Source organism: Coenobita brevimanus, chromosome 69 (assembly GCF_032717465.1).
Source record: "Coenobita brevimanus isolate Jiangsu-jjx chromosome 69, ASM3271746v2, whole genome shotgun sequence".
In the NCBI taxonomy this organism is placed as follows: domain Eukaryota; kingdom Metazoa; phylum Arthropoda; class Malacostraca; order Decapoda; family Coenobitidae; genus Coenobita; species Coenobita brevimanus.
In genome coordinates this window covers 4,503,299-4,575,387 of record NC_137022.1, presented here as the reverse complement: position 1 = coordinate 4,575,387, position 72,089 = coordinate 4,503,299, and the positions used below count along the sequence as shown (strand labels likewise).

Genomic DNA, 72,089 nt, shown 5'->3' with positions numbered 1-72,089 from the left:
GAAATCCGGCGCTGAGTACTTGTTCGTAGCGGTCGACCACTTCTCCCGCTACTGTGTCCTCGTACCCCTCTCCGACAAGACCACGAAGAGTGTTGCACATGCCTTTGTAGATCACGTAATTTGCCTGTACGGTACCCCTCATACCATTCTTACTGACAACGGTACAGAGTTCAACAATAGCCTTCTAGATGAGATCTGTCGCCGCTTTCATATCAATAAGTGCAATGTCGTGCCTAACCATCCGGCTTCCAATGGCCTTGTAGAACGCCACAACCGAAAAACCTTAGAGTGCCATAGACATCTAGGCTCCCATAGTTCGTCCTGGGATGACTGGATTCCCCAAGTGGCATCCTCAATCAATAGCTCCATCAATGCATCCATTGCCGAATCTCCCTTCTTCGTCCTCTTTGGTTTTGACGAGGACCTCCCATACTCTCTCTTATCCTCAAAGCCAGAACCCATCTACAACATGGATGATTATGTTAAACTAAAATTGGCCAACTTCGAAACAATCCACCAGTATGTCCAATCCACTTTGGCTTCCTCTCAGGAGGACATGCTGCAGCGTCAACATAAATCTGCCTCTCCTATCACTATCAATGTAGGCGATCTTGTCTTTGCTCATTCTCATACGCGTTCCTCTAAGTTGGATGACAAATTTACAGGGCCCCACCGCGTCCTCACTCAACAAGGCAACAAATTTCACCTCCAGGACCTGTCCACTAAGGACACCAGATGGGTCCACGCCGATGACTTAAAGTGAGCACCCTGGTGCCTCGTGTTGGAAGAGTCACTTACACAACCTCCTGACCCCCCTTCCCCTCCACACATCCCTCAATCTACTCCATCTCCACCTATCCCTCAGTCTCCTTCATCTCCACCTACACCTACTCATTCATCAACCAATCAATATCGGTCCCAACTGCACTCTGCCCATCAACCTCTTCAGGACCTCTCCCATTAACTCTACCCTGATTTTCTAGGTACGATGTTAGCGGTCTACCTGCTGGCAGTGCTGACCCTTCTGGGGTCTGGGTCGGGTCAGGACGATGGTGGAGTACATCCCGGGGCCTTGGTCGGCTCAGGAGGCGAGTTAATGCTTATCAAAGATGTAGTCTCCTGCGTTACAATCTTGCGCCCCTGGCCGACATAGCCATTGCCCTACCTGACTATGCGCACCAACTCCACGGAATCAAGACCCATCTCACGGCCATCATGGGGACACACAACCCAAATCAGTATCTGTATAACCTTTTCCTACCACTCTCCTGGCAATTGCAATACATAAGTAACAAATTCACTGAGCTTAATGACACATTTTCCATTCAGACACCTGTTGGTCGTTCTCATGTGAAATGAGGTCTCTTCGACTTCGGAGGTGAGATTCTGAGTGGCTTGTTTGGCATTGCTACAGCCCGTGACATTTCTGGCTTCAAATCTGATCTCGCTCATTTAGCTTCAGCCCTTGAATCCCAACACCGAGTCATCAAAATCCAACACACTATGTTACAGAAGATTACAGCCCACCTAAATGAAGTAACGTCCACTCTAAACAACTTCATCGATATCTTACGACAACACCTTTCAGATCTCCACATTATCTCTCAGTTCTTCTACCTCAAACTCAACATGGATAATCTCCAACTGGCCATTGACTCTCTCCTGTCTCAAGTCTCTACCTTGGTTCGTAGCCTGGTCGATGCTATAAATGGACGTGTCACTGCCAACTTAGTACCTGTCTCAGCTCTCCGTTCTGTCCTGGAATGGGCTCACTCCACCTTCGATCTATCCCCAGTCCTCCCATACTCCTCCCTCGAATATTATTATCCTGTTCTCGAAGCCACTCTTCTCACCAAATACGTCGTCGTCCATATTCCTCTCCATTCTGCCATAACCTTTAACCTTTTCCACATCATTCCCTTCCCTTTCCACTTCAACAACTCTTTGTTACAAGTATCTGTTCCTTTAGAATATTTCCTCCTCTCCCATGATCATCTTTCAGTTGCCTTCCTTTCTTCCACAGACCTCCAGAAATGTTCCTCCCTTACTCCGACCTCTTGTCTCTGTGCTGCCCACCTTTTTGCTATCTTCCCTAGCAGCGCTACACCCTGTGAGTCTGCTTTAGTTCGCAACCATTCCATCTACTCGGCCTGTTCGTTTGTACCAGCTCCTGAACTCCCGGTCCACCATGCTCACCTCAACCATGTCCAGTACTTCTTCTTTGCTGTTCCCATCTCTGTCACAATCATGTGTCCTGGTTCTTTGGTTCGATCCATCCCCGCTAGTGGTTTCTACAAAGCACCAGACTATTGTACCGTCAAATCAGAGTCCGTCATCACTTACGCCACTCGCTATCACCAAGCTGTCCGTAAACACTCCTATTACATCTTTCAACCAATCGACGTGCCTTCAACCCTACCATCTGCCAACATTACCGTCACCTCCCCTAACTTGTGCATGCTAACATTCCTCAATGACAGTGACTTCATTATGGATCAATTTTCTCTGGCCTTCAGCCGTTCATGGGTTCATCCAACAGTTGTGTTTCCCCCTGTGGTTATCGCTTTCATAGGTTTTCTACTCATCATATGTGCAGTGCATTGTTGTGTCACGAAAATGGAATGCCGACTCCAAGAAATCAGAGTCGCTCCAGGCATAGGACGCCCTAAACACGACGTAGAAACTCCCCGTACTTAGTGCCCTCACATTCAGTGACTACCAGTGCCATCTGACAATTAACCAAACTGTGAACAGAACTCTTACTACTAGAAATTGATGGTAATTCTTTAATGCATTATTGAGTGACAGTGTATCCTACAGAAACTAACAAAAAAAAAAAAAGTGAAGAAAAAAAAAATCCTCATATCTACTCCTTGTTTGTCATGTATCAAGATATTATTGTATAATCCCCATTATGTCTATGTATAACTTCGACCCTTACTGGACACATACCTATCAATTAATCCTTGTATATCTTATATGTATATATCCTTCTAATTCCCTCCCCTAAACATGGCCATGTCTCCCCTACAGCCCCTGTATCATACCTATCCCTTGTACAAACCTCTCCGACCCTGCCTTAGTAATATAATCAAACACCATATAACTTCTGGTGTCAGGAGACACCATCTCAGCTACCCGGGGGAGTAGTGTACCCCCCCTACAATATGTCTATCCCCGATGCATATATGCCCTCCCCCCCCCCAATGCATACATGCCCCCACTAAACTTGCTGACCTAGCACGCTTTCCCAGGGCCCAAGCCTGGGCAGAAGGCGTTACTGCATCAGTTCTGAGCAGACACTCAAGAAGGGCAGACTATTTTTGTCAGAGCTCGTAATAAACTCCTTAACTAGCTGTTTGTACACGGAGTTTCTATCACCAAAGTATTGCAAGTTACATATATATATACTGTATATCTATATCTATATCTATCTATATATATATATATATATATATATATATATATATATATATATGAATAGTTTCTTTTACCTGTTTCTTTGTCTTAGTTACGCAGCTACTTCCGCTGTATCCCGCCAGTGGGCCAGATGAGGTATTTAAGAAAAATAAATAGGAATCTGCATTTTCTGTATTACTTCTTCTATCACAGTATCTATTCTAATATTAATGGATTAAGACAGTGTTTTTCACTATACTAGTGATCCATTATTTTAAAAGTGTAAATGATAAATTTGTGAAACAAATTATCACGGTGTCTGTTTACATTTTCAATGTCACGTGAGTCTTGTTGGTATTGCCCAACAACCTTTATTCTATTTACATTAATTTGTACGGTGAAATATTTTTCCTATTTCTTTAATGGTAAGATAAAAATGTAATTTCATATGGTGTGCCTTTTTAGGTGACAACATATTTGTCTGTTTATTGTAGTGCAGTGCTTTGACTTCATTGCTGTTATATTTCAGGTTTATCTATCTATCTATATACCTAGGCTGCTTCCCCCAAGGAAAGGGAGGTAGCCGAGACAGGACGACTCACTCTCCATTTACTCATCCATTCAAACACATTCATTCGCATCTTTGCCCCAAAGGGGAGAACGGACAGATCCTCACCGCATCACACCGCACAAGGGTCAACTGCGCAATGCAAGCAGTGACATCCACAGCAGGGCCCGACAGCAGAACTGGTTTACCCCTGCCACATCATAACAGACCCATCCCCTTACCCGCACCTTTATAGTATAAGTTTATTTCTTCATTTCAGGTAAAGGTTAGTTTTCCATTCTCTGTAATAGATTACTGATAAATCCTCTGCAGGTACAGTACTAACCAATAAGGTAGCTACTCCTGCACAATTTTAACAGGAACAACCCACTTCCCTCCCAGCAAAATCTTCATCTGTAACTATTGCATAAATTGCAAAAATTAATGCTTTGCTAGCAGATTATGTAAAAGTACCTTATTTTTGTTCCAATACCTCTTCCAGGTACTAATCAGTAATATTTCATTATTTTTCTCTTATAAGTCTTCACAGTAACTTTAAATTTCATAATACCATGGAACATCATTTGTGTAGCCTGCTGCAGTAGTTTCACTGGATTCTTTCATACGGACTGCTCCTTTGTTTGCAGGATGTGCAAATTACGTAAAAGCCTAGAAGACAAACTGACCATGGCACCAAAGAAAATTAACAGCCTGACCCAGAGTGTTGATGTGCTGGAGGAGTTCACCACGAGTAACGCTGGACACACTGTGGAGGAAAGGGTTACTGCTCTGCCAACTGGTGCTGTCCAGGTTGACAATCCTCCTCCCATTGTAGTTACTTCTCCCCCCACCATACCGAATGAGTTCCAGTCAGTGTGGAATGTTGCAAGGTTTGTGAGAAAAAGGAACACCATTCCTGTAACCACTTATTATAAATTTCATATTCTTGCTGAAGTAGAGGAGAAGCCCCATGAGGCACGGTTTGTGGGGGACTCGGTCATCCAAGGTCAGTTGGTGGAATTTTGCGACAGGGTACACACTAAACGAAAACGTTTTTGCCTTCTTCAGTAAAGCATTTAGTATAAATAACGGGGTCAAATGTCTTTGCTTGCGGGAGGGCATGGAATTCATTGATTAAGGAACCAGTTCTATGAGCAGTGAGTGATATTTGCGAATGATGGAGTACACTTAAATGTCATTGGTTCTGCCCATTTTGGTCATTACTTAGTGCTGCAATAAGTCTTTCTGGAGAAAAAAAAAAACAGGCATCACTCGAGACGAATGTAGATATCATACGATCTGATAAATGGATAGGAAATGGAAGCTTCCCACATCAGAAAGGTAAAGCTCTTCTTGTAATTGTGGATATTCTGCATAATAAACTTTCTGATTTAGAGGCCCATGTCTTTACTGATGGCTATCATGTAACTGGTATAAGAGAATTGTGACTAAATATTGAACAAGGAGATTTTCTAGTGGAGTTTAATTTATCAGGCTATCACATTTTCAGTAGTGAAAAGAAGAATTGAGCAGGGGTGGTGTGTTGTTATATATTAAATCAGGATTTCCTCCAGTCATAGTTATGAAGCCATGTAAACTCTGACACTATTTATGGTCAGCTTAGAAATTAATTTTGTCGTAAAATCACACTTGGGTTAATTTATCGTCCACAGGGTCAGCCGTTGAACATTGACAATGAAATCTATAAACAAACCGCCGAAATTTCTTGTATGCAATGCATCTAAATATTTGGTTACTTCACTTTACCGGCTCTGAAAAAGACAGAAGCCATACCCTTACACACAGGGATAGACATATTTACAAACTTGCAGGAAAGTTCATTTTATCACTTTGTAATTTAATTATCTGCCATGTGGTGCTAACATCCTAGACCTTGTCTTTGCAGTGTCAAAAATTTTTGTAACATCATAACAAAAGAAAAATTTAGTACAAGTGATCATCGTATAGTTACATTTAACATTACATTCAGTGAAGACAATGTCAGTGCCAGTTGCGAGAAAGTGCCCAGTATAAAAGAACAAATTTTAATATATTAAATGCAAATGTAGGTGCAGGTGAATGGCATTACATTGTCAAAGCATTATATATCAATCATACAAGGAAATTAATAACACAAGCTTTCAACATTCAGGTCAGGTTATGTATCCCAATGTCCAACAGAAGGCCTGCCATACATATGATTATAAACCCAAAGGGTGGAAACTGGATATTGAACAAGGTGAATGGCATCACGTTGTCAAAGCATTATATATCAGTCATACATGGAATTATAACAAACTTTCAACATTCCAGTAGTGTAACGTATCCCAATGTGCAACAGAAGGCCTGCCAAAAATTATAAGCCCAAATAGTGGAACTTGGATATTGAACATGGACTGATAGCAAAAAAATCTTGCATATTAAAATTATAATACCACAAAGAGTGAAAGTGTTAAAAACAAATATCGTGCATTTCGATGGAAAGCCAAAAAATTACTTGAATGCAGTAAGAAAAACCTTTGAGGTACTTATTGCCAGCATCAGTGAATCAGACCCAAAAGAATTTTTCAGTTACATAAGAAGCAAAAAGATAATAACTTCATCAATCAGTCTCATAATCACAGATAACGGAGAGTACACTGATGATGAAACTATGATGGCGAAAATTCTTAATACTTTCTTGACGTAAGTCTTTACAATAGAAAATATAGATATGATTCCTGCAGTATTCCCAGTTCCTATAAAAAAGGGCAACATGATTAATGATACTATAGTTAGTGATCGTGATTTACTACCTGCACTTTGCATGTTAAAGGAGAATAAAACAACAGGACTGGACAAAACATCTCCACGTCTATTAAAGGAACAACAGAAAAAAAAATATCAAAGTCCCTATCAGACCTTTTCAACTCATCGCTAAGGAGCAGTAATGTGCCACGAATGGAAGCTTGCAAACGTAATCCCCATATTAATAAAGGGCAACAAAGCACAACTAATAAAACTACCGCCCAATTAGTTTTACACCGGTGGTTTGCAGATTGCTTGAAACTTTTATTAGAGACACGTTTGTGAAACACTTTAAAACAAATACTCTCATCAAAGTGTTGCACCATGGCTCTAAAGATGTAAGAGCTTGTTATAACATGAATAATGTCTAACTTGATAGAGTAAACCCTGAAAAGGACTTAGGAGTTACAGTAACAAATAATTTGAAACCAAGCATACAATGTACAGAAGCTGTTAAAAAAATAAATAAACAAACTGATTTGATTCATAACTAGAGCATTTGAATGTAAATCCGACAATATCGTCCTCACTTTGTATAATTTCTTAGAATGCTCGCACCTGGAGTATTGTGTTCAGTTTTAGTCACAACATTATAAAATGGATATGGAGAGACTTGAGAGAGTACAACAGAGTGTGACAAAGATAATACCTAGACTGAGAAGTAAACCATACGAGGAAAGTTTAAAATCCCTGAATCTCTTTTTCCTAACTAAACGGAGGTTGCAAAAAGATTTAATTCAACTATTCAGTATGTTCAAATAACACGATAATATGGCCATTTATAAATATTTCACAGTTGATTGCTCAAACTATACTAGAGGTAATGGGCATAACATTATTGGCAAATGATTTCAGTCATATGAAGCTATGCATTTTTTCTTTAATAGAGTTGTAAATGTATTGAAGAAGTTGCCCTCAAATGTACTAAGCTGTGATACAGGACCAACCTTTAAAAATCTCTTGGATAAGTAGCTGTCATCTGACCCCCAGCTAATTATGTTCACTCTTGAATAACATATTTCTATGGTGTATGTTGTTGTTGTTGTTGTTGTTGTTGTTTTAGAGCCTGGAAGATACAACAGCTGAATAACACCGATAAATTATGCTGATTTAACGTTTTTCTCCTTTTCGGGTAGATATTGTAGAATAAAATTTTCTTTCCCTCCTTCCTGTGAAATTTCCTTGGCAATTTTTCTATGCTTCATGGTGGTCCTTCTCACTATTTCCTGCCAATCTCCATTACAGGGTTTGGTGGATTAGGGGAAACTATCCTGCTTTTCTATCCTCGTCTTTAGTTGATAGATTAGTTTTGTTAGTTTTTTTTTTTTTTTATGTGTCCGACTCTGGGCATAGGCTTCACAGCCTGCTATCAAGGCCCAGCAGTCCTCCTACGTACCATACACCTCTACATGTCACCACTTCGGCGCTAACACCCACCGTCCATATTGAATACATGCTAGGGCTGTCTCATACAGGACTGGTGTGTTGGTATTAGCAGGGGTATTTTTACGACATGTCGGCGGGTCTTCTGGTAGATCAGTAAAGCCTGATTTTAATGAAATTCAAATCCTTAAACTGTTCCCTGCCCCAGCCGGGATTCGAACCTGGGTCCGGTGGGACTGCAGGCCACCTCTCTACCGATTGAGCCACCGCCTCCCCTTCCCTATACCAAACAGCCACGAAAGGACCAGCTGGTCTATTGCTATTTGCTTTCCTTTGCACCCTTCTGTACTCCTTTGCACCTCCTTTCGGGACTTTGGCGAAAGCTTTACTGTTAAAGTTTTGTAGCCAATATTTTTATATATGTAACTCTTAATTTTTGTAATAGGTGAGTCGAGTTAATTGAAGAGCAGGAGGAGTTAAAGATGAATACAGGGAGTTGATGTTGATTTATTATCTTCAGAGAAAGTCTAAGTTGAGCAACGTATGTATTACAGAGACTTAATATACTAAGTAAGTCTAGTTGGACCCTTCTTCTTATTCACTCTCTCCACTACTTGTCGGTTCTATGGCTAACCTCCTTTTGAGCTCTGCTTCCTAAATTCTGGTGTAGCAAGGGTCGTGTCACGTGTGTTACACTGTTGTTGAAATGTTCTAGAAGCCTGTGTGTGAGTATGTGTGTATGTATGTGTATGGTCACGAGGCATTGTTCGTGTGCCTATCAAGCATTCCTTGAGTTAGAGTGTGTAAGCATTTTTTGGCATTGCTCAATTCTCGCAGACACAGTACCTATCTCATCCCCTGACTTGCTGCTTCTATCTGTCTGTCTATCTATCTATTATGATTTGTAATTATAATATGGAGTCCTGACATTGCTCGGTCACGCCGCTGGAGGTCCTCCGACAGCAATCATCATTGACATATGCTAATCTATTAATACATAATAGTCTTCTTCTTCAGTCTTAATACATAATATTGATGAAAATATTGTATAGGTATAATATTGTAATGATTCAGTAATAATACATTTTAAACAAGTTGTATACATAAATGAATATGGCTAACCTGGTTATTGTATTACATTTTGTAAAATGTGTATGTATAATATGCAAAAAAAAAAAAAATAGTTCAAAGTTAAGATTATGGTAAGAGCTATTAATATTTCATATTGAGCTAATGTTACTTGTATACTTTTATATCATGGGTCATTCTTCTTCTTCTTCTTTTTTATATATATAAAATTAATACTATATACAAAATTTATACACTTCATACAAGGGGGTTGGTGTGGATGCTAATTCTACCCCCACTAAATACTGACTCCAAATTTGCAATTCTTACATGCATTCTGTACACTGAGAACAGCACTACTGCAAATACAATACAGAAGATTATAAAGACAGTAGGTGCTGGGCTATACACATAGTATGGGTTGAACATACTCAAACTCAAATCTTCCCAGGGCTTCATTGTTTCATTGATCAGTTGCATAGTTTCAAGCTTAGGTGAGGTCAACTTAATACTTGTGCTCATGTTTAAGTCCATATCAGACAGTGGGTGGAAATGTTTGTGTGTATGATTCAGGATGGCGTAGTGATGGATGGTGGATAAAGTGGACATGGATGGTGTAAATACCGCACAGTAGTCGGGTGCTATGTATAATCCTAATGCTGATGTATGAGATGGTGGTATATCTGGAGAGACTATGTAAACTGATGTGTTATGAGTGAAATAAAAAAAAAAACTGTGAGTGTCCGATGCGTTCATGGTGTACAAGCTTATCTGGAGAAAAGTGAAATTGCAGTAATTATGAATATTGAGATTTCCTATGATAGCCATTTCACAAGGGACTGTATCAGTAGGCTGAAACGTGAAAATATACGCAGGACAAAGGTGAAGAGCATGTAAGGATGTGCGGCACTTTCGTTCAATCATTGATTCACTTGCGAAAGTGACAGTGTTCCGTCTCTTGGAGACCATGATGAGTTCGGTGTCTGTGTTGATGGTGATGATGACCAAAGTGTTATTATTCTTAGAAGGGAAGGGGTGTATTTCGTATACTGTGAACAGGTCATCAGTTATGAACGGTACATGAACTACTACTGATTTTGGTGTTAGTGTTGCTTCTAAATATGGATAATATTACATGAATTCCCTACTTCGGAACAAGGGCTTCAATTTATGTTTATGTATGCCTTGACTAATTATCTGACGTAGCTCATGAACTGGAAGTAAGTCAGTTGTGATCTTGCCATCACCGGCATTCGAAATTCCTAACATAAGTGCCCTGTAACGAACTCTAGTGTTGTCTGATTGGAGTAGAATTGTGTCAATGTGTTCTGTGATGATGGAGAAGTGTTGGAAAGGTGTTATGTTACCTTCCATGTCATTTATTTTATCTACACTTTCGAGAGCTATGTTTTCCACCTTTTTCAGATTTTTCACAATTGTCTTCATTGCTGAGTTATGTCCTGTGATGAATTTATCTTGGTATGTTAGTACCTGAGCTGTTTTATTAAATTTGTTGTTTATTTCTTTAAGGTCTTCCTCTGTAGCCAATCCAAAGATGTTCCCAAGAACTGCACCACCCACGTCGAACAAACCGCGCTTTTGGCGAGTACGTGTGATGTTGTTCTTGTCGCTCAATACCTCCGTTCCATAAGATGGGAGATCTTGGATCATGATGAGCATAATTGACTTTGCCTGTTCTAATTTCCATTTCGCTAACTTCACTATTTCATCTACTTCCTTTGTGTTATGTGCTTGTGAAACATAGCTTCCTATCATGAAGTCCAGGGTTCTCATTGGTCTTGCGATATTTTCTAGATAAGAAGGTAATTCATATAAGTAATCCAGATTAATTTCAGTACTCATGAAGCGTTTCACGATTGACGTGGCCGTTGGAGCTAAGGCATCCTTGCCGTACTGTGTGTTGGGGGGTCTAAGTGTGCATATCCTCTTGTTATGTAGAGGAGAATCCATAGCATAAGTCCCCATCGCTACCTACGGACAAAAAAAATCTATTAATTTTCTAATATGATCATGCTGTGGTCGATGATAGTGATGATGTGCGTTACGGTTGACTAACTTAGAACAATAACTTGTTATTTCATTTATAGAAGGAGTTTAAATCGATATTTAAATCTCGTAAATGATGTACTGTAGATTTTATTGGAACAGTTGCACCTATGTTTAATTGTTTGGTATATGACCTTAATTTATTTTTGTAATTATTGTTGTTTTCTTGATTGGTTTCAGGAGTAACGTTCGCTTGTTCGGTTGTATCCGAGGCTGAATAATTATTGGATAGTTCCCTTGAAACTCGTTTTAAATGGTCAATATGAACTTGTTTCTCTTCGCCACTTGACAGTGACTTAATCAAAACTTTGTTTGCTTTTATGTTAATTACTCTGTATGGACCCTCAAATTTTGGGGATAATTTATTGTCTCATACGAATGATACCATAAACAATGTCTTCTAAGCTGATATGCGAATCTCTTGCCTTTTTATTAAATGCCTCCGTCATTTCTTCCTTGGACATCATCAGTTGTTTTTTAACTCTTTTGTGTATATCCTGGAATTAACGTAAATGGAGTTTCTATCTATCTATCTATTGCCAGACACCTCAATCCCGTTTGGGGTGGCCACAAACAAATCGCCTCCAAGTCGCCCTGTCCCCCGCCATTTCACTGCCCTGCTCCCAACTCACACCCCCCTCCCTCATATACCTCTCCACCCCATCCCTCCATCTCATCCTCGGCCTCCCCCTCCCTCTTCCCCCCTCCACCTCACTCACATACACTCTCTTCGTCAGTCTTTCACCCTCCATCCTCTCCACATGGCCAAACCACCTCAGTGTGTTCCTCATAACGCTCCCTATCACATCCACATCCACACCACAACGCTCCTTTATATCCTCATTCGTCAGCCTGTCTCTCCACGTGACTCCACAGGCTCCTCTTAAATAACTCATTTCCACTGCTCTCACTCTTGACTTGTGTCCTTCCAGCAATGTCCAAGCTTCACTTCCGTACGCTAGAGTTGGTATCACAATACTGTCATGTAGTAACTTTTTCACTTCCATGCTCACTTCCCTGTTTCTTATCACTGCTTTCAAGGAACCAGCAACCTTTCCTCCCTGCTGTACCCTTTCAAGCACTTCACCCTCCAAACCTCCATCCTTACTCATCACACTACCCAAATACTTAAATGTACTCACATTTTCCAATTCCTCACCATCTAACCTCGCTGTACATTCACTAACTTCACCTCTCTCAAAGACCATCACTTTACTCTTCCCTACATTCACCTTTAGGTTCCGTTTCTTACACACTCTCTCAAACTCATCCACCAAGCCTTGCAGCTCCCCTTCGTCTTCACTCAACAACACAGTATCATCTGCAAACAACAGTACAGGGAGTTTCCAAACACTATCCTCTCTCACCAGGGCCACTCCAACATCCACTACCCTACCTTGTACCTCTTTTATTACCCCATCCATGTACAGATTGAACAACCATGGAGACATGACACATCCCTGTTTCAAACCAACTTTCAAAGAGAAAAATTCACTTAGTTTAATCATCGTAATTGTATATGGGCAGGCTGTCACCTTCTAGGAGCTCATATGGTAGTTTTTTATCTGTCCCATATATAATGAAATCTGGTGTGTCACCTATGGATTTATTTATAGATCCATTTATTGAGGCTTCTACTCTAGGAATCCAATCATCCCAGCTTGCATAATTTTCATTGAAAATGTGTCGTTGCACATCTAATACTTTTTTGTCTCTCTACTAACCCATTGGATGCTGGGTGATAGGCTAAAACGTTAACCTTTTTGATGTTATATTGTTACATATTTCTTGTAAGATATCAGAACTAAATTCTCCTCCATTGTCACTTATTAGTACCTTTGGGGTAGTAAAGCGACATAATACATTATCTATTATTGCCTTTGCTACTGTCTCGGCTGTTTTATCTTTAATTGGAGCTAAAATGACATAACGGGAAAAATGATCCGTTGCTACGAATAGGTATTGGTTATTACTGTATGATAATGGCATCTTGAGTAAATCAACAGCGACAACGTCCCATGGTTGATGTGGTACAGGGTAATTACCCATCGGTGCTGGTGTGATTGGGTATCCTTTGTGTTTTGCACATGATTCGCATCTGTCCATATGATTGTTTATATCTTTTCGTAATGAAGGCCAGTAATATAACAACTAGGCTTGTTTGAATGTCCTATCCTTTCCAGGATGTCCTGCATGTGGTCTATCGTGTATCGTTCGTAATACTTGGGGTATCATGTCATTAGGTACTACCAATTGGTTAGTATTTCTTTGGCGTTTTGGTTGTTTCGGGCTGATCTTGTATAAAGTATTATTGACTATTGTGAATTGTTCGAGTGGTACATGCAGTTTGGGTAATTGTATGTCATCTCCACTTTCTAACTTGTATATAACTTTAGACCATATTGGGTCAAGTCATGTGCTTTTGCGATATCATCGTGGTTTGGGATATCCCCTTTGAGATCTAATGCCGCGACCTTTTTTTTTTTTTTTTATGCGAGGAAGAAGGAACCAAAGGCCATGAGCCCGCAGTAACAGTTCCCTCCAAGAGAAAAACAAAATACAATATAGAGCCAAATTCAAGATCCGATCATTTTGAGATGCCTGGACACACTGCGTTTGAAAGACTGGAGACCATAGGCAGCAGGAAATACAGACAGAGGGAGACAGTTCCAGAGCTGACCTGTTGCATAAATGAAAGACTGAGAGTAACGGTTAACTCTTGCATTAGAGAGTTGGACAGAAAAGGGATGAGAGTTTGCTGCCAGACGGGTGCTACGCGCCCGTCGTAGAGGTGGAGGAATGCAAGCAGACAGTTCAGAGGAGCAGTGACCATTAAAGTAGCGATAGAAAAGAGATAAAGATGCAACAGTGGGGCGAAGAGACGGAGGTTGAAGGGAGTCAGTAAGAGGAGGAGAGTTAATAAGACGAAAAGCCTTTGACTCCACCCTATTGAGAAGAGCTGTATGTGGGGAGCCTCCCCACACATGAGAGTTGTACTCCACACAGGGGCGGATAAAACCCCTGTATAGAGTCAATAATTGTGCAGGGGTAAAGAACGAGCGGAGTTGGCTTAGCACACCTAATCTCTTGGAAGCAGATTTTACAAGAGATGTCATATGATCTTTCCAAGATAAGTCCCGAGTAAATGAAACCCCAAGCATGTTCAAGGATGATGCAGGATTAAGCTGAATATTATTAAACATTAGTGGGTATACCTGTGGAAGATTTTGTCGGGTTTATAGGTGTAAGAACTGAGTCTTAGATGCATTAAAGACAACCATATTATTTTTACCCCAGTCAGAGATACGAGCCAAGTCAGACATTAGATGTGCCATAGCCTCATCCCTTGTTTGTTGAAGTAACTGTTGAGATGGGCGTTGCGGGAACCGAATGGAAAGGTGAAGGGTGGAGTCATCAGCGTATGAGTGGATAGGGTTAGATGTACAGCTTAGAAGATCATTGATGAATAAAAGGAAGAGAGTTGGTGATAGGACAGAGCCCTGAGGAACACCACTGTTGATAGATCTAGGAGAAGAACGATGGCCGTCTACAACAGCGGCTATAGAACGACCAGAAAGGAAGCTAGCGATGAAGGCACAGATAGTAGGATAGAAACCGTAGGAGGGCAGTTTGGAAATTAAAGATTTATGCCAGACTCTATCTAAAGCCTTTGAGATGTCAAGTTCAATGGCAAAGCTTTCGCCAAAGTCCCGAAAGGAGGATGACCAGGAGTCTGAAAGGTAGGAGAGAAGATCGCCAGTGGAGCGTCCCTGACGGAACCCATACTGACGATCGGAAAGAAGGTTGTGATAGGAAAGATGCCTTAAAATTTTTTTATTAAGAATTGACTCGAAAACTTTTGAAATACAGGACGTTAAAGCAATTGGACGATAGTTGGAGGGTTGGGAGTGGTCACCCTTCTTTGGGACTGGCTGAATGAGAGCAAACTTTCAGTAAGAAGGAAAGGTACAAGTTGACAGACAAAGGCGAAAGAGTTTGCCTAGGCAGGGTGTAAGCACAGAAGCACAGTTCTTGAGAACAACAGGAGGGACCCCATGAGGCCCATATGCCTTGTTAGTACTGAGGCCAGTGATGGCAGAAAATACATCAACTGAAGAAATTTTAATGTCAGCCATGAGGAAGTCAGAGGGGGGAAGTGATGGAGGAACAGCAGCGGAATCGTCTAAGGTGGAATTGGAGGAGAAAGTCTTTGCGAAGAGATCTGCTTTATCAGTAGAAGAAATAGCTACAGAACCATCAGAGTAGAAAAGAGGAGGGAAGGATGATGAGGTAAAGTTGTTAGAAAGATTTTTGGCAAGGTGCCAGAAGGAGCGGGAAGAATTCGAGTTGGAGAGTTGAGAGCATTTAGTATGGATGAAATTATTTTTAGTAGAGCGAAGAACAGACTTAGCACGATTCCAGGCAGAAATGTAAAGATGATGTGATTCAGGGGTGGGTTGGCTCCGGTACCTTTTGTAGGCCCTCTCCTTGTTGCGGACAGCATTAGAACAAGCGTGATTAAACCAAGGCTTTCTTGTGTTAGTCAAAGGATATGAGAAAGGAATGTATGCTTCCATGCCCGAGAGAATAACCTCCGTAATGCTCAAGGCACACTCAGATGGCTCACGGCCATGGAAGCAATAATCATTCCAGGGAAAATCAAAGAAGTACTGCCTGAGGGCCTCCCAGTCCGCAGCTCCAAAATGCCACAGACGACGTTTCCCTGGAGGGTCCACAGGCTGTACCGGAGTGATAGGACAGGTTAAGGTAATAAGGTTGTGATCGGAGGAGCCCAAAGGAGAGAAAAGATTAACAGAGTAAGCAGAAGGATTAGTTGTGAGGAAGAGGTCGAATATGTTGGAGCTCTCTCCAAGGCGGTCAGGGATACGGGTAGGGTGCTGTACAAGCTGCTCTAGGTCATTAAGGATAGAAAAGATGTAGGCTTGTTCACCAGGTGGATCCATGAAAGGAGAGGAGAGCCAAAGGTGGTGGTGAACATTGAAATCTCCAAGAATGGAGATTTCAGAGAAAGGAGAAATGGATAGAATGTGTTCCATTGTAAAAGTAAGATAGTCGAAGAATTTTTGATAGTCAGTAGAATTAGGAGATAAGTAAACAGCACAGATATATTTAGTCAGAGAATGACAGGAAAGCCGAAGCCAGAGTGTGGAGAATTCAGAAGAATCAAGTTGAGGAACATGAGAGCAAGATAAGTTGTTGTGTATATATACACAACAGCCACCTTTGGCTTTGAAATGAGTATAGAGAATGTAGGAGGATACAGAAAAGGGTTTGCTGTCAGTTGCCTCAGACAGCTGAGTCTCCGTTAAAAAAAGAAGGTGAGGTTTACAGGAGGAGAGGTGGTGCTCAACGGAGCGAAAGTTAGAGGAAAGGCCGCGAATGTTGCAGAAATGAAGAAGAAGAGAGTCAGACAGTGGTTCCAGGCACCTTGAGTCGTCACCGGGAGAGGGGCAGATGGTGGGGGCATTTATGGTTCCCCCCCCTGGGGACTCCGAGGCTTGATAAATCGACGCCATTTTTGGTGAATTTTGAATAGGAAGTGTAGTGTGTACTGTGCATGTAGTTTGGTGAAGATAGAGAAATTTGTACTGGAGAGCATGCTGGCCTACTCTCTGTGTAACTGAGACACTGAAAAAGTTCAGCAAAGGGGGATGGTCAGGAACTAGTCCTGAGGGCTGATGAAACGGGAGCTCCAGCACTCCCTGTCATCAGCTTTCCATCCACCTCGGGAGTACTGCCCTGCTCGACTGGTGCTACAGTCTACTCCACACAATTGCGTTCGGGTTCCTAGATAATGCGTCGGCAATTATATTCATTTTCCCTTGTATATTGTGTATATTTACATTGCAGTTTTCGATTGTAAATTTCCATCTTGCCCTCCTCCTGGAGAGGAGTTCTTCTTTAAACATACCCACTAGTGGTTTATGGTCGGTGAATAAGTGGATTTCGTAACCATATACCAAATCTCGAAACTTTTGCAATCCAAAAACCACTGCAAGTGTCACTATGTCTGTAGTGCAATAATTTTTTTCTGCACCTTTTGTTTGTCTACTGGCAAATGCAATTGGTTGATTCTTTCCTCTTTTATCTTCCTGCATCAGTACAGCCCCTAATCCTTTAACTGATGCATCTGTACATATAATAAAATATTTTGTGAAATCCGGATATGCCAAACACGGTGCATTTGTTAGTTTAATTTTTAGTTTTGTAAATTCTTGTTTTTGTTCTTCCCATTGTAATATAGCATCTTTTTTGAGTAGTTGGAGTAGAGGAAAGGCTATAGGAGAGAATTATGATACGAATGACCTATAGTACCCAGCTAGACCTAAAAATTGTTTTACTTCGTCAGTCGTAGTGAGTTCAGGAAAATCTCTCACTGCCTGTATTTTGTCATCGGTGGTGTGAATACCATTAGAACTAAATTTGTGGCCTAAGAAATTTATTTCCTTAAAGCAAAATTTGCATTTAGAAAGCTTAATTTTTAAACTAGCATCACCAAGCTTTTGTAAGAGTAAGTCTAATTTCTTGATATGTTCTGTGATATCTTTCGTTGCGTTTATAATATCAAGATAAACAAATATTCCTTGCCCTAAAATTCCGGACAATAGGTAATTCATAAGACGCTGGAATGTGCCCGGGGCTGTCCTCAGTCCCATCGGCATCCTTGTGTACTGATAGTGTTCTCTATTTGTGGAAAAGGCAGTGTATTTACGTGACTCCTGTTCAACCGGAATTTGGTAATAACCATTTAGTAGATCAATCGTGGAAAATACATTATTTTCTGGTCCAATATTCTGTAGGACGTTGCTTAGCAATGGCATGGGAAATCTGTCTGGGACTGTGTGATTGTTTAGTTTACGGTAATATACTACCGCATGCATTTTTCCATTTCATTTGGGCACGAAGAATAATGGGGCATTCCACGGGGAGACCGATGGCTCAATAATTCCAAGTTTTAACATTTCATCAACATACTGATTTGCAAGTGTGCGCTGAGATTGTGAGATGCGGTAGGCTGGTACGAAGATTGGTGGTGTTTCTGGGTGCACATTAATCTTGTGACTAATCAGGTTAGTACACTCTAATTGTTCTCCGGGTAATGCTACTGTGTCTCTGTGTGTTTCCAGCAGGGTTAACAAATCATTTTCTTCATCAAATTCACCTGAGTGAATTAAATTCTCTTTTATGCTTTCTCTATCCGTAGGTTTTATCTCACTTCTCACTCCAGCTATAACTATTTCCTTTACAGGGGCGGGACATTTTTCAGTATCAACTATGCAAGTCCCCTTTTTCAACTGTGCTTCCCCATTCATGTGATTAATTATGAATATCTGAGTTTGCCCTTCGTCGTTCATCTGACATAATGCGTTTTCTACTGACAATCCCTTTACTTTACATAATTCTTCTAAGACAAGGACAGTACTATTCCGTAATTTGCTCTTTATGGTAACTTTCATATAGGAATTAGGTGGTATAACTAAATCATTGGTGAGATGGGCGGGAAAAACTGATAAATCAGTACTGCTACCTGAGTCTCTAATCATGGAGGCTGTGGCTGGTGGTGTGAGTGGATCTATACACTTATCTGTTTGTGAATATTTGTTTAAGCTTTTAATATTACCAATTCTTTTTGGTTCTCTTTTACTAATTGGTGAGGGCTCTGATGGTATTTCCTCTATGAATTCGTTGTCAAAGTCTGTTCCATTCATTTGTGGGAGTAAAGTTATTTTCTTTGTTCTCATGCATCTTAAGCCCAGTAACATATGAGCTATAATTGCAAAGTTTTCAACGATATAGAAAAATGCAGAGATTGGTCTTGTAGTCTCTGTGAAACTGAAGTTTAAATTTATCATACCTTTTACTGTGATTTTCTTTCCATCTACTGTATAGTAAATCTAAATCAGATTCTTCCAGAAAAGTTATTTTCTTCTTATTTCTAAAAATTCTATTTATTTCTTCATGTGTTATTAAGTTCACTGGAGAGCCTGTGTCTAAAAATAAGGAAACGTTTTGATCCTCACATACAGCTGGTATCAAGATACACTCATTTCCCAACATGCCTCCTATGTGAATTTTAGACTTGCTTTTCTTTACGTTTGTTCGTTTTTTTGTCATGACTTGGTCTTCCCCCGATTTGAACATAGACACTAATTTTTCTACTGTTTTGCAGGTACTGGTCCAGTGCCCTTGGCACCTATGATGTCTACAGAATGGACCGAATCCTTGTGTCTTTTGTCTATCCTCTTTTGTTTTCATGAAGCATTCATTCCTAGTGTATCCTGGGTTTGCACAATAATGACATAGAATGGACATATCTCTTGACTGTGATCTACGAGGTGACTTCCCATATTTAGTGGTGTCTGTGGCACGAGATCTGCTTGGGCTGCGTGGAAACTTATGAAACTGCCTGTAGCCTGGTGTTTGTGATCGAACCCTTGACACGTTTAGTTGTTTGCTCTGTCTGCTTTCTGTTCACGATCGATTTTGTTCTCTGTTTGGGGTAGTTGTAGCTGTTTTCACAACTGATACTGTCTCAGACACTCTCATTCTACTAGAATTTGATTCAGTATCAACAATCCCTGCTTTACTACACTGCATCTCTACCTCGTTCATTAAGTCTAGTAAGCACATGCCTGGGGTGTACGCGATCGTCTTGGCGATCTTAAGGGTCCTATCAGGTAATTTACACAAGGCAGCTATATAACCAATGATGTCCACGACGAGGTCTGGGGACATCTTTCCATCTCCTGTTATCCAGTTTGAATTTTCTAAGGTAGCTAATAATGTCCTTTTGATCGTGGAGACATCAGCACTTATTTCACTGAGCACATGATTTGTAGTGTGCTCCCTTACAAGATCTACAATCTTATGTAATTCTGGAATTATACCTGGCAAGAAGTTCATACCTCCAGAAAATTTCTTCAAAAATTCAGTTTTAAATTCATCATATGTCCTAGCCTTGAGGAGCTTATCTGACCTTAGTAAATCGCTTGCTGGGCATCTTTCCTGGCTTATGCAAGATGAAAAAATAGCCATTTTCTCTTGTTCATCTTTGACATGACTTTTGATGTAGATTTGTTCGCACTGATTGACCAATGAAATGACGTTAATAAGATCTTTCTCTGTGCCAGAGAATTTTGGAGCAGTTTTATCTTCATGATGAACAAATATCTGAGCTTGATCTGTGGTGTTCATTTTCACTGGTTGCTCTGTTAATTTAACTTGGACTTGTTTATCGTTGTGTGAGGGGATGGTGGAAAATGATTTGCCTGCACGTTGAAATATATCAAGTATATTTTCATAGGTATGCAAGTCAGACACTAAGTCCTCACTTGCTACGTCAGAGGGGGTTTGCCACTCATCATCTAGAACTGACTTATTTGTTTCTTGATCTTTAGTTTGTGTTGAGGTTTGTACAATGGGTGTGTTGCCTTGGTACTCTCCTAACTGTGTATCCGCAGTGGGCACTAACTGTGTATCATCTGGTATTTACACGGGTGGGGGCAAAAATATCCCTGTCATTAAGGTATGGTGTTATGAAATACGCCTTTTGTTTATGTCCTAACTAAATAGATGAGTAAATGAGTTGTAATAAATGATAGATAGTGAGTGTGTAAGTGTATATATAGAAATAAATAAAGGAGTTGAATATACCTAATTTTAGCACTGAGAAGAAATGAGTAAGTATAATTACACCCACTTGATACAGATCGGAGAATGTTGACGCACTGTCGATTTCAGAAGATATGCAGGGTTGAAAGAAGATCTCCTCTCGATAATTCTAGGGCTGTGTTGATGGACAATATTACTCAGGAAATTCCATGGTTTGGTGCATGTAGTGGTTAACAGCTGTAGTCACAGGTGAACCTCATCATAGAAAGTCGAATTTCCAGCTCAATACTGTGGAAATAAATGAGTATGAGTAGGAGCTATGTGATCAATGAGTAATGTGTAGTGGGTGAAAAATGCCTGGTGTCAGTCACACGTTGATTGGCGTGGTGTTGTCTCAGCAACTCATGTGGTGATGTCGTCTCAGCAGATACACGTGGTGACGTCGGCTTCCCACACTGGTAGCTGCGGTGAGTAACTGAGAAGCGATGAGTAACCTGGGTGAGGAAAGGTGAGTAAGATGCGTTATAAATGTGAATCTGATGTTTTGCTGTGTGTCTTGACCTCTGCGTCAGCGATGGAGGTAGGCGGGAGAGAGTGTTTTTTTTTTTTTTTGTGCTTGTTGCTCTGGTCTTTCTTTTCCTTTACTTGTTTTGATTTTTTTATTCTTCTTGCTGCTGCTTGAAGTTGCGTAAAGATTATAGAGTTGTCTTGTAGACTTGTTATTTGTAATTAATCGTAAAGCTTGTTGATCTTCACTCGTAACTCGTCGTTGCTACTGTATGCTCGTAGACTCGTAGGCTATTAGACTTGTAGGCTCGTAACTGCCACCATTTAATGTTAAAGCTTTGTAGCCAACATATTTATATATGTAACTCTTAATTCTTGTAACAGGTGAGTCGAGTTAATTGAAGAGCAGGAGGAGTTAAAGATGAATACAGGGAGTTGATCTTGACTTATTACCTTCAGAGAAAGTCTAAGTTGAGCAACGTATGTATTACAGACTTAATATACTAAGTAAGTCTAGTTGGACCCCTCTTCTTATTCACTCTCTCCACTACCTGTCGGTTCTATGGCTAACCTCCTTCTGAGTTCTGCTTCCTAAATTCTGGTGTGGCAAGGGTCGTGTCACGTGTGTTACACTGTTGTTGAAATGTTCTAGAAGCCTGTGTGTGAGTATGTGTGTATGTGTGTGCATGGTCAAGAGGCATTGTTCGTGTGCCTATCAAGCATTCCTTGAGTTAGAGTGTATAAGCATGTTTAGCATTGCTCGACTGTCGCAGACAAAATACCTATCTCATCCCCTGACTTGCTGCTTCTATCGGTCTGTCTCTCTATCTATCTATCTATCTATCTATCTATCTATTATGATTTGTAATTATAATATGGAGTCCCGACATTGCTATTGCAGTTGACATCCCAAAGGTATTCGATCAAGTGTGGCATATATCTTTAGTTTCCTGGCTGCCCTCTTACTTTTTCTATCCATCTCTCTATGCTTTCATCTCTAGTTTTATTTCTGGTCGTTCTATATCTCCTATTGTAGACAGTCACTGTTCTCCTAGATCTATCAATAACGGTGTTCCTCAGGGCTCTGTCCTATCACGAACTCTTTTCCACCTATTCATCATTGACCTTCTAAGCTGTACATCTAACCCTATCCACTCATATGCTATTGACTCCTCCCTTCATCTTTCCATTCGCTTCCTGCAGTGTCCCTCTCAACAGTTACTTTAACAAACAATGGATGAGGATATGGCACACCTAATATCTGCCTTGGCTCATATCTTTCATTGGGGTAAAAGTAATCTTGTTTTTAATACATAAACTCAGTTCGTACATCTTTCAACCAGAAATCATCTTCTGCAGGAGTATTCTCTCATTTTTAACAATATCAAACCGAAATCTTCATCTTTAATCATTCTTGTGGAGTCATTCTCTCGGGATATATATTGGTAAGATCATAATACCTATCTATCTATCTATATATCTATGCTGCTTCCCCTAAGGAAAGGGAGGTAGCAAAGACAGGACGACACACTCCCCATTTACTCATCCATTCAAACACATTCATTCGCATCTTAGCCCCAAAGGGGAGAACGGACAGATCCTCACCGCACCACGCCGCACAAGGGTCAACTGTACAATGCAATTAGTGACATCCGCAGCAGGGCCTGACAGCAGAGCTGGTTTACCCCTGCCACATCATAACAGACCCATCCCTTTACTCGCACCTGACCTGACTAGCTGATCAGACCAAATGCGGGAGAATATCCCCTCAGGGCTGCGTCATCACTTATTCATTCACAATTTCTCTCCATTTATTTCTGTCACGCACAGCCACTCTTCCTTGCTCAACAGACATCCCTCTCGCATCCAGCGCTCTCTTCACACTGTCCATCCATCCTATTCGTGGTCTTCCTCTCAGCCTTACACCTCTCACATCAGATCTAGTTATCTTTTTCACCAATCGCTCATTATCATAATACCAGTATTGTAAAATCTGCTTCCTATAGATTAGGTATGTTAAGCTGACTCCATGTCTTCTTTACCCCCGTATAGTTGTTGACCTTATACATGGGTTTTATTCGTCCTGTGTAGAGTACAACTCTCATGTGTGGGGAGGCTCACCACATACAGCTCTCCTCAACAAGACGAAGTCAAAGGCTTTTCATCTCATTAGTTCTCGTCCTCATATTGTCTCCCTTTAACCTCTGTATTTTCGCAGCATTGTTGCATCTTTATCTCTTTTCTATCGTCACTTCAATGGCCACCGCTCCTCTGAACTGTATATTTGCATCCCTCCACCACCATCGTGGGCACATAGCACCGGTGTAGCACCAAACTCTCATCCCTTTTCTGTCTAACTCTCTAATGCAAGAATTAACCGTTACTCCCAGTCCTTTATTAATGTAAGATGACAACTCTGGAACTATCTCCCTTAGTCTGTATTTCCTACTGCCTATGATCTCCAGTTTTTCAAATGCAGTGTGTCCAGGCATCTTGAAATGAACGGAACTTGAATTTGGCTGTCTGTTACCATGTTTTTGTTTTTGTTTTTGAGGAAAAAATTTATGGGCTCATGGCCTCTGGTTCCTTCTTCCTTGCATAAAAAAAAAAAAAAAGTTTAGCTGGGAATATCTAGCATTAACCCATCAGCCCACGAACGTTTTTATTTTTTTATTTGTTCTAGCAAATGTTTATGTTATATATTACAAACTAAATTATGAATTATGTATCACACAGAAAGGCCTATAAATAAACCTAAGCAGTCTCTTCGCTGATACAGATTTTTCCATAACAGAATGAAAATGTCTGTTGGTCTATCTATCATTATACCAAGGCTGCTTCCCCTAAAGAAAGGGAGGTAGCTGAGAGAGGTAGACACACTCCCAATTTACTCATCCACACACACATTTATTTGTATCTTAGCCGCAAGGAGAGAAGGGACAGATCTTCGCCACACAACACCGCAAAAAGGTCAACTGCTCTGTACCATCAGTGACATCCGCAGCAGGGCCCGATGGCAGAGCTGGTTCACCCCTGCCACATCATGATTGACCTATCCCCTTACCTATAGCCTAACTGATCAGCTAACCAGACCTAATGCTGGAGAATATCCCCTCAGGGCCGTGTCACCATTTAATAAGTTGCAATTTCCAATCATTTCTATTATGTGCAGCTACTCTTCCTTGCAAACAGACATCCTTTTTGCATCTAATGCTCTCATCATACTGTCCATCCATCCTATTCGTGGTTTTCCTCTCAGCCTTACACCTCTCACATCCAATCCAGTTATCTTTATCACCAGTCACTCATCATCCATTCTCACCAAAAGCCCAAACCATGGCAACACTCTCTGCGCAACTTGATCAGCCATCTGCAGCATAACTCCAGTTCTCTTTCGCACTTCATCACTTCTCACTCTATTCATATGCGTCATTCCACACATACTCCTCAGACACCTTATCTCCAATACATTTAAACATTTCCTCTCTGCTACACCCATATTCCATGTTTCAGTCCCACATAACACAATTGGTACCACTACACCCTCATACAGCCTTCTCTATACATTCATTCTAAGCGAATGACATTTAAACACATTTTTCATTCCTCCCAGCACCTTTCCTACTTCATTCATTCCAAACTTCACTTTTACATCTATTCTTCCATCCACAGCAACATGCGACTCGAAATACTTAAAACAATCTGCCTCTTCATGCAACTCACCTCTCAAAACTATATTCATCCTTCTACCATCTACCAACCTCGAACACTTCACCACTTTATTCTTATTCTCATTAACTCTCAATTTCCTCCTTTCACACCCTCCAAACTCCTTTACCAACTGTCCCAGTCTCTCCTCCGAATCGAACACCAGTGCTGTTTCCTTAAACAGCAGCTGATTCAGATTCAGCTCTTTACCATCAGCTTCCACCAGACTCAGACTTCCACCAAATACTCTCGCATTCACCTCCCTTACAACACCATCCATGTCAATAACCAATGCGACATCACACTTCCCGGCAGCGGCCCCATTCTCACGGGAAACCAATCACTCACAGTATTTCCTATTCTAACAAACGCTTTACTATTTGCATAAACATTTTTCACTACTTATAACAACCTACCATCAAGTCCATACAATCTCAAAACAGTCCACAAAGCCTCCCAAGCAATTCTATCATACGCTTTCTCTAAATCCATGAACGCCCGAAACACATCCTTACCTGTCACTAAATACTTTTCACACACCAGTCTCACAGCAAACACTTGATCCACGTATCCCCTCCCTCTCCTAAAGCCACACTGTTTATCACCAATCACACTCTCTGTACACTCTCTAACTCTCTTAATGAACTCGCAACCATACACCTTACCTACAGTACTCAACAGATTTATACCCCTAAATCTGGTATATTCATACTAATCACCCTTACCTCTATACAACTAAACCACACAAGCACTTGTCCAGTCAATTGGCAGCATACTGCTCACAAAATACACATTCAGCAATATTACTAACCACTCAACAATAGTCGCTTCACCACCTTTCAGACATTACACTGCGCACCCATCCATACCTTCAGCTTTCCCTGCTTTCATCTCCTTTACTGCCTCCTGCACTTCCTCCATCGTGATCAAAGAATCATTCAACTCTCCCAACACATTCCTTGCACCCTTCTATCTTCCACAGTCTCAGCCTCCCTATCCTCCATTACATTTAACAGTCTATCAAAATACTCCACCCATCTCTTCCTTACTGCATCCATTTCAATTAACATCGTTCCATCCTCTGCTTTTACTTGCTCTTCCTTCTCAAACTTTCCCATTTGCACCCTTTTTACCTCCTTCCAAAACATTTTCTTTTTCTGTTGAAAATTCTCAGTCAACTGCCTACCCCACCTCTCATCTGCTGCAACTTTAGCATCACACATAGCCCTCCTCACCCTATTCCTCTTTTCTTTATAGCTCTCATATGAAACCTCATCGTCTCTCTGCAGTCACACTTCATATGCACGTCTTTTCTCAGCCACAGCCATGCGTACTTCCTCGCACCACCATTCACTTCTCTTTCTTACACCACCACCCACTCATCTCACACCACACACCTCTTCCTCATGCCTTACCACAGTGGCCTGCAGTCCTGATGGACCCAGGTTCGAATCCTGCTGGGGCAGGGAACAGTTTAAGGATTTGAATTTCATAAAAAGCAGACTTTCCTGATCTACCAGATGACCCGCCAACATGTAAAAATACCCCCGCTAGTACCAATACACCAGTCCTGTATGAGACAGCCCTAGCATGTATTCAATATGGACGGTGGGTGTTAGCGCCGAAGTGGTAACATGTGGAGGTGTAGGACTACTGGGCCTTGGGATAGGCTACTGCCCTCGAGATGTAGGCTCTGAAGCCTTTGCCCAGAGGTGGACACAAAAAAAAAAAAAAACTGATCTTTCACTGCATTCCACTCAGCTTTCTACTTCTCCTGATACACTATCATATTTTCTCTTTTATCCAACTCACTTTCAATACCTCCCTGCCACACCTAACTCTCCTAGCTCTCACCCATCTCATACCTACCCTCCAACAGGTACTGTCAGACATACCTCCACCCTCCCCTCTCAAAACTCTCACATCCAACAATCTTCCTCTTGCATTCCTTGGCACGACCACATAGTCCATCAATGCTCTGTCAACAACCCTTCCACCCTCCTGTCTCACCTATGTATACTCATAAATATCTTTTTTCTCAAACAAGCTATTTCCAACCACCATCACTCGCTCAACATATCCCTATCATTCTTTCCCCATTTTAATTTCTTCCAGGCACCATCGCTCAACACACGTCCCTATCATTCTTTCCCCATTGTCATTGCTTCCAGGCACACCATGCATGACAACTACACATTCAACTGCTACATATCCCACTCTAGCATACAGGTCTTCTATAATTACCACATTCACAATTGCCCCAAAACTCTTCAGACGCTCATCAACATGATTCCAGAAAGACTCCCTCTTCTCCTCATCCCTTTCACTACCAGGCCCATATGCACTCACAATTACCCACAACTCACGACCAAATTTCGTTTTCACCCCTCCTTCCATTCAGTCACATATTGCTGCACTTCCGGGCTCACTAACAAGGCCACACCTCTCGCCCTTCCTCCATCAATGCCTGACATCCTTCCATTCCCACTTCCAAACTTAGACTCGCCTTTCCCTTTCATCTTTGTTTCACTCAAAGCTAACACATCCAACTTTCTTCTCACAAGCATTCTAACAATCTCCTTCCTTTTAGCCTCAATCGTACTACATCCACGCACATTCATAGACCCAATCTTAAGGGTACGAGGATAATTCAATCCCCCATCCCTTTCTAGGCTCTGTCTCGTCGTAGGAACTTAAAAACAGAGGAGGGGGTTCCTAGTCCCCTCACTCCGCTCCTTTTAGTAGCCTTTTACAACACGCAGGGAAAACGGTGACAGAATTCTTCCTAACACAACCCGGCAGCAGAGCAGTAGTACCATCCCATAATGCGACCAGACTGTCCCCCTCGCCACAGGGGTAGCGGGATTAAAATTAAAACGGTGTTATTACTGCAAGGGAGTTTACATGTTTAGTGACAACGGTTTCTGAGAGGGTAAAAAATTGTGTTCATTTTCCCCTTGACCACCAGATGTCTCCTCTGTAACTGAATAAAGTTGTTTGGCAGCAACATGAAAAGGCTTGAAAAAAGATGCCATTGCAATGAAAGGATTTATATGATTCTCAAAACATTAAACAGTTCATTTAGTGTAAAATATCCCGTTCTCTTCCGACATCTCAAAACCTTTAACTATCTCCCCTTAAAACCTCCTTCCTCCATCCCTTTACCAAATTGTTCACTGATACCTCCACAGTTTCTCCCACTGTACGTCCGTGTTTTCTATCTTGCTATCTTCAGATGATTTTACTTAGCCTACCTGTAGTTGAAAGACTTTACGAAATAGTCTTGGCTAAATACAGCTGGCAAACATTATCAATTAGTAACAAAGTAAATGTATGACATCATTGTACAGTACTTAACAGTTAATATATTCCACTCAAACAACTCATACAAACAGTGACAAAAATTACAGTTGCCTTAAAAACTACAGAGCTTGAGAAAATATCGTATTCACTTTCGACATCTCACCACCATTCTCTCTATCCTTCATCAAACTTTTTACTTTCAACTCTATTTTCCCTCTTTCCTCACCACCGATTCTCCCATCTCTACACTCCTTCCTCCTAACTTTTCCCATTCGTGTTATCGCTTTTGGTCTACCGATGTGAGGCACCAATCTGGTGTGATGAGAATCAGCATCCAGAGAGAACAGGTCAGATCATTTTGCCTCCCCATGCATCTTTGTGACGTCACGTAGTACCCTTCTCTGGTGTACACCTACGTCCGCATGTTGCTCTTTGTCCACCAGTGGTAACCTATGTCCTCATGTTCCACTACATCCACTCACGGTGTACACCTACATCCGCATGTTGCACTATAACAGATGCCTGCATTTTCTTCAAATGTCACTCATCATTTTATAAAACTATATAATCAACTTTAATTTTCTTTTATAACAGTAAACTTTTTAACCTACTTCCATATTTAAACTGGTTGCTTCAATATGCAAGCTGGCTGCTTCCATTTTTAAATTGGATGCTTATATTGCATGCAGTTTACAAATAATAATATATATGTTAAAATTAGAAGAGTTCTTGATTTACCACGCTCCTCAGTGTTGCATTAACCAATGAGCAGACGTGTGAACTGCTGAAATTAATATTATCTTTACGACCACAAAGATAAATCCAACTTTTTCTTCAGTTCTTCATCCTTTGGGAAATGATATAAATGTATATTTACATTTTCCTTATTCTTACGCTGGAAGGATGTGCACCCGAAAACTGCACAACACATCAATATCCTTACTTGGAGCAAAAAGTCAGGAGGAACTGAGGAACTTCACTCAAGCGGAGTCTAAGTCAGACTGCCCGCAATAACCCCACAGGAGTGGCGGGCTTGGGTACCGCGTGACCTCATGTTCAGAGTGGTCCCATTTTTAGCCAGAAATGATCAGACCTTGTAGAGTATCTCACTAGGCCTTGGTGGGAATGTCAGTCTATTTACATATCTGTCTACCTATCTATCTGTCTATATATCTGTCAATTTCGGTATCTGTCTAGCTATGACTATATCTGTTTATCCATCTATCTATCAATATATATATATATATATATATATATATATATATATATATATATATATATATATATATATATATATATATATATATATATATATATATATATATATATATATAAATATATATATATATATATATATATATATATATATATATATATATATATATGTATGTATATATATATATATATATATATATATATATATATATATATATATATATATATATATATGTGTGTGTGTGTGTATATTTAATGTTACATAGCCTATGATTTCATCATCCTTTGTGTATTTTTAACGCACAGTATGCTGCATGTTTGATCACAAGAGTGTTCTGCCTCAGTCCCCCCCTTCTACCGTTATAGTAGAGTAAGTCGTCCTTTCTGTTGTTCAGAGCAGGATTGTCAGCTCTTTGTCCCCTATGGCTTCATTTGCGCGTCCTTCTTACAAGTTGTATCAAGCTCTGCTGACCCCTACAGTATATAATGAGCTCAGTCTCTGCATTATTGCCACTTAGATCTACTCGTCATTTTGTTCACATCTCTGTCCTCCCCTTTACAGTTGTTATTATTGTGAGTGCTCAGGAAGTCTCCAACCATCTAGCAGCTGTGTAATTTGAGTATAAGTGATATTGCATTTTTTCTTGTACTGTGTAGCATAAGGTGTTAATTCTTAGGCCTAGTAAGGTTTTTGTGATTAATGTAAGGTTTTATGTCAGTCATTTTTGATAATATTTTGTATCTGTAATAATTTATCTTGCGTTAACTGAGCATTACCCAGTGTATTCTCATTTTATCAGGGCTGACTTAGATAAATTTACTCTTGCTAATTTCGTGTTAATAGAGGCTAATGCAGTTAACCATATATTTAACCTGTTTTTTGCCATTACATTATCCTTATGAGTCCTGAATGTTTTGTTGTTAGTTTGAGCATTAAACTTTAACTTATAATTTTACCTAACTCTTTTGTTTTGAACCTGGAACTTTACGGGACAGTAGTGATTTTTAGTGTTCTCACTTAAAGTGTACATTATCTTTCTCTGTTCCGTAACATAAATTTGGCGACCTCTTATCAGGATATTCAGGATATTATCATAAAGATATTGCTTGATATTTTGTGACTGTGATTTATTCATGATGTCTACTATTACTACGCTTGATGAAGCCAAAGATTTTTTGTCAAATGTGCAAACAGTGTGTGATGTAGAAAACAGAACAAAGAATGAACTTAAGCTTGTTGCTCAACAATTGGGAATTGCTGTTCGCTCTCATCATTCTAAAGATCAAATTGTTGACATGATTAATGAAATCTTGTTTAATGTAACTCCTCCAAATGAGCAAACGCAGATTGAATTAGCTAAGTTACAGCTAGCCCTGCAGGAGGCTCAGGCTAAGGAGGCGGAGTCTCGTGCTAAGGAGGCTGAATTTCAGGCCCGTTCTAAGGAGGCTGAGGCACAAGTTGAAATTGCTAGGATTCAGGCAGACCATGAGTATCGCATGAAACAAGATGGAACTGGATCATCTAGCTCTGATGATTTTGATGTGGCTAAAAATGTTAAACTTGTCCCTCCTTTTAATGAATCTGATTTAACTAAGTATTTTCAGTTGTTTGAGAGGGTAGCTACAGGTTTTAATTGGCCCAAAAATTATTGGCCAGAACTCCTTCAAACTGTTCTCACCGGCAAAGCTCAAGTAACTTATGCATCTTTGCCTCAGGATCAATCTGATAATTATGATGTAGTTAAGAGCTTGATTCTTAAGGCCTATGAGCTTGTTCCTGAAGCCTATAGAGTAAAATTTAGGACAACTTATAAGCAAGATAAGCAATCCCATGTTGAGTATGCAAAAATCAAAGAATATCTGTAAGAGCAGTGGTTAAATTCTAAGAATGTGGATTCTGATTTTGGTAAATTTAAGCAGATGATTTTGCTGGAGGACTTCAAAAGGTGTATTAGTAAAGATGTAAGCCTATATCTTGATTAGAGAAGAATAGATAATTTGTTTGATGCTGCAGTTTTAGCTGATGAATATGTTCTCACTCACAAGAGATATTCTAAAGAAAAAGGGAAAGCTGAGAGTAAGTACGTTGCCTCTACTAAGAGTACAGGTAACAGGAAAGAGAATAAAGATGATGTTTCTCAGGAAGTAAATACCAGCTCCACCTCTAGATTTCAGAAAAGTAAATGTACTTATTGTAGTAAGCTTGGTCATACTACGGAGAAATGTTTCAGGAGACAGCGTGATGTGAACAAAAAGGAGTCTTTAAATATTCAGTCAATTGGTCTAGTGTCCACCCTTGAGAGTTCCCAGAATTCTTTAACTGAGTTAACTGAACCTGCTTTGAGGGGTAAATTAAATTCTCATAATGAAGCTCCTCTTTTGAACAGTAACGTGGGTGACACTCTCAAGAGTTCATGTGCTAATTTCCTGTCTGATGGTTTTGTCAGTCCTCTGGACAGTAATGACAGGAAATCAGTTAAAATATATCGTGATACAGGTGCTTGCCAATCCCTTATGCTGACCAGTGTTCTAGGCTCTAATGTTAATTCCTCTGATGACACTGTAATCTTACAGGGTGTAGGGAATAATTACTTCTCTGTCCCTCTGTGCAGAGTGAATTTAGAGTCTGGTTTTGTTAATGGTTCCGTTATGGTTGGGTTGGTTGAGACACTCCCAATGTCAGGTGTAACTTTCTTACTTGGAAATGATATTGGTGGAAGTCAAGTGTGTCCAGCTCCTCAGTTGTCTAGTGAGCCAGTGGCTGCGATCCAGGATTGTGATGTCCCTGATGTGTTCCCTGCATGTGCTGTCACTAGGGCTAAGTCTAAAGTTACTGGTGATTTAGAGGATAATGATGATGATGATATTATCCTAGCTGACACTTTTCTTGCTAATTTGGACCACTCACCAGATAAGGCAGTACCCCGTAGTGTTGATAATTTGTCTCGTCAAGAGTTGGTTGAGTTGCAGGTTGCTGACCCTGAGTTGAAAGGTCTAGCTAACTCTGCTTGCAGTGAGGAAGAGTCAGCTGGTGCTTCTACTTGTTATTATATAAAGTCAGGAGTACTTATGAGGAAGTGGAAACCCCCAACAGCATCAGCCGACTGTGAATGGGAGGTTGTACATCAAGTTGTCATCCCTCGTGTTTGTAGGCAGGATATCATTAGAGTGGCTCATGATTCCAGGTTGGCAGGACACCTTGGAGTGAGGAAGACTGGCACGCATTTTGAAACACTTCTACTGGCCAGGTATCTTCAGGGATGTTTCCTGGTATTGTAAGTCTTGTCACACCTGTCAAGTTTTGGGGAAGTGTAATCAGACCGAAAAGGTTGCACCTCTAGTTCCCATTCCTCCTTTTGAGGCGCCTTTCACCCGTGTGTTGGTGGATATTGTGGGCCCTCTTCCTAAGACTTCTTCAGGATTTTCTTATGTGTTGACCCTGATTGATATGGCTACTCGTTATCCTGAAGCCATTCCACTTAGAAATATCTCAGCAAAGAACGTGGTTAAGGAAATGCTAGGGTTCTTCACAAAGTTTGGTCTGCCCAAGGAGGTACAGTCAGACCGGGGAAGTAATTTCATGTCAAATGCTTTCAAGCAGTCTCTGAAAGAGTTGGGCATCACCCAGATCACGTCTTCAGCTTACCATCCCCAGACCCAAGGAGCGTTGGAGAGATATCATCAAACACTCAGATCGATGCTCAAGAAATACTGTTTGGAACATCAGAAAGACTGGGATAAAGGTCTTCCATTCGTTGTGTTTGCTGCAAGAGAATCTCCAAATGAATCACTGGGCTTCTCACCTTTTGAACTACTGTTTGGCCATGAAGTAAGAGGACCCCTTAAGCTACTCAAGGAATGCTGGCTGTCGGAGGAAGATGACGTCAACCTGCTGGAGTATGTGATGAAGTTCAAAGAACGGCTGTCCACTGCTTTACAGCTGGCGAGAGAGAATTTAGGAGCTGCTCAGGAGAAGATGAAGACTTGGTATGATAAGAAGTCCAGGTTACGCCACTTTCAGCCAGGAGATCAGGTTTTGATTCTGCTACCCGTTCATGGGCAACCTCTTCAAGCCAAGTTTAGTGGTCCTTATTTCGTGGAGAAGAAACTCAGTGATGTCAACTCTGTCATCGCCACACCAGATCGTAGAAAGAACAAGCAACTTTGTCACATCAACATGATAAAGTTATATCACAGGCGGGACGAAAATAATCCAGTCTGCACTGTAGCTGTTCCACCCGAGTCTGCAAGTGAAGCTCTCCCATGCAGCATGAGCCTGAGTGATAATTTGGGGAAGAATCCTGATATCATGAATGATCTCCAGACTAAGCTTTCTCATATACCTCCCGAGGAAAGGCAGGAGTTTTCGGTATTACTGCAGGAGTACCCGCAAGTGTTCCGTGCCACTCCAGGAAGAACCACTGTGTTGATGCATGATGTCGATGTTGGAGACGCAAAGCCAGTTAAATTGCCTCCTTACCGTGTGAACCCAATGAAAGTTCCTCTCATCCAGGAGCTTGGCTACCTGTTGGACCACAAGATGATTGAGCCCTGTCAGAGCGAGTGGAGTTCTCCTGTCACTCTAGTCCCTAAGCCAGGTGGGTCACAGCGGCTTTGCATCGACTACAGATGTGTTAATCAGATAACCAAAACAGACACTTACCCTCTCCCTCGTGTGGAAGATTGCATAGACAAGATCGGAAAGGCTAGGTACATAAGTAAGTTTGATTTGTTAAAGTCTATCTATCTATCTATCTATAGCCCGACGCCCTAATCCCGCAAAGGGTGGCCGCAGACAAAACGCCTCCAAGTCACTCTGTCACCCACCATTTGACTCCCCTCCCCCCAACTCACCCCCCCCTCCCTCATATACCTCTCAACTCCCTCCCTCCACCTCATCCTTGGTCTACCCCTCCCTCTCCCTCCCTCCACCTCACCTACATACACCCTCTTAGTCAGTCTTTCATTTGTTAAAGTGATACTGGCAAATACCTATGACTGAACGTGCTAGGGAGATCTCATGTTTTGTTACACTAGGAAAGACTTTTGCATGTTCTGTAATGCCATATGGTATGAAGAATGCACCAGCCATATTTCAGAAGCTCATGAATGGTGTAACAGAGGGTTTGGCAGGGTGTGTTGTTTATATTGATGATGTATTAATCTTCAGTGACAACTGGAAAGATCACCTATGCCATGTCAGTAAATTTCTTGAGCGTTTGGTTCATGCTAATCTTGTAGCTAATTTATCAAAGTGTGAGTTTGGTCAAGCTAAAGTTCAGTACCTTGGGGGTGTAATTGGTGATGGACATGTTGCACCACCAGGAGCTAAGGTTCAGGTTATAAGTGATCTTCCCAGACCTAAAAGTAGGAAAGAGCTACAGAGATTTTTGGGAATGGTAGGTTATTACTGGAGATTTGTTCTTAACTTTTCAGTTCTTGTCTCACCACTTACAGACCTACTGAAAAAGGGAGTTAAATTTGTCTGGACCGATAACTGTGAATCCTCTTTCAACAAACTTAAAGCTATCCTATTAAGTCAGCCAGTGCTCGCTACTCCAAATTTTGCTAAGCCTTTTAAGATGGCTGTTGACGCAAGTGATACAGGAGCTGGGGCTGTTTTGCTGCAAGAGGATGATCAGAGTATTGAACACCCTGTATCTTATTACAGTAAGAAGTTCACTCCACCTCAAAAGAACTACTCAACTATTGAGAAAGAGCTTTTGGCCTTGATTTTGGGTTTACAGCATTTTTCATTTTATTTGTGTTCTGGTTTTGACCCCATAGTCATTTATACCGATCATAACCCACTGAAATTCCTTAGTAAGTTTAAAGATAAAAATCAGAGATTGACAAGATGGAGTCTACTTCTTCAGGAGTATTCATTAGACATACAACATGTCAAGGGGAAGAAAATGTTATTGCAGATTGCTTATCTAGACTTTAGACAGATTGTTTTAGAGTAATAAGAAATTTCCTTTGTAAATTTCTTTTTCTTTGTGGGGAGGTGTTACATAGCCTATGATTTCATCATCCTTTGTGTAATTTTAATGCACAGTATGCTGCATGTTTGATCACGAGCGTGTTCTGCCTCAGTCCCCCCCTTCTACCGTTATAGTAGAGAAAGTCGTCCTTTCTGTTGTTCAGAGCAGGATTGTCAGCTCTTTGTCCCCTATGGCTTCATTTGCGCGTCCTTCTTACAAGTTGTATCAAGCTCTGCTGACCCCTATATAATGAGCTCAGTCTCTGCATTATTGCCACTTAGATCTACCCCTCATTTTGTTCACATCTCTGTCCTCCCCTGTACAGTTGTTATTATTGTGAGTGCTCAGGAAGTCTCCAACCATCTAGCAGCTGTGTAATTTGAGTATAAGTGATATTGCATTTTTTCTTGTACTGTGTAGCATAAGGTGTTAATTCTTAGGCTTAGTAAGGTTTTTGTGATTAATGTAAGGTTTTATGTCAGTCATTTTTGATAATATTTTGTATCTGTAATAATTTATCTTGCATTAACTGAGCATTACCCAGTGTATTCTCATTTTATCAGGGCTGACTTAGATAAATTTACTCTTGCTAATTTCGTGTTAATAGAGGTTATTGCAGTTAACCATATATTTAACCTGTTTTTTGCCATTACATTATCGTTATGAGTCCTGAATGTTTTGTTGTTAGTTTGAGCATTAAACTTTAACTTGTAATTTTACCTAACTTTTGTTTTGAACCTGGAACTTTACGGGACAGTAGTGATTTTTAGTATTCTCACTTAAAGTGTACATTATCTTTCTCTGTTCCGTAACAATATATATATATATATATATATATATATATATATATATATATATATATATATATATATATATATATATATATATATATATATATATATATATATATTAGCAGGGGTAACTGGCATTGCCGGGCCAAGATGCCAACACTCTAATCCTATTTGTTCTAGTTCAGTCTTTCTTTCTACTCCAGAAAGACCATGTACACTGGGTCACAAAATTATCGGTGCAGAACATGCCTGAATCATTTGGGACCACAGAACGAAGGTCACTGAAATAGTATCCGACCTACCACACGTTGGTAGCCCTGACATCGGGAGGTGTCATATATCGCCAACTAGCAATATCCTCTTGCAGACATATAGCAAATGTAATGTTTATATAGACAGACAATGATGATACACAATGTGTCGTTGTTAATGTCAGCAGTTGTTCGAACCTTTTCGGTAGGCATCGCACCCCCTGTGCACCGATGCTTTTTTGATCGAGTGTACCTCTAATGCTCTTGAAAAGGGATTATAGGTCCACGAAGTTTCTATTTCAACACTCACAGACTAACATACATTATTTATGCACACTTGTTTGGTATTACCAGTGACTCCAAATGACCTCCGACTGGCGACCTCAAATGACCAAGGTTAATTTCACATAGCCTATGTTGTAACTTGAGGTCATGTTAGTCTCCATACCAGAAACTGGGCTGTTGGGTCCGGTCATTTGACAGTGTATTACCAGTGACCTCAAATGATCACAGACTGGTGACCCCAAATGATCTCGGAGGTCAACCTCACATAGCCTATGTCCGAACTGGAGGTCATGTGAGTCTCCATGCAAAAAATTGGGATGCTGAGTCTAGTCATTCAAGCGTGTATTACCAGTGACCTCAGACGACATCTGACCAGTGATCTCAAATGACCTCGGAGGTCAAACTCATATTGTTTATGTCCGAACTGGAGGTCATGTGAGTCTCCATGCCAAAAATTGGGCAGAAGGGGTCCAGATAGGCGAACACTCCATCAGTGACCTCAAATGACTAGATCTGAATTTTGACCGACTTAAAACCATCCTTGGGTCACCCTGATTCAGGTTCTGTGGGTCTCTGGCCCTTGGTTTGGGCGTGGTTGAAGGACAAAGAAACAAAGAACGTGGCTCTTTTAACTATATAAATATATATATATATATATATATATATATATATATATATATATATATATATATATATATATATATATATATATATTTGTATTATCATCAGCCGTTGAGTTCCACAGCAGGACCGGCTTATCCCAACCGAAACACGTGCCATACAACCAATGTATCTCTACCCAGTGGCTTAGGCTGTCTGGTAGAGAGTGTATGTAGGGTGAGAAGTGCTTGTGAGTTTGATTGTAGTGTTGCAGTGGCTTTGGATGTGTGTTCAGTCTGTGAACCAAATGTAACCGGCCCGCCTTAAGCCGACTGGGTGCAAGCATACTAGTATGCAACACTGGTACAACCACAGCACCCTTTATGCCCGCCAAAGCGGTCAGTGGCTCGGTGACTGCTTTCCAAAGTTTTTACAACTCTGGCGGGAGGAGAAAGCGCGTTCGCCAGCATGCGAGACTCACACACTACCACTGTGCTAAACACACACACACACACACACACACACACATATATATATATATATAAAATCGTCCTTCATTATTGGGTGGGGGTTATAATGGAGGTGCCATCTTCTTATTCAGGGAGAAAGAAGACTTACTTTGCGTGGACTGCCCTGCCCTGCCCTACCCTACCCCTACCCTGCCCTGCCTGCCACACTCACTTAAGCTCCCACAAGGAGGATGGTGGACTGCAGGAAACAGGCTGCTCCAGCCTGCAGTCCATCAGGTTCACATCGACGCGAGCCCTGTCCCCCAGTGAAGCTCTTGATTCCCCTTCCTCATCTGTGAAGACCCGGCTGCGCCACCTCTCCGTCGACGATGATGACCACCAGTATTAAGACCGAGAGAAGGGAATTATACGTCTTGTTAAAGGGAACGCAGTGTAGCATGCAGAGGTAACCTATAAGTGGATAATTATTAACGCGTGGCGTGGGGAGATAAAAGTTTTTCTCCTAATTAATGATATTATAATAGAAGAGTTATTATGGTATGGTGTGTATAATAAATCACGGGCAAAGTACCGGGAAATGAAAAACGAGAAAATTTTTGCTTGCCTCTTTATTGAATTTAGATAATAATTAATAAGTGAAGAAGGTAGTATCCATAATAAAATATATATAGAATATATCGTGAAAATTAAAATAGGTGTGACGTCACTGAGGAATTATGGGAAAGGCATGATGAGTAAGTGATTTCGTATTAAAAACACATTTCTGTATTTAATATCATAGCAATTCTGCTATGTATGTATGAACTCTGGAACTGTCTCCTTTTGTTTGTGTTTCCTACTGCCTATGATCTCCAGTCTCTCAAATGGTGTGTCTAGGCATCTCGAAAAACAGATCTTGAATTTGGCTCTTTTGTCTTTGTTTTTGTTTTGTTTTTGTTTTTTTCGGGGGGAGGAGGGAACTATTTGTGAGTTCCTGGCCTTTGCGTTCTCGTTCCGTGCATTAAAATAAATAATAATAATAATGTCTGGTGTCATCACTGAGCTGTGGCGTTAGAAAAACTATGATGTAATTAGTAGATATAAGTAAAAGAAGGTGGTGAAGCAAGATGTCCCAAGATGATAACGTAGGATTTAAAACCCACAGTACTCCTCCTGTCTATATTTGTTTTTAATGCTGATTTTTTTTTTTTTTTTTACTCTCAAGCTCCGAGGACAAACATTGCCTTTCATTATGTTTTATTTTTGTGTACTGTGAAGAGTAAATTGTTTGTCAACATTTTAATTAAAGGTCCCTAGTCAGACATTTAACAGACAGAGTTTCAGAGCACCGATAATTAATGTCATCCTTATATCTTGCGAGGCTGAATGGTGAAGCTGGGGTGTGACCAGTTATTACCGAATCGGCCGCCATTTACCGAATCGACACTTTTAATTGGAAAATAATATCATTTTAATCACCATATAGGTTCATACACACCTAATTATATGAAATTCTGGCAAAAATTGTTTAACAACTAATAAAAAACGAATAAGCATTTAGAGTGAAAATGTGCTAAAGTTAGCAGAAGTGTTGCCCTTTTAGATGGCCAACTCGCATTGACAGACTTCTATTTTGCATACATATTGATTTAAAATGCAAATAAATGTATTGACAGGCATATTTTTACCCACTTAGCCGTATTTTGGTAATTATCCGTCCTTGTTTTCCAATATGAAATTTTTAGGATTTGCGGGATGTGTTTGTGGGCCATATTTAGAACAGTAATGCGACCACTGGGCTATTTCTTGACGTCTGGGATAAACTCTGGCATTTAGGTAGATGATGTTCTTTGTACTAATAGAGAATTTATGTTAGGAAACCTGTGCATGGAGCAGGTAATGAGAGTACACTTAGTGGTGATGGTCAGTGCCACTGAGGGAAGTAGGCTGGTCATCTACCCTTAAATGTACTGGACCACAGAAGCCTAGCCTAGCCTCAGGCCCCTACACCTGGTAAGGAGGTGTAGGGGCCTACCTACTTACCTACCTGCCAGCCTCTTTTAGTGCTTGCCTACCTACCAGAATACCTAACTACCTCCCTCCCTTCCTCCCACAGTCCCTATCTACTTACCTACCTACCTATCTCCCACAGTGCCTATTCACCTACCTCCCACAATGTCTAGCTACTTACTACAGTGCTTGCCTACTTACTTACATACCTACCTACCTATCTACCTATCTTCCCACTGTGCATACCTACCCACCTGTCACAGTGCTGTCTACCTACCTATCTACTACCGTTATACCTACCTACCTTCCTACCTACCTAGCTACTACATCGACTACCTACCTTCATACCTACCTATCTGCCACATTGCCTGCCCATCTGCTTGCCCACCTACTTACCTACCTACCTACCTACCTACCTGCCTACCTACCTACCTGACAAAGTTAATACATTCCAGTTTTGGCATTCAGTTCATTTAACGTCAAAGGATTTTACTGAGCTATGAGTGAGTATGCGTAACACTTTAAAAGAGATACAGATACACTTAAAGACTACTGTAGTATAGCGTTGTAAACATAAATACAGTTATATAGTAACTTCCTTTCACTTATTTAATATATATATATATATATATATATATATATATACCATTGGAGCCCAGTTTCCGGAATATTGGACAGAACTGGATTTTTCGCGACTGAGGCGATAGGCGGAGGGCGGTACGCTTAGTACCCACCCAGAGCCGTGCCTTGCCCAGCACCCCTGGTATCCAATAGGTTAATGACTGGCAAACCTATCAGTCTGTTTAACCTATTGGAGCCCCGTGTCCGGAATATTGGACAGAACTGGGATTTTTCAAGTCTTTATAAAGTAGGGAACCCCTGGGTAGGGACCTATGAGCTTCGCGACTGAGCCGATAGGCGGAAGGCGGTACGCTTAGTACCAACCCAGCGCCGTGCCTCGCTCAGCTCCCCTGGGATCCAATGGGACAGAGAGAGAGAGAGAGAGAGAGAGAGAGAGACATGGAACCACAACAGAACGCACAAGAAGGGAATTATTGAAGAGTCAGATAATTGCTTCAGGTTCCAATAATTTCAGCTGCCGCTCGAAAGGAATGTCTTTCATTTGATCATCTAACGAAGGAAACGAATTTTCAACGAATACCAGTTCAGCTAAAGATTCCCTTCCCATGCCTCTACAAGGGAAGGATATGTTTAGGAATACGGTTGTCATGAATGTGTGTGTGTGTGTGTGTGTGTGTGTGTGTGTAAATGTCCTTAAGATATCGAATATTCCAGAGAGATTGGAAAAAAGAGGGAGGGTTGAAGGGGAGGAAGGAGGTAAGGAGGGGGCAGGGAAGATGGAGGGAGGATGGAGGGGGAGTGGAGGAAGCTTGTTTTTCAGGGAGGAGGAAGAGGTGGAGGGAAGGAGAAAGATGAGAGGTCGAAGGACAAGGAACTGAAAGGAAAGAAAGGAAATTGAAGAAAAAAAAATGAGAGAGAGAGAGAGAGTAGAGGAGAGGAGGGGAGGAGGAAGAAGGGGTTTGCCGGGAGGGAAGTGGTGGGAAAAGGCAAGTTTGTGAGAGGAGGGGTGTGTAATGAGCTGAGGCACTGGTATTCAAATGGCGGACCGCGGTCCAAATCCGGACCGCGACGAGCGGTCTTGTGGACCCCAGTGACTTCCTTCTTTGGATATACAGAGTCTAGTCCATATCCAAGATAATAAGCATTTCAGGCTGATGGATGATTTTTTTTATATAATAACCTGAATAATTTCCTTTTCATATAGTTATCTACTTGAAATATGTTTAACTCTTGCAGTAATGTCTCAAGACATGAGTATTACTGTATATATTGTTTTCTCTATAAAATATATAACAAAAAAATTAAACTTCATGGTTAAAAGACAGATGAACGAGACTACTGTCCAACAGAGACCATTAATTTCCCAACTACTGCTGGTGATCACATTCCTTGAAATAAAGTGAGTTTCATCATACTAAATACCATGTCATATTTGTGATAAGTCCTTTCCGTGTGAATATATAGCAAGTTGCACCAAGTACCCAGTGATTGTTGAATAATCTTGTTCAAATGATGGGTTGACAGAAGGGTACTGAATTTCTGGACTGATTATGGGTGGACAGTACAAAAGTGACGTGGTGGTGGTAATGGCAGTGTTAAAGTGAATGTGGTTATGTAGTAGTGGTAATAGCAGTTGGATCTAGGCTTAGGGCTACATGAAGTTGTACATACGACACAAGCAGTTGGATGGGACACCCACTAACTTGAGAAGACCCCTATGCAGTAAGTTATGGATTATTTTTGCTTATTTTTTGCTCATAACTCCGAAAACTATTATTAACTATCACAGAAGCCATCTCGCACTGTTGTGCTGGTGACGTGCATGTTAGAGAAGGAAACAGAAATGTGCGCGATAAAATAAATACATTTTGAATTTTCCAGAAGAAATCATTTTTTCGAACAGACTCTCCATACAGTTCATCATCCCCACTTTTTTTTTTTTTCCCCAGAAAAAAAGGGAGAGGAGACAGAAAGGCCATAATCATAATCAGTTAATCGAGAAAATTACTGATAATTTCATAGCTCGTTTTGGTTAATTCTTGGAGGACTGTTACTGCTGATCTCATTGAGTCTGTTGTTAGTCACAAACATCAACTTTTCATTCAGTTGCGTAAAATTCATTTATCTCCAAGTAATATGAAGCAGAGATGAGAGGGTGGTAACTAACTTTGAAACCGCAAACTGCACTGCATATCTTGTAAATGTTTGAATGAGCTTTCTAGTGTGTCTGGATATTGTTAATCACATGGAAATTATTAATCACAAATATCGTTCCACCATCACAATGAACGTCTGAACAGTCATCTAAGATTGGGGATCTCACCATTTAACTCAACAGGTAGTCCGTGAATTAGCAAGAGACACAGACTGTCACTTCTCACACTGAAACTGGTAGCATCCGTAATTAGAGAAAAGTATGTTATTACTTTTCTTTCACTTATGGTATTCTGTTTCTAAACTAGCCTTCATGCATATCATTTCACTCCCCCTTCATCGCGAAGTTATTTTATGATTACTTTTGACCAGTTTATATTTATCTTTCTTTTTTTTCTGATAGGGTGGGGAGGATGGAAACTTAGTCTGGAAAGTGGATTCGGATGTCTTATTTAAAAATCCAATATTGCTTATATTACTGACGGTAACAGAATAGCAACCTTATAACCAATTACAATTATGCATTATAGTTTATTCCGGAAAAACAATTATGCATTTTCCTGCAATAAATAGATTACTTGGACAAGTTATATAGCATTAATACTATTACACAGTGTATCCAAGCACTTAGTAAATTAATTTTAGAGCCTGGGTCAGTTTTGTGTTGAAAAAATTCTGTATCAAAGTGGGTCCAAGACTCAACCATTTCAGAGCTACATTTCTTGATGTCCTTGTGGGCAAAACGGTCTCCCTCATAATTTACTCATAAAACTGTCAGTAAATATAGCTCTTTATCTGTTAATAATTGGTCACGTGTTGATTTTTTCCCCTTAAAATTAGGCCAAGAATCACCCCCTAAAGTTAATAAATCAGGTTTTGACACACCATGTACATACCGTCTTTTTTTTTTTTTTTTTTTTTTACTTCAACCACATAGGAAGTGTGTGTAACACGATCTTCAAGGAAAGTAACTGAAGAACCCTGGTATAGTATGACATTGTAATTTTATATTAATCTATACTCATTATTATTTAATTACATTCATTACTAGGATCTATTTTTCTCCCTTTTTTAGGTGGCACATGGTTTTCAAGTCATGAAAGGCATGAAAATTCTTATCTAAAGGTGCACCATGCGTCCCCAAAAGTGGAAAAGAGAATATGATGAAAAAAGAAAATATAAACCTGACTGGGAGACGAAATATGTTTGGGGGAGGCAGTAGCTCAGTCGGTAGAGAGGTGGGCTTCAGTCGGTGGAGAGGTGGGCTGCAGTCCTACCAGACTCAGGTTCAAATCCCCGCTGGGGCAGGGAACAGTTTAAGGATTTGAATTTAATAAAAACAGACTTTACTGGTCTACCAGAAGACCCGCCGACATGTCGTAAAAATACCCCCACTGATACCAATACACCAGTCCTGTATGAGACAGCCCTGGCATGTATCCAATATAGATGGTGGGTGTTAGCGCCGAAGTGGTGACATGTAGAGGTGTATAGTATGTAGGAAGATTACTGGGCCTTGGGAACAGGCTGTGAAGCATATGCCCGGAGTCAAACACATGAAAAAAAAAAAATGCTTGATGCAATCATCCGCATCCGATGTCACTTCCAGTTTAGAGGGCTATGCTTTAACCTGCCGTGTGCTGGAGATTTTTAGCCCTATGGGTCACCACAGTGCCGGCCATTTTTCGCCCTTTTTTTTTTTTTGGCTAAAATGATAAATTTTGATTTGGAAACAAAAAAATTTGCCATTAAAATGCTCACCGAGGGTCGGAAATGAGTTTTATTGAGTCCTGCATACTCGTGTACAGGTATAGCTGCTCTCTCATGCTCACCACGTACGTGAGAGAAAGCCGTTTTCTATGTAAGGTATACTCAGGTATTTATGCCGGGAAGGTATAGCAATGTTCAGTACAGTTTTCTGATTACTTATTGTTTCAACATCAATCACAATTTGCATGTCTTTCTCACTGTGAATGCATTATCTTACACTTACTTGAAGATAGGTACAACCTGACTTCATTACATACAGTCCTGGCACTTACAAGAATGTATTTGCAACTTGACTTCACTATATAGTCCATACATTTACAAGAAAATATTTACAAATTACATGAACACAATAACAAACTTCCTTCACTATGTACAGCACTGGTTGAAGCACACAGGCAGAGTGAGGCAGAGCGAGCGTGAGGGAGGGAACGAGTGAGTGTATGGCCTTGACAGCCAGGGAGATGGGAGAGGAACAGTTACCTTACATGCCTGCCAATTTTTACCCGCGAATCTTGAAAAATGCGGGCTCAGTGAAGTTTTTTACTTTAAACCGTTTTAAAATGACACTGGCACTGGCCGCGGAATTATGTCAGATCATTTTAAAACGGCATTGGCACGCGGCAGGTTAAGGATTTCACTTCATCTGTACAGATGATGAAACTGATTAAATTTCAGATGTATAGCAGTTGTAATAAATCTGATGACACAGAGGACGATGTATGTGAATACTTATAAAATGTGCTTGTAGACTAGTGAAAGTAACATACGGTACCTTTAATTTGTCCTTTTCCACATGTGGCAATTTATGCATAAACACAATTTTTTATTTGTCTGGTGCTCATCCTAGTTTAATTTATTCAGTTAAAAAAAATTTTGTATCTGTTTCATTATGGTAAATTAAGTCCTTACATATCATTTGTGAACTTCTTAAGTGATATAAGATGTTCATTTATGAAAGCCTTGTTACTCAAAAAGGATAGGGCTTTAATTTTCAAGGTGCTTCTGTACAGTAAAGTGATTTATTATAATTAGCTGGTTGGCAATTATGCACAGTAATATTTTTTTTCTTAGAGTAACTATGTGGATACTGAATTGATACTTACAATTACAGAACTTAATTTTCCATGAATTAGTGTTATACACATTATACTGTGTTAATAATTAAGATTTACCAGTACTCTATTTTTTTTTTTTTTACCTAAATTATTTCCAACTATACTGTGATACTCGCAATTGAATTTTGGCCCCATTCTGAGCAATTTTGCTCTTTTGTCGGACAAAATTTGGCCCCTTTTGCTCTGAAAGATCTGGCAATCCTGTCGTGGTGAGTCTGGCTTGAGCTTTTGACGTGGGAAGGTTGTTTATAATTTTGGTAAGACATTTTATTTCAATATTCTTCCCATTGAGTGCTTTTACGCAGATAATTTTGACCATAATTTGTACTGCAAACACTTCTGAGTAGTTTTAAAGCTTACTCATATAACTGAAATGGTAATAGCTGACAATAGAAATGCAAAGGATCTGTGTGTGGTGTTTGAGGTGGCGTCTGTGTGTGAAGATTGAGGTCGGCGTGAGGTTTTGGGTGTGGAATTTGTGTTTGATATGTTTATGGATATTTTAGTCTATCTATCTAGCTATTGCCAGACGCCTTAATCCCGTTCGGGGTGGCCACAAACAAATCGCCCCCACGTCGCTCTCTCCCCCACCATTTCACTGTCCCACTCCCAACTCACACCCCCCTCTCTCACATACCTCTCCACCCCATCCTTCCATCTCATCCTCATCCTCCCCCTCCCTCTTCCCCCCTCCAGCTCACTCACATACACTCTCTTCGTCAGTCTTTCACCCTCCATCCTCTCCACATGGCCAAACCACCTCAGTGTATTCCTCCTAACGCTTCCTATCACATCCACATCCACACCACAATGCTCCTTTATATCCTAATTCGTCAGCCTGTCTCTCCATGTGACTCCACAGGCTCCTCTCAAATAACTCATTTCCACTGCTCTCACTCTCGACTTGTGTCCTTCCAGCAACGCCCAAGCTTCACTACCATACGTTAGAGTTGTTATCACAATACTGTCATGTAGTAACTTTTTCACTTCCATGCTCACTTCCCTGCTTCTTATCATCGCTTTCAAGGAACCAGCAACCTTTCTTCCCTGCTGTACCCTTTCAAGCGCTTCACCCTCCAAACCTCCATCCTTACTCATGACACTACCCAAGTACTTAAACGTACTCACATTTTCTAATTCCTCACCATCCAATCTCTCTGTACATTCACCGACTTCACCTCTCTCAAAGACCATCACTTTACTCTTCCCTACATTCACCTTTAGATTCCGTTTCTTACACACTGTCCCAAACTCATCCACCAAGCCTTGCAGCTCTCCTTAGTCTTCATTCAACAACACAGTATCATCTGCAAACAACAGTACAGGGAGTTTCCAAACACTACCCTCTCTCACCAGGGCCACTCCAACATCCACTACCCTACCTTGTACCTCTTTTATTACCCCATCCATGTACAAATTGAACAACCATGGAGACATCACACATCCCTGTTTCAACCCAACCTTCAAAGAGAAAAATTCACTCAGTTCACCATCCACACGCACTGCAGTCTTTGCACCATCATACATACTCTTCACAGCATTCAACAACTTCCTATCTACTCCATATATTCTTAACACTTTCCACAATCCTTGTCTATCCACCTTGTCATATGCTTTCTCCAAATCCATGAAAGCCACATACAACTTCTTTCCCTTCTCTAGAAACTTTTCCACTAAAGATCTAAGAATGAATATTTGATCTTCACAACCTCTTCCCTTCCTAAAGCCTCCCTCTTCTTTTCCAACTAATTTCTCTGTTCTTTCTCTAACTCTGTCAATAAGTATCCTACCATACACTTTTCCTTTTATACTAAGAAGACAGATGCCCCTATGATTACCACACACTTCTTTTTCCCCTTTTCCTTTGTACAAGGGAATAATTATATCTGACTTCCAGTCCTCCGGGACTCTATTTTCCTCCCAGGCGAATCTGCACATTTTCTACATCCATTCTACTACTATCTCTCCCCCATACTTCAGCATTTCACCACACACTCCATCAATTCCTGGGGCTTTACCCCATTTAACTTTCTTCATTGCTTCCACAACTTCTTTCTTACTGATTTCTTCCTGGCTTCTCACCCCCCTCCTTCTCCCAGCCATTCCCCAGCCACTTATACTCACATTACTTCCATTCTCTTTGTTCAACAATTCCTTAAAGTGTTCTCTCCATCTACTCACTTTTTCTCCCTTCTCCACTAGTAATCTACCATTTTTATCTTTCACTCCCCTGCTAACTTCACTTCCAACCTGTCTTACTCTTTTCACCTCTTTCCAGAACATTTTCTTACAGTCCCTCCACTTTACACTCAAGTTCCTTCCAAATTCCTCATCCGCTCTCTTCTTACTCTCTCTTACTAATCTTTTCACCTCTCTCTTTCTTTCTACATATAACTCTCTCTTCTGCCTCTCAACTTCTTCCACGCCCCTATTTCTCATCCATCCATTGTATGCTTTCTTCTTTTGTGCCACAGCTTGTCTCACCTCTTCATTTCACCATGCTGTTCCTTGCACACCCCTCCGTCTTCTCTTCATCCCACACACCGCATCACATGCTGCACATATTTCTTCTGTAAATATCCTGCACACCCCTTCCACGTCCCCCATCTGCTCCAATTCATATTTGCCCAATCGTTCCTCCACTTCTCTCTTATACCCTTCCCTTTTCTCATCCTCTTGTAACCTTTCCACTCATCTTACAAATACTTCTTCTTCCCGTCCTTCCCTTCTTCTATTTCTCCACTTTAATTGGACCTTGATTCTGGCCACCACCAAGTAGTGGTCAGAAAGTCCACTCCTCCAACCTCTATAAGCTCTTGCATCCATTACACATTTTCGCATCCTTTCATCAACACACACATAATCAATCATTGCCTTCCTTTCATTCAGTTCACCACCCACCCTTCTCATCACTTGCCATGTATATCTGTGAATCATTTTGTGCCTGAAGAGGGCATTGGCTCTCACTAACCCCCTCCCAGCACGAATGTCCACTAACGCACTGCCATTCTCATCTATCTCAGCAGGCACACCCCACTTCATCAACTATTCCATCCACCTTTACATTCCCTACTTTACCATTCATATCACCGATCAAAAACACTCTCTCATTCCTTCCAAACTTTTCCATGCACACTTACACATTTGTCCAGAACTCTTCTCTCACTCTGCTTGCACGATCTTGCGTTGGTGCATACACACACACAATCGCCCACACAATCCTTGACCTAACTGATCCATACTGTCTTATGCTCTTCTTCCATCTTTAATCACAACTATACATACTCCTTCTTTTGCCCTCTCATTCTCACCTACTCCTGCACATATACCCCATCCATACTCCCATACTCTCACCTCTCCATTTCGTTTCAGTTATTCCGCATACATCAACTTTCGCACCCTCAAGCACCTGGACAATCTCTCTCTCTCTTTCACCTCATCATTCGCTCCCCTTACATTCCAAGTTCCAATTACCATGTCCTTTGTCCGGTCCTTGGTCGTCATCTTTCGGTCAGTCCTTGTCCGAGGCTTATGTTTGTCTTTTTAGTTAATTGTTTTTCGGGGTGGGGCACTAACCCTCCGCCAACCCTTTTAGTTTTTCGACAAGCAGGAATACTGGGGGAGTATTCTTGAAAACTCCCCCCTACCCCCAGGGAGATTTTTTGGTGTTGATGTTTTATTATGGGTTTTTGGTATGATGGCTTCCCAGCCGTACTGGCACACCGCCCTCTACGTGTCTCATTCGTGTTTGCGAGGCGTGAGGAGGATGTAGACGCCATGCTTAGGCCTCTGCAGGAAGGGTGAGCTTTCCATTTTGATGTCTTCGTAACCTGGCGGTATCCTGAGGTCAGCTGCCAGGATCAGCTTGGCCAGGGCAACCTTGGTCTCCATCAGGGCGAACCGCATGGCTGAAGAAGAAATATCGTGTAATTAACAACTGAAATTCGTCTGTAAAGGAACTTCAGAGGCTTGGATGACGTCTGCTTCATTTCACTAGTCGATGTCGATACTTCTCCTTCTATAATGCCTTCTCTCTCCTTGCTCTCTGGACCCTACCTCGCCCCTTCCTTATGTAGGAAAAAAGTTCATGATAATAATAATAATAATAATAATAATAATAATAATAATAATAATAATCCATCCATCCATCCATCATCCAATTCTACGTTGCCCCATGAGGAGCGTAGGAGCCCGGGGCTATGCAGTTGGTCCCGACATTTAAGATGAGAGTGAATAATAATAATAATAATAATAATAATAATAATAATTATTATTATTATTATTATTATTATATTATGCCTCTTATATCAACAATGCAATCAGCGTAAGGTAAAAAGCAAATAAGTAACAAACAAAACAATGGTAAGCTGTAATAAGAAAACCAAATCGCCAAGGGAGATGTGTTAGGGAATCTCAGCTGAGGAGAAAAATGTGGAAATCTTGAGCATATTTCCGATTCCTTTTCCTTCCTTCAAAACAGCCTAAGACAATTTTTTTCTTAAATGGAACATAATTTTTACATCAACACATGAGACACTAGACCATTCTCCATTCTCCCTTGCATCATTATACTGTGTTCCTGGCGTGGGGGGTGAAATTTGATGTTAGAAGATTGTTTTGATCTATGTGTGTGTGTGTGTGTGTGTGTGTGTGTGTGTGTTTATTTTTGTATACCTGTCAGTCAGTCAATCAGCCAGTCAATCAGTCAGTCAGTCGGTCCGTTAATCAGTCAGTCAATCAGTAATTCAGTCAGTCAGTCAGTCAGTCAGTCAGGCAGCCAATCAGTCAGTCAGGCAGCCAATCAGTCAGTCAGGCAGCCAATCAGTCAGTCAATCACTCATTCAGTCAATCAGTCAGTCAGTCAGTCAATCAGTCAGTCAGTCAGTCAATCAGTCAGTCAATCTTGTCCTTCACGTGAAAACAAATTACAGATACGATACATACTTGCTCGTAAGTTTCCTATAATCCTTTCACATAACCTTGGCCCAGATTTTTGTCCTTTTGCTGGTTTTCTGGCCTTTGGTTCCTTCTTTTTTGCATAAAAAAGCATTCTTGACATAGCACTTCGGCCGGTATTCCTGTCTGGTAAGGAGGCTCCCTAACCCCTCTTCCTTAGCGATTTATTTTCCAAACTCCTCATTAATACCCGGTGGGCTGCTTCTTATGTCTTTTCAATATCGACATAGATTGCATGAATAACACAAAAGAATATTGTAACGGAGCAGAATCAGAAATAAATTGGTAAGGAAAAGTTGTTACTAAACTTCCTGAATAACACATAAGAACATAGTAAAGGAGCAGAATCAGAAATTAATCGGTAAGGAAGAGATGTTAGTAAGTTCCCTAACCATACTAGAACACCGCCCTTCCTCGTGATTAATATAAGACTCTAGGTGTGAGCTGGGTGGAGGGCAGCGAAATGGCGGGTGACAGGGCGACTTGGAGGCGATTTGTTTGTGGCCATCCCCTACAAGATTAAGGCGCCTGGCAATAGATAGATATATAAATTGAATATCTTGCCCAAATTCAATATTCAAGATAGAGAGTATAGTGTTGATGCTAGGTTAGAGTAAAAAGGACACAGGGAAGCCATATCCGTGTCCCTATGTCTCATTCTGACCCATGTCCTATTCTGACCACATGTCCTGTTCTGACCTCGTGTCCTATTCTGACCCCATGTCCTATTCTGACCCCACGTCCTATTCTGTGCCTATGTCCTATTCTGACCCCATGTCCTATTGACCCCATGTCCTATTCTGACCCCACATGACCTCACCTAAACAGTTCCGGGGTCCCATTCCAAAGGGCATGTGGGTGAAACCCTTGATGTTGACCTTGTTCTCGGGCAGAAAGCGGTCAGGCCGGAACTGTTCAGGGTCGGGCCAGTAGCGGGGGTCGTGGTGAAGACTCCACACAGGGAACTGCAGCAGGTCCCCCTCCTTCAAGTGCAGATTAGTTCCGGGGATCCTGGAGGAAAGGTGAGTGTATATGTCTTGAATGCTCCTGTGACTGTCTTTGGGATTTAATTAGTTATCTATAAGTCTGCCTATCAGTCTATCATTTCGTCTACTCATCTACATGTGTATCAACCATCTGTCCATCTATGCCTGTCTACTACTACTACTATTACTGCTGCTACTACTACTACTACTACTACTACTACTACTACTACTATTACTACTACTACTACTACTACAGCAGCAGCACACCATGATTTTACATATTTATGGTTCTTACGTGTTCATCATAAAGATTTCCTCAGGTTTTAATCAAGTGTTCATTTTCATCTGTTCATCTCTAAGTGTTCACTGTTCCGTGTACTTTGCGTGCACCTATTTGCTTGTTCATATTATTTATTTCTTGCACACCTTGTTTTAAAATGGTCACCTTTTCTCATCCCACACACTTCAATATCTACACCTCTTGTTCACCATATACATCTCTTGTTCACCATACACACCTCTTGTTGACCATCTACACCTCTTGTTCATCACGTACACCTGTCTTCACCTGTAATCCTTGGTACACATCCGGTCCACAAACAGCGCTGGCGGGTATATCCTCAGGGACTCTGTAAAGGGAAGAGGGAAACCAATGTAAACTGCCATGACTGCCTTGATATACTCTCTATCTGTCTATCTATTTATCAATCTATCTCAGCAGTCAACAGCGCAGCACCAGAAATATCTATACTCCCTGGGATTTGGGTTTAGATAGAATTGAATGTCTCTTTCGCCAGTCAAATCAGACATTGCCCTCTTCACTCGAAACAGGCGTAAATTTCAAACACACTCGGTTTCACTCTTCATTCAACTACTCCAATTGGAAAGACGCCCAGAATTATATGGATTTAATTTGGACACACACATGACCTCTCCTGGGCCTAGGAGTTACGTCAAAGGCATCTTGTAAACTCGATATCTTGAAGGCACCAACAGACACGCACTTCTTTCAGCTGATTTGCAAGAGGGAGAGGTGCTTTAACTCGACCCAACCCTGCCTGAGATAGGGTTAAGCAAGATAATGATTCACATGTTGATGGGAGTGCGGAAGATGAAACAGTATGACAATCTGAAGGTCAACGGGTCGAGAAAATGCAGCACAAATTTAATACACGAGAAAATGCAGCACATATTTAGTATACGGGAAAATGCACCACAAATTTAATACACGAGAATATACGGCACAAATTTAATACACGAGAAAATTCATCGCTTTTAATACACACCCATAACGCAGGCATCCAGGAACTTGGCCTCCATGACCCCCTGGTAGGTCAGCTCCCCCTCCTCTTTCACCAGTTCCTCAAGTTCCTGACGAAGGCGCTGCTGGGGCTCTGGGTTCTTGGCAAGCAGGTGTGAGGAGAAGGCCACAGCGGAGGCGGTGGTGTCGTAGCCAGCCATCAGGAACAGGATGCACTGCGCCACCATCACTTTGTCGGTGAGGACTGGTAGTGGACGAGACCAAAATATAAACCAATTTTGAATGAATTACTATATATATTCTTAGAATCAATCTTGGGGGATGAAATTTAGCAAGACATGATTTCGGAATCTGGCTAAAATTAACCCCAAACTGACTTTAAGATTATCCTAAGATCAAAATAGTTTAGCTTGTATTTTTTTCTCGTATATCTGTAAGCCCAAAGATATTATTTCTAAGCTATGAACGACCCTGTCTTAATTCCTGCAGCATAAGATGGCAGGTGTCTGAGGGTAAAGAATACATGCTTCCTCACTATGCTGCTGTTCTTCCTCATAATATCGTGATTCTTCCCATCCATCTCCTGCCTTGGCCCCATCTTCTGCTGCGTCCACTCACCCATAGGTAAAACAGTTCACTTCTCCATCTTCCCCGTCAGTTGTTACTCGGGATCGTTTCTCTCTCTCTCTCTCTCTCTCTCTCTCTCTCTCTCTCTCTCTCTCTATTTTCTCACTCTCACTCTTCATTTTCTCCTAGCACAATCTCTTTCTTACTCACACACTCATTGCTAAATGTTACCTTATGCAAACAACACTTGGTTAAATTCCAGTCTTCTTCTCTCTCTGATTTTCTTAGCTTTCCCACCTACCAATACACTTACACCCTCCTCCCACACTTACACCCTCCTCTCACACTTACACCCTCCACTCTCACCACTCTATGCATGAACAGACTGAATTCCTGTGGAGATATTTAAGTGAACCTAATCTGCCCTGGATGGCCTTAGGTGGACATGAACAGACCAAACTGACCCTAGACTACCTTAAATGAACCTAAAATTGCTGAAGTGAACGTGTCAGAACTTATATGAACCTAAAATTGCTAAAGTGAATGTGATTAGACCCTTTTACATCCAGTGTGGCTCAGATAGACCCAAACCAACCTGCATAAATAGATATAACAGTATCTGACCTCACATGACCACACACACACACACACACACACACACACACACACACACACACACACACACACGACTTGACATTGACCTGACTCAGTACGAACTGCTGTCAAGTGAGATAATGAAGGTAAACTGGCTTGCAGGGATCATCTGGTCTAATTTGCTGCTAATTAGGTACCAGGTACTTATCACACACAAGGCAAACTGATTATTTTGATTGCTGTATTTGTGGTGATGACGCTGACTGATGGTGACTGAGGCTGTCCTGACTAATTAAGAGTTTTTTGTTGACGAATGTGACTTAAATCAGGACTTGGTAACACCTCTAAGAACTTTTTAAGATTTGCCAGTGTTCTAAGCACTTAAGAAGACAGAGATGAAGGAAATGCAGTTGTCTTCCATAAGGTGATAGACAAGGTGGACAATATTGCCACTGGAAAGCAATTAAGGACATAATCTGAAGCTTCATTTTTTTATGCGAGAAAGAAGAAACCAAAGGCCACAAGCCCGCAATAACTGCTTCTTCCAAGAGAAAAATAAAATACAAGAGAGCCAATTTCAAGATCCAATAATTTCGAGATGCCTGGACACACTGCGTTTGAAAAATTGGAGATCATAGGAAGCAGGAAATACAGACAGAGGGAGACAGTTCCAGAGTTGATCTATTGCATAAATGAAGGACTAAGAGTAACGGTTAACTCTTGCATTAGAGAGTTGGACAGAAAAGGGATGAGAGTTTGCTATTAGACGGGTGCTATGCGCCCGTCGTTGAGGTGGAGGGATGCATTCAGACAGTTCAGAGGAGCAGTGACCATTGATGTAACGATAGAAAAGAGATAAACATGCAACAGTGCGGCGAAGAGACAGAGGTTGAAGGGAGTCAGTAAGAGGAGGTGAGGTAAATGAGATGAAAAGCCATTGACTCCACCCTATTGAGAAGAGCTGTATGTGGGAAACCTCCCCACACATGAAAGTTGTACTCTAAACGGAGACGGATAAAACCCGCGTATAGAGTCAACAATTGTGCAGGGGTAAAGAAGGAACGGAGACGGCTTAGCACACTTAATATTTTGAAAGCAGATTTTACAAGAGATGTACTTAGTAATATGATCTTTCCAAGACAAGTCCCGAATATATGAAACCCCAGGCATGTTCAAGGATGATGCAGAATTAAGTTGAATATTATTAAACATTAGTGGGTATACCTGTGGAAGATTTTGTCGGGTTGATAAGTGTAATAACTGGGTCTTTAATGCATTAAAAATAACCAGGTTATTTTTACCCCAGTCAGAGATACGAGCCAAGTCAGACGTTAGGTGTGCCATAGCCTCATCCCTTGTTTGTTGAAGTAACTGCTGAGATGGAAGTTGTGGGAACCAAATGGAAAGGTGAAGGGTGAAGTCATCAGCATATGAGTGGATAGGGTTAGATGTACAGCTTAGAAGGACATTGATGAATAAAAGGAAGAGTTGACGATAGGACAGAGCCCTGAGGAACACCACTGTTGATAGATCTAGGAGAAGAACGATGGCCGTCTACAACAGCGGCTATAGAACGACCAGAAAGGACGCTATAGATGAAGGCACAGATAGAAGGATAGAAATCGTAAGAGGGCAGTTTGACAATTAAAGATTTATGTCAGACTTGATTGAAAGCCTTTGAGATGTCAACTGCAATGGCAAAGCTTTCGCCAAAGTCCCGAAAGGAGGATGCACAGGAGTCTGAAAGATAGGCGAGAAGATCGCCAGTGGAGCGTCCCTGACGGAACTCATACTGATGCTCAGAAAGAAGGTTGTGATAGGAATGATGCTTTAAAATTTTCCTATTAAGGACTGATTCGAAAACTTTTGAGATACAAGATGTTAAAGCAATTAGACGATTAGAGGGTTGGGAATGGTCACCCTTCTTTGGAACTGGCTGAATAAGAGCAAACTACCATCAAGAAGGAAAGGTACAAGTTGTTAGACAAAGGCGAAAGAGTTTGCCTATGCAGGATGTAAACACAGAACCACAGTTCTTGAGAACAAAAGGAGGGACTCCATCATGCCTGTATGCCTTGTTAGTAATGAAGCCTGTGATGGCATAAAATACATCAGCTGAAGAAATTTTCATGTCAGCCATGAGGAAGTCAACGGGGGGAAGTGATGGAGGAACAGCACCAGACTCATCTAAGGTGGAATTGGAGGAGAAAGTCTGAGTGAAGAGATCTGCTTTGTCAGTAGAAGAAATAGCTACAGAGCCATCAGAGTAGAAAAGAGGAGGGAAGATGATGAGGTAAAGTTGTTAGAAAGGTTTTGGGCAAGGTACCAAAACAAGCGGGAAGAATTCGAGTTGGAGAGTTGAGAGCATTTAGTACGAATTAAATTATTTTTAGCAGAGCGAAGGACAGACTTAGCATGATTCTGGGCAGAAACATATAAAAGATGTGATTCAGGGATGGGTTGGTTCCGGTACCTTTTATAGGCCCTCTCCTTGTTGTGAACAGCATTAGAACAATTGTGATTAAACCAAGGCTTTCTTGCATATGAGAAAGGAATGTATGTTTCCATGCCCGACAGAATAACCTCTGTAATGTTCAAGGCACACTCAGATGGCTCCCGTCCATCCGCAGCTCCAAAGTGCCACAGACGATGTTTTTCTAGAGGGTCCACAGGCCGTACCGGAGTGATAGGACAGGGTCAGGGTGATAAGGTTGTGATCGGAGGAGCGCAATGAAGAGAAAAGATTAATAGTGTAAGCAGAAGGATTAGTTGTAAGGAAGAGGTCAATTATGTTAGAGCTCTCTCCAAGGCAGTCAGGGATACGGGTAGGGTGTTACACAAGCTACTCTAGGTCATTAAGGATAGAAAAGGTGTAGGCTTGTTCACCAGGTGGATCAGTAAATGGAGAGGAAAGCCAAAGGTGGTGGTGAACATTGAAATCTCCTAGAATGGAGATTTCAGAGAAAGGAGAAATGGATAGGATGTGTTCCATCGTAGAAGTAAGATAGTCGAAGAATTTTTGATAGCAGAATTACGAGATAAGTAAACAGCGCAGATATATTTAGTCAGAGAATGACAGGAAAGCCAAAGCCAGAGTGTAGAGAATTCAGAAGAATCGAGTTCAGGAACACGAGAGCAAGATAAGTCGTTGCATATATATACACAACAGCCACCTTTGGCTTTGAAATGAGTATAAAAGGAAGTAGGAGGATACAGAAAAAGATTTGCTGTCAGTTGCCTCAGACAACTGAGTCTCAGCTACGAAAAGAAGGTGAAGTAACACCTGATATATTTTGTTCTTCAGGGTGGAAAATAAGCTTTAAAAATCCCTTTCCGCAGTCATTCTGTGCTGGAATATTTGGTATGGTAAAAGGCCATGTGGGGAGGATGGAGAGTGAGGGACTAATGAGGAAAGTGTGTGTGAGTGAGGTGGAAAGGGGGAGAGGGAGGGAGTGGCCGAGGATGAGATGGAGGGATGGAGTGGAGAGGTATATGAGAGTGGGGGGTGTGAGTTGGGGGTTGGACAGCTAAATGGAGGGGGGAAAGGGAGACATGGAGGCGATTTGTTAATAGAGAGGTGTGCAAAATGGACATGATGAAGAGAGAGAGAGAGAGAGAGAGAGAGAGAGAGAGAACGATCAACGATTCTGGGAAAAATAAAGGTGTGCAAAAACTTAGGAATTCAGAGTTTGTCTTGGCCGAGTTAGTGTGAACAAGAAGGCGTAATGACTATTGGCAACTGAAGGGCCAATATGACAGTCATTCAGGTTTATCAAGTCCCAATTTTCCCCAGACTACGAAACACAATCATCAGATTTACCATCCAGGTAAATAGACCTTGCCCAAAGATCACAAAATTGGCCTGGGAATCGAACCTGGGGCCTCACTTTCATAGTCCTAGTGTACTCCCGATTACATCACTTGCACTGCAGATGGAACTTTTACAGATATGGTATAGCAAAAAGATCTATGAAGAGATAGTGTAGTAATAAAAGGCAAAGGTCAATCACCATGCTTAGTAGAGGCAGTGGTGGTGTCAGAGTCTTCAGCCCGCGCCTCCAGTAAAAGGTCAAGGAAGTCCCCCCTCTTTTCGCCGGCTTGGCGGGCCCTAATGGTCTCCTCTGCTACACTTTGGAAGAACCCCATCTCCTCTGAGTCCTCCTTCAGGCCCAAAGCGTTGAACAGTCGCGGCCAGTTCCTCATCACAAGAATCCTCAGTACCATTATTGGCGTTGCAGCAAAAAAAGAGTCTGCTTTTTGGGCGAAAAGAGGGTTTTCCTGTGTGAGAGAGTTACACTCGATGCCAAAAGCACAAGATGCGATAGTGTCCATGGTGAACCGTCCAGCTTTGTCCTTCATGTTAACAGATGGATTCTTTCCTGCATCTTTAAGGCAGGAAGATACAAATGTGTCAGCAATATTGTACACAAGCGAGAACATCCGTCGCATCTTCCTGGTGGAGAATGTTGGGGACAGGATAGCACGCAAGTCCTTCCACTCCTGATCCCTCTTACTTCCCAGCATGTCACTCATGTAGCTGTCGGGTTGGTTCGCTCGAAAGGGCCGCCTGTTCACGAAATGATCAAAGTCCTTTACGAATATGTTCTTGAGTATGTCCGGGTCACACACCATCAGTACGGGCCTGAAGCCTTCATACAGGCCAAAGTAGGGACTGTTCGTGTAGGTGTGGTACATCTGAAACGAAGAAAAATGAAATAGTTTCAGCCCCAGTAAAGTTTGATGGTTACTTAAACCCACAAAAGTATTTATATAATATACCATACACCAGAGGCTTCCCTGGTATGAGAAAAAAAATCTTGATCAGTCTCTCTGGAAATAAGCAACTGTGATTAGTAACTTCCTTTTTAGCTAAGAAAATCCCCTATAACTTTTCACTTTTAAATACAGTATCATAATACAGGCATCATAAAACATGCATTTTGTAATAGGACAATAGAGATACTACAAGGACATGACAGAACAGAGGTGCTGTCACTGAAAGCAGGCAGGATACAGAAGAGATATTTAGGAATGAGGCAACCATAAATCAGGGCTGGGCACCTCTGTGATCACTTCTACAATCCGCAATTTCTGCATTAGTGGACCACATGATTTCAATTGCGGAATTGCAATTGCTGCAAACTCGTTCGAAACTTGTGGTATTGCATCGCAAAAGTACTTCCGAAATCTCAATCCAGTCCACAATCTCCCTCATGGCGGTCGGTGTCAGTTAGTACAGTCTACAGCATGACTCATGAATATCAAGCTTGAACAGGATTCCTGGCCAGCAGCAGTGGCGGGCTAGACGTCGCTGCATCAGTTATCACTAGGGATGGGCAATACCAGAAATGATTTGATATGATACGGTACGGTATACTAAAAGCCTGCGTGACAATAAATTTTATGGCACGCATAGCTAACCATGCACAGTGATTCCACAATTTGACAGATGAAGAACTTAACCCTTTAACCGCGGGTATCATCCCAGAATGACATTGCAAAAACTGGACCAAACCGCGGGTGTCATTCTCGAATGTTTGTGAATATTTTGAATACCACGCGTTTTTTCCGTGCGCCAGTTGTTTCAAGGGAGAGTAGCTATTAAGTTCTTTCACTCCAGCCAACCCCCACCTCCCTCCTCCCACCCCCCGGCCCCCACCTCCCACCCCCTGGGCCCCCCACCCCACCCCTGACCAAACACGCATCAGTATCTGTCCAGCTGTGTGAGTGACAACACCGCTGATGTGGCAGTGAAGTGCAGGCAATTACAGTGCCTTTTACCTGCCTCAGTGAACACAGAGTGGGTGTTTATCGTATGTGCAGTGTTCATATATGTTTATAGTATTATTATCAGAATGAGGTTGGCATTTGGTAATGATGTGTGAGCGAAAAATAGTGATTACAACACCGCTGATGTGGCAGTGAAGTGTGGGCAATTACAGTGCCTTTTACCTGCCTCAGTGAACACAGAGTGGGTGTTTATCGTATGTGCAGTGTTTATATATGTTTATAGTATTATTATCAGAATGAGGTTGGCATTTGGTAATGGTGTGTGAGCGAAAAATAGTGATTACAACACCGCTGATGTGGCAGTGAAGTGCGGGCAATTACAGTGCCTTTTACCTGCCTCAGTGAACACAGAGTGGGTGTTTATCATATGTGCAGTGTTCATATATGTTTATAGTATTATTATCAGAATGAGGTTGGCATTTGGTAATGGTGTGTGAGAGAAAAATAGTGATTTTAGATCGCTCACTTCTAATGGCACTGCCCATCCAGTGATAGTCAACGGAATCATGAAACCTACATCATTGCAAAGCCGAAGGTTAGTACTTTCTAATGGTACCTTATTTTTCGCCCTAGATTTATTCTGTGCAGAGTTATAAAGGTTTAAAGTTTGTTTACATTTTGACTGGAACCCCCGCGGGAGAGGCCAGTCGAGGCAAAACAATGCCCGCGGTTAAAGGGTTAAGGGCTAATGTAATGATGATCACTGAAAATACTTTCTTTTATGGTATTACTGAGTTATTATCTGCAAGAGTAAGCACATTTCTATGAATTATCTATTTAAGTTCTGTGGACTGTATTCTGTTGCTGGTCAGCCTGATTTTCCCGAGTGGAACAAAGGCTATTTCTTTTCCTTGTAACATTATTTTTGTAAAAAAGGATATGATTATATTATTGCAATAACAGTATTGTGAGATTTTCAAGGTATGCCTTAACTCTGATACAAAATAAAAAGTGATAGATACACACCTGAGTATACGTCAGTACCTTAACCCGTCACGTCCCGAGCTATTTTGGTCCTCCGACACCCCCCAGTCCCGGACTATTTTGGAAAAAAAAATTTTTTGGCTAAAATCTCAGCTTTTGGTGAGAAACATCGAAAATTCATAGAGAAATCGCTCACCTGAGGTTTAAAATACTCGATACAGGTAGAAGTACCTCCTTACCTTACTGGGCTTTCTATCAGGCTGGCTCCAAAGAAAATGAGTTCTATGGGAGGGTAACTATTCCACATCACTCATAAACGGTATTTATTTATTTATTTTGTACAAATTTATATGTAGTACGAGAGTATATTGGTTTTCAAACAGTAATACAGGCATTAGAAGCATTGTTTCACTTACTAACTCATCAACATACCTGACCTTTTTTTGGCGACATTACCTGATCATCATATCTGACTGTTTCTTCCTCTAATGCTATGTAAACTTTGTCCTCCACATTGTCATTGACTGGGGAATCACTCTGGCCCTGAATGTCTTCATTGGCAAGGTCACTGGTAACAGGTGAATTGCCAAGACAATGGCGTGCGGGGGGGGCAGAGGTTATGTGGTGTAAGGCATTGTCCCAGCCTGACATCTTGCAGAGGAATAGAGGAAGGTGTCCCGTATATATGTATGAAAAATCACTCGCGAAAATTGAAAATTGTGCAAATTATGAACCTTGCAATTGCCCGACCTACCAGTACATTGACGGGACTAGCTGTGACAAAATGTTGCGACGTACCCATACGTCGATGGGAAGCCTCGGGTTAAAAAATTATGGTTCTGAGGAAGATAATTGTAATGGGTAAGTTTTCAGTAAATACACTAAAGTATCGGCGACAATTTTAAAATATATCACAAATATCATAAATAGATTATAAATACAATAATTCACTACATTACCAAGCAATTTACCCCGTTTGTGCACTATCTATTGAAAATTGGATGATTAGCCCATTGTACAACACATAACATGATATAAAGCCATATCTGCCCACCTTTCACTATTTCTAGGAACTTTTACTTAGGTGAGTGAAGACTGAACCCACTAAGAGGAACGGCAGGAAAAACGCATATAGTGGAAGGCCTTCCCAGTAACCAAACTGACTCACATGGAAAATTTCATTCAAGTATTTCCTTAATTGTTTATCGTTTTTGTTTTTGAGAGGAGGATGGCCTCCCAGGAATCACTAGGGGGGTGGGGTTAGGCTCCCCAAACATTGCATTACAGTTAAGAGTCCATTGTACAATTTGTACTAAAGTACCTAAGTCATATCTGCCATCCTTTCCCTATTTTGTATCTGTCTATCTATCTATCTATTGCCAGACGCCTGAATCCCGTTTAGGGTGGCCACAAACATAACACCTCCACGTCGTCCTGTCCCCTGCCATTTCACTGCCCTGCTCCCAACTCACACCCCCCTCTCTCATATACCTCTCCACCCCATCCCTCCATCTCATCCTCGGCCTCCCCCTCCCTCTTCCCCCCCTCCACCTCACTCACATACACTCAGTGTGTTCCTCATAACACATATTTTGTATCATTTTAAAATCTGGAAGGGGTATGACCTTCCTAAAAAATAATGGTGAAATTTTTTATGTAGTTATTGGAAAAAGTTCAGGGAGCTGTTGTCTCTCCTGACATTGAGTGGCCTCTCCCTTCATGTTAAGGGATCTTTGTATGCAGCATGTGTTAGAAGTGTAAAGCTGTTTGGTAGTGAGACTGGGGCAGTAAAGGAAGAGCATATTTTTTTTTTTTTTTTTTTTTTATGCGAGGAAGAAGGAACCAAAGGCCATGAGCCCGCAGTAACAGTTCCCTCCAAGAGAAAAACAAAATACAATAGAGAGCCAAATTCAAGATCCGATCATTTTGAGATGCCTGGACACACTGCGTTTGAAAGACTGGAGATCATAGGCAGGAGGAAATACAGACAGAGGGAGACAGTTCCAGAGCTGACCTGTTGCATGAATGAAAGACTGGGAGTAACGGTTAACTCTTGCATTAGAGAGTTGGACAGAAAAGGGATGAGAGTTTGCTGCCAGACGGGTGCTACGCGCCCGTAGAGGTGGAGGACTGCAAGCAGACAGTTCAGAGGAGCAGTGACCATTAAAGTAGCGATAGAAAAGAGATAAAGATGCAACAGTGCGGCGAAGAGACAGAGGTTGAAGGGAGTCAGTAAGAGGAGGAGAGTTAATGAGACGAAAAGCCTTTGACTCTACCCTATTGAGAAGAGCTGTATGTGGGGAGCCTCCCCACACATGAGAGTTGTACTCCACACAGGGGCGGATAAAACCCCTGTATAGAGTCAACAATTGTGCAGGGGTAAAGAAAGAGCGGAGTCGGTTTAGCACACCCAATCTCTTGGAAGCAGATTTTACAAGAGATGTAATATGATCTTTCCAAGATAAGTCCCGAGTAAATGAAACCCCAAGCATGTTCAAGGATGATGCAGGATTAATCTGAATATTATTAAACATTAGTGGGTATACCTGTGGAAGATTTTGTCTGGTTGATAGGTGTAAGAACTGAGTCTTAGAAGCATTAAAGACAACCATATTATTTTTACCCCAGTCAGAGATATGAGCCAAGTCAGACATTAGGTGTGCCATAGCCTCATCCCTTGTTTCTTGAAGTAACTGTTGAGATGGGCGTTGCGGGAACTGAATGGAAAGGTGAAGGGTGGAGTCATCAGCGTATGAGTGGATAGGGTTAGATGTACAGCTTAGAAGATCATTGATGAATAAAAGGAAGAGAGTTGGTGATAGGACAGAGCCCTGAGGAACACCACTGTTGATAGATCTAGGAGAAGAACGATGGCCGTCTACGACAGCAGCTATAGAACGACCAGAAAGGAAGCTAGCGATGAAGGTACAGATAGAAGGATAGAAACCGTAGGAGGGCAGTTTGGAAATTAAAGATTTATGCCAGACTCGATCGAAAGCCTTTGAGATGTCAAGTGCAATGGCAAAGCTTTCGCCAAAGTCCCGAAAGGCTTAAACGTACAGAATTGACAGTGATTAGGTTGATGTGCAGTGCATCCCTGAATGTGAGGCCTGGGGAGGGGGGGAGGCCTAGGTTTACGATGGAAGAGTTGAGGGGTATGATGACACTCGAGTGTATTGGTGTTGTGATGAGGAGTGGTAGATTGAGATGGTTTGGGCATGTGGAGAGGATGGGGGACGATAACTGGGTGCAGGAAGTAAGAAGTGTTAATGTTAGGGGTAGGGTTGCGAGAGGTAGACAGAAAATGACCTTGGACGAGGTCTTTGAGCGTAACCTCATGGATAATGGACTGAATAGGGAAGCTGCCAGCGATCGAGCAGCATGGACAGCCGCCATTTGATGACCAAGGCAGACTCATGCAAACATTTTGGGAGTTTTTAACCCGTTACGTCCCGACCACTTTCGCACCTCCGACACCCCCCAGTCACGACCATTTTTGGATTTTTTTTTTTTTTTGCTAAAACCTCCGCTTTTGTTGAGAAACATCGAAAATTCATAGAGAAATCGCTCACCTGAGGTTTAAAATACTCGATACAGGTAGGAGTACCTCCTTACCTTACAGGGTTTTCTATCAGGCTAGCTGCAAAGAAAACGAGTTCTATGGGAAGGTAACTATTCCACATCACTCATAAATGATATTTATTTATTTATTTTGTACGAATTTATATGTAGTACCAGAGTTTATTGGTTTTCAAACAGTAATACAGGCATTAGAAGCATTGTTTCACTCACTAACTCATCAACATACCTGACCTTTTTTGGCGACATTACCTGATCATCATATCTGAATGTTTCTTCCTCTAATGCTATGTAAACTTTGTCCTCCAGATTGTCATCGATTGGGGAATCACTGTGGCCCTGAATGTCTTCATTGGCAAGGTCACTGGTAACAGGTGAATTGCCAAGACAATGGCGCACGGGGGGGGGGGAGGTTATGTGGTGTAAGGCATTGTCCCAGCCTGGCATCTTGCAGAGGAATAGAGGAAGGTGTCCCGTGTATATGTACGAAAAATCATGCACGAAAATTGAAAATTGTGCATATTATGAACCTTGCAATTGCCCAACCTACCAGTACATCGACGGGACTAGCTGTGACAAAATGTTGCGACGTACCCATACGTCGATGGGATGCCTCGGGTTAAAAAATTATGGTTCTGAGGAAGATAATTGTGATGGGTAAGTTTTCAGTAAATACACTAAAGTATCGGCGACAATTTTAAAATATATCATAAATGTCATAAATAGATTATAAATACAATAATTCACTACATTACCACGTGATTTACCCCGTTTGTGCACTTTGTATTGAAAATTGTGAACCTGGATTACTGTTGCAGTACTGAAGTACCAGAACTGGATATTCCAAGTTTATATCGGAATTGCGGTAGCAAAAGGTAAGGATCAGAGGTTGCGGATTTGCAACTGAACAGTTGAATTTTAGATTGCGGTGCCCAGCTCTGCCATAAATACATTTTGTAAACCCTGTCTTACACACTTTTCTCAACTCTGAAGAGGTAGTCAGCGGGTAAATTTGAAAAGTTTGTTGATTCAGGTAGTTCTGTGAAAGACCAATATGTTGTTGGCACGGGAACAGGTCAGCTCAACCAAATACTAAGTCATGGATTCAGTGCTCATTCTTACCCCTCTTAAATCCTGTATTGCCAGAAACTGGATGACTTTCTGAAAATTAAAGCTAGGCCAAAGAAAGAGGGAGAAAAGAGAGAAAGAAAGTAATATAGGCATTAATATGTCAAACACAATATGTACTCATTAGAGGCATATAATTGTTATAGGCATTAAATTAATGTCATAGCACATTATGTAATGTCTGGTGTTCAGGAAGAGACGTACACATCCCCTAGTCTAGAATGCAAGCACATAATGTATGACAAACACATGCCAGATGATGAAGAATTTCGTGATATATGAAAGACATGGGGTAACATGAAAACCAATTAGTTCACGTGATGGAAATGTACCAGACATTACACACATACATACATACGCACACACACGTCACCCAGCCGGAAACCAGCCAGTAATATATCCCGAGAAATCTGAGGTGAGAATCAGAGAACAGAGAGAACCAGAGAAGCAGAAAGGGATTGGAGAGACGAGAAAAGGAAGCTTAGGAGATAGGGTAGAATAGGTTCACCGTTATGCTGACAATACGTGGGTCACGTCACTCTTTCCATCACATAACTGCATCACAATAAAAACCTCTTAACCCCAGAATGTCTATACCTCACCTTCACTTACGATACAAGATAGATGGAGGGACAAGGAAGACAGATAGGCCTACAACTACCTCAAGATAAAACCCACAACGAGCTATCCAATGCCTCAGGACTTTATACTGGTAGCAGCCAACATAACTGGTGACAAGAGGTACCTCGCCAGTCTACAACCACAATCCTAACTCCTAGCTATGATTATTATCTACACACACACACACACACACACACACACACACACACACACACACACACACCAGTAGATTTAAGCAGTGAACCCTTTATACTGCCATGTCTTTGCGTCTGTGTTTTAATATTGGGACACTCAAGCGTTGTGTGGCAGTATATGGTATTTAGGACAGAGATGTTGTTGATATGTGGTGGCGGCTATCATCCACTCACTTGATGTGGTGCTGCCTCCTTCTTCCTTCAACTTTATCATTCTTTTCTGTGTATGCTCTTCTCTCCTCTTATTCTTCCTTCACTCTAGTCACATTTTATTACTCTTCTTTCTTCTACGGATGGCTCTACCCTGAGTGACAAGCCTAATCGTTTCCTGTAACTTAGAAAACAACAGTGTTGTGTGATAACCATATAACCACATAACAGAGCGATGTGGAGTCTACTATGGTGCCCTTGTTAACTGGGTGGAGTAACGCAATTGCGGCATCCATCCGAAAACCAAACCTCCACACTCTTCCCCGTGCCTTCCTGTGGTAAGAGGCTGTCTCCTGCAGGGGAAAATCAGTTCACCACACAGGATGGCTCTGTAAGGATGTTTGCTTGTCTGTGGTTGATGGATTTGCTCAGTTGGACAGCTTGGGGTTACTTATCAGTGGTTTATGAGAGGTTTAAGCCAAAATAACCCCATCTGAGGAGAGATCCCAAGTGCTTCTAGTTAATGTCTCACTTTGTCGAAGACCAGCCAGCGATTTTTAAAGGGTGACATGGTCTGGTGGAGGTGGCCGATGAAGGGGAGAGAGGGTGGGGATGGAACGCCTCTGCTGGCCCAGTAGCTGTGACGCCATCTTGAATATAACCATGCAGTCACCACCAACAGCACCAACGCTACCCACGTCACAAGCATCCTGATCCTTTTACCTGGCAAGAAGAAGAACAAGAATGCATGATTTAAATGGCTGTCGAATACGTGATGGTCATTAAAAACAGACTGTCAGTATTTACAAAGTCCTGTCTCTCCCTAGTTTCTGACACACACACACACACACACACACACACACACACACACACACACAAAGAGCCTAAACTATAAAAAGGAAAATTATAAAGACCTAAAGAAGTATTTCTTAGAAGTTGATTGGGAAAATGAGCTTAGAGGACAAGATATAAATGCTGTATATATAAAAAATTCTGTGAATTTTATGAAATAGGAGTCCAGAAGTACATCACACAGCACAAAGAAGTAGATAAGAAAATACAGAAATGGTTCAATACAGAATGTAAAAATGAAAAGAAAGAAGAGATTTGTTGTGGAATAGATACAGAAGACATAATAGTGAAAGGGCGTATAATAATTACAAACAGGCAAGAAACGATTATACAAGAATAAGGATGGAAGCCCAAAAACAGTTTGAGGAGGATATAATAAATAAAAGTAGTGATCAACCAAAGCTGTTTTACAGCTATATCAGAAGCAAAACCAAAGTAAAAGATATAATACAATCCATTACGGACGAGGGAATCACTTATACACAAGAGAAAAGATATTTGTGAAGCACTAAATAAGAATTTCCAATTAGTTTTTACAGAAGAAAAAAATTTTGAGAGGGACTATGTGGAACATGCATGTCCACACATACTACCAGATATACAAATAGCAGAAAAAGTAATACAGGAGGAGTTAAGTAGATTAGACAGAAGAAAAGCAAGTGGTCCTGATGAAATTTCATGTTGGGTACTACGAGAATGTGCAAAGGAGTTAAGTAAACCATTATTTTTAATTTTCAAGAAATCCTTGAGTCAAGGTAAACTACCTGATATTTGGAAAAAAAAAAAAAAAATATTGTCCCCTTATTCAAGAAAGGGAATAGACAAAATCCACTCAACTACCGACCACTATCACTGACCAGTGTTGTAAGCAAGGTATTAGAAAAACTTATAAGAAAAGCTTGGGTAAATCATCTAGAAGAACACAGTATGATAACAGAAAGACAGTTTGGTTTCAGAAAAGGAAAATCATGTGTTACTAATCTGTTGAGCTACTATGACAGAGTAACAAACACAATACAGAAAAGGGAAGGATGGGTGGACAGTATCTATTTAGATTTCAAGAAAGCTATTGACACAGTACCACACCAAAGACTTTTATGGAAACTGTTCCATCAAGGAGGAATTCGAGGCAAACTGTTTTGTTGGATGCAAGACTTTCTCATAAAAAGAGAAATGAGAACAGTACTAAGAGGAAACTACTCATCATGGAAAGAAGTGACTAGTGGAGTACCACAGGGTTCAGTGCTGGCACCAATCACGTTTTTAGTGTATATAAATGATATAAACAGTAACACTGGAAATGAGAGCTATCTGATTATGTTTGCAGATGATGCAAAAATACAAAGGAGAATTACTAACACAGACTCTTGTAAAGAGCTACAAGAAGAATTAAATAAACTTCATGAATGGAGTAGTACATGCCAAATGGAATTCAATATGGACAAGTGTCATGTAATCAAGTTTGGTAAAAGTGGAAAAAGACCTGATTGGGATTATAAGTTAGGAAATAAAACCCTATACACATCAGAAAGAGAGAAAGACCTAGGTGTGATTATCAATAACAGACTATCTCCGGCTGACCACATCAGCCAGAAGGTACGGAACATATATACACTGCTTGCAAATATGAGAATAGCATTCACATACATAAATGAAGACATGCTAAGAAGGATAATAACATCATTCATTAGATCAACCCTGGAATATGCATCAGTAGTCTGGAGTCCTCATCTCAAAAAGCACATAGACAAGATTGAAAAAGATCAACGGGCCGCTACAAGATGGATACCAAGCTTAAGGGACCTAAGCTACGAAGAAAGACTAAATAAACTGAATCTACCAACACTACAGGAGAGAAGGAAAAGAGGTGACATGATTATGCTATATAAGTGCAAATCAGGGAAGGAGAAAATAGACATAAATGATTACTTAACATATGGAGAAGTATCAGCAAGAGGACACTGCAAAAAAGCTGCACAAGAAGAGAGGTGATAAAGACGTAAGGAAATTCAGTTTCCCAAATAGAGCAATTGATCAATGGAATGCACTACCGAATGAAATAGTGTGTGCCAAAACAATTCACAAATTTCAGGATATGTACGATAAATATGGTTTAAGACACGGGACAGTACGAGCTTGACTCATTCCTGTAAAGATACAATTAGGTAAGAACAATTCGGTAAGAACACACACACACACACACACACACATGTTGGGTGCTATGTGAATGTGCAAAGGAGTTAAGTAAAAAATTATTTTTAATTTTCAAGAAATCCTTGAGTCAAGGTAAACTACCTGATATTTGGAAGAAAGCAAACATTGTTCCCTTATTCAAGAAAGGGAATAACAAAATCCACTTAACTACCGACCAGTATCACTAATCAGTGTTGTAAGCAAGGTATTAGAAAAGCTTATAAGAAAAGCTTGAGTAAATCATGTAGAAGAACACAATATGATAACAGAAAGACAGTTTGGTTTCAGAAAAGGAAAATCATGTGTTACTAATCTGTTGAGCTATTATGACAGAGTAACAGACACATTACAGGAAAGAGAAGGATGGGTGGACAGTATCTACTGTATTTAGATTTCAAGAAAGCATTTGACACAGTACGACACCAAAGACTTTTATGGAAACTGTACCATCAAGGAGGAATTCGAGGCAAACTGTATTGTTGGATGCAAGAAAAGTCTCACGAAAAGTAAAATGAGAACAGTACTAAGGGGAAATTACTCATCATGGAAAGAAGTGACTAGTGGAGTACCACAGGGCTCAGTGCTGGCACCAATCATGATTTTAGTGTATATAAATGATATAGACAGTAACACTGGAAATGAAAGCTATCTAAATATGTTTGCAGATGATACAAAAATACAAAGGAGAATTACTAACACAGACTTATGTAAAGAGCTACAAGAAGAATTAAATAAACTTCATGAATGGAGTAATACATGGCAAATGGAATTCAGTGTGGACAAGTGTCATGTAATCAAGTTTGGTAAAAGTGGAAAAAGACCTGATTGGGACTATACGTTAGAAAATAAAACCCTACACACATCAGAAAGAGAGAAGGACCTAGATGCGAATGTCAATAACAGACCATCTCCAGCTGACCACATCAGTGAGAAGGTACGGAACATGTATACACTACTTGCCAATATGAGAATAGCGTTTACATACATAAATGAAGACATGCTAAGAAAGATAATAACATCATTCATCAGACCAACCCTAGAGTATGCATCAGTAGTCTGGAGTCCTCATCTTAAAAAACACATAGACAAGATTGAAAAAGTTCAAAGGGCCGCTACAAGATGAGTACCAAGCTTAAGCGATCTAAGCTATGAAGAAAAACTAAATAAACTGAATCTACCAACACTACAGGAGAGAAGGAAAAGAGGTAACATGATTATGCTATATAAATGGATATCAGGGAAGGAGAAAATAGACATAAATGATTACTTAACGTATGGGGAAGCATCAGCAAGAGGACACTGCAAAAAATTGCATAAAAAGAGAGGTGATAAAGACGTAAGGAAATTTAGTTTCCCAAATAGAGCAATTGATCAATGTAATGCACTGCCGAATGAAATAGTGTGCCAAAACAATTCACAAATTTAAGGATACGTACGATAAATATGGTTTAAGACACGGGGCAGTACGAGCTTGACTCATTTCTGTAAAGATACAATTAGGTAAGAACAATTAGGTAAGAACACACACACACACACACACACACACACACACACACACACACACAGCCAGTGAATTTACATGCCACGATGTGAAGAAAATTAGAAGGCAGCAGCTCGTATTCATGGGTATCGAGTACACGAGGACAATCATTTAAAAACCAATCCCTCGTAGATTACAGGAGCCCATTACTTGCATTACGCGCCACGTCTCTGTTTAATTTACGCACCACTTCTCTGTTTAAATTACGCGCCAATGCTCTGTTTAAATTACGCTACACGTTTCTGTTTGTTTTAGGTAAAGAAGAGAATAAAAGGAAAAAACGTGCAGGTTTCGCCTAGCAACCGCACGAAAGTCATTAAGGTAACGGATTTTTAAAGTACATAATCATGAAATCATCACAATTGTCACCATCACCGCTCCCGACACTGCCCATGCCCCAGCACTGTGAGGTGTTTACGTGCTAGAGAGCAGAGAGAGATGTGCATTTGTAGAGGCCTGCATTCACACACTCACAACACCAATAAATGTGAAGTAAAAGAGTAACAGGGCCTCAGGAAAGGAAGTACTTTAGAATGTACTGAAAGACACTGATGGCCAGCAAGGAAATATAGTAATGACAGGAAAAGCACAGTCTTAAGCAGGTGGTTGACATGATAAAGCAGTGGAGTGTACTATCTAAGGATCCTTTCTACAACACAGCTATTAAAAACAATAATTTTAGTCTGATTTCTTTAATATGGGTAGGAGACAATTATACACTGAGGTGGTTTGGCCATGTGGAGAGAGAGAGAGAGAGAGAGAGAGAGAGAGACGAACGAGGAGAGTTTGTGAGTGTGGTGGAGGGGGGGGAGGAAGGGGGAGGCCGAGGATGAGATGCAGGGATGGAGTGGAGAGGTATATGAGAGAGGGGGTGTGAGGGGGCGGGAGGGAAACGAAATGGCAGGACAACGTGGAAGCGAGTTGTTTGTGGCTACCCCTTACGGGATTAAGGCGTCCGGTTATTGACAGATAGTGATGGTTACAAAATCGCCAATTAATTACGAAAAACATTTCTTCAGGGGTATTGTAAACAGGGAACTAATTACCAAGGAATATGGGAGACTACGATACAGTAATAACATTTAATAGTGGCTTCGTTATGTGTTCGCCTTCTCATCCTCAACTGGCTATCTCAAAAGCTAAGTA

At 41.0% G+C, this 72,089-nt stretch overlaps 1 protein-coding gene across 1 annotated transcript; it reads right to left on the bottom strand.

Moving 5' to 3' along the window:
• Positions 1 to 49,346: 49,346 nt before the first annotated feature.
• On the bottom strand, positions 49,347 to 67,052 carry LOC145406092 (cytochrome P450 9e2-like). The gene is made up of 6 exons (XM_080277282.1): positions 66,891 to 67,052; positions 57,983 to 58,667; positions 52,837 to 53,055; positions 52,119 to 52,179; positions 51,385 to 51,575; positions 49,347 to 49,516 (listed from the first exon to the last, which is right to left on the bottom strand). The coding sequence occupies exons 1-6, from the start codon at positions 66,927 to 66,929 to the stop codon at positions 49,347 to 49,349; spliced, it is 1,365 nt and encodes a 454-aa protein (XP_080133408.1). The 5' UTR covers positions 66,930 to 67,052.
• Positions 67,053 to 72,089: the final 5,037 nt, after the last annotated feature.

Coding starts and splice junctions, on each gene's coding strand:
- LOC145406092 (XM_080277282.1), bottom strand. CDS start 66,929: ATGTCACCCTTTAAAAATCGCTGGCTGGTCTTCGACAAA. Junction 52,180..52,836: donor CCTGGATGCCTGCGTTATGG/GTGTGTATTAAA, acceptor TTCCCTTTACAG/AGTCCCTGAGGATATACCCG. Junction 51,576..52,118: donor ATGTGTACCAAGGATTACAG/GTGAAGACAGGT, acceptor CCTTTCCTCCAG/GATCCCCGGAACTAATCTGC.